The sequence below is a fragment of the Oncorhynchus mykiss genome, chromosome 23, assembly GCF_013265735.2.
Source record: "Oncorhynchus mykiss isolate Arlee chromosome 23, USDA_OmykA_1.1, whole genome shotgun sequence".
NCBI classification, from domain to species: Eukaryota; Metazoa; Chordata; class Actinopteri; order Salmoniformes; family Salmonidae; genus Oncorhynchus; species Oncorhynchus mykiss.
Genome location: NC_048587.1, coordinates 51,918,861 through 51,989,473, shown reverse-complemented (window position 1 = coordinate 51,989,473; position 70,613 = coordinate 51,918,861). Strand labels below are relative to the sequence as shown.

The following is a 70,613-nucleotide window of genomic DNA, read 5'->3' as shown; positions in this document are numbered from 1 at the left end:
GTGTGTGTGTGTGTGTGAGTGTCAGTTTGTGTGTGTGTCATGTGTTTTGTGTCAGATGTGTTCAGTATGTCTGTCTGTCTCTGTCTGTCTATGCCTCCTTATCTCCCCATTGCCTTACCACTCTGCTACGTTGGTCTCTTTGTCCAGGGAGTGATTCCACAGCATCCAAGCTATTTGGGCTCTGAAGGGTAGTGTACCAGTGGGAATGCTGATTAACCTGGGCATTTTAACAATTGCTACTCTACCATCAGCGCAGGTTATGTCCTAAATAGCACCCTATTCCCTAGTGCACTACTTTTCACCAAGGCCCATGTAGGGAATAGGGTGTCATTTGGAATGCACCCCCAGCCCGCCTGCTAGCCAACTCCTGATGGCCATGAGAGAGAGTAAGAGAAAAGCATTGAGAGGAGATTACAGCATGTGGTTCCACTAATCACTCTCTACACCATGTAGATTAATGGTGATCCAAAAGGCTTTAGGATGGAAGGTACTGGGGATAATTAGATGTACTTATCATTGTTTCATTAGCCTTCAGGACAGTGTCCCAAATGACACCCTGTTCACTACTTTTGACTAGAGCCTTATGGGAGCCCTATGGGAGCCCTATTGGTAGTAGTGCGCTACTTACGGTATAGGGTGCCATTTGGGAAGCACCCTGGGTCCAGCCTCTTTCCGTCTCTGATTCTATGTGGGGCTGTAACGGCACCGGCCTGTCATTCCTCTTATCGAGCGTATTTAGCTCTGTTGTTCAAAGGATCATTTATTTATGAGTTCTCTGCGTGCGTCTTAACACTGTGAATGCAACCCAGGGACACACAGTATCCACTCCAGAGGTCAAGGACATTGGGCTCCTTGTTTTGTTTTGAACCATTTGAAAAAAGGGTAACAGAACATACTCTAGATGTGATACTATTAGTTGTGATTTCACTGACGGGTCAGATAGTGGCAGTATAACCCATATGATTGTTAGGCTTTGGAATGGGGTACCTGCAACACTGTATTTTGTACTGTACACAAGTTCCCCCTTTATTCTCCTCTAGGCTTTAGCAGTCTTGTGGCACGCTGACATCACAGGTTCAAACCCAGATGATCCCACTTTCTTTAATCAGATTTTTAAGGTGCAACCTTATGATGCATTTATGAGTTAGGCCTACATTTTTCAAGAATCCGTGACTTTAATAGAGCTATCCAATTCCAGATGAGTGATGGAATGAGGCGTGCAAATATCAATTTATATTATTTCCCAATGAGATAAAAGCAAACACTGACCTAAAATATAAACACAGGAGAATAACTAGAACAGACATATCGAGCTATTTATCAAACTAACGGAGAGAACGCCAGAGGGGTATACTCAGTTAGTATACCATTCAGGAAAAAACAGGGAACGCTGAATGCCAGAGGGGTATAGTCATTGATCCTGTTATGTAGTATACAATTCAGGAACAGCTTTGAACACTCTTGGCATTCTCTCAACCAGCTTCACCTGGAATGCTTTTCCAACATTCTTGAAGGAAATCTCACATGTGTTGATCACTTGTTGACTGCTTTTCCTTCACTCTGCGGTCCAACTCATCCCAAACCATCTCATTTGAGTTGAGGTTGGGGTATTGTGGAGGCCAGGTCATCTGATGCAGCACGCCATACCTCTCCTTCTTGATCAAAAAGCCCTTACAAAGCCTGGAGCTATGTTGGGTCATTGTCCTGTTCAAAAACAAATGATAATGGGACTAAGCGCAAACCAGATGGGATGGTGTATCACTGCAGAATGCTTTGGGTGATTTCAACCGGCAAGTCTCTTCTTCTTATTGGTGTCCTTTAGTAGCGTTTTTTTGCAGTAATTCAACCATGAAGGCCTGATTCGCGCAGTCTCCTCTGTTCGGTTGAGGTTGAGATGTGCCTGTTACTTGAACTCTGTGAAGCATTTATTTGGGATGCAATTTCTGAGGCTGGTAACTCTAATGAACTTATCCTCTGCGGCAGAGGTAACTGTGGGTCTTCCTTTCCTTTGGGTGTTCTCATGAGAGCCTGTTCCATCATAGCGTTTGATGGGTTTTGCGACTGCACTCGGGCTGCTGAGTGGCACAGCGGTCTAAGGCATTGCCTCTCAGTGCCAGAGGCGTCACTACATACACCCTCGGAGTCCCATAGTGTGGCGCAAAATTGGCCCAGTGTCGTCTGGGTTTGGCCGGTGTAGGCCGTCATTGTAAAAAATATTATTTTCTTAACTGACTTGCCTAGTTGAGTAAAACACATTTTTAAAGTTCTTGAGATTTTCCGGATTGACTGACCTTCATTTCTTAATTGAAATGCATTCCAGGTGACTACCTCGTGAAGCTGTAGAGAATGAGAGAATGCCAAGTGTGCAAAGCTGTCACCAACGCAAAGGGTGGCTACTTTGAAGAATCTAAAATACACAATATATTTTGATTTGTTTAACACTTTTTGGCTACTACATTATTCCATGTGTTATTTCATAGTTGTGTTGTCTTCACTATCATTCTACAATGTAGAAATTTGTAAAAAATAAAGAAAAAACATGGAATGAGTAGGTGTGTCCAAACTTTTGACTGGTACTGTAGGTGCTCAGATGACTGAGCTGGAGTGGATGCAGGAATCTTTTACCGCTGATAATAATACCTGAAGAAAACCTCTGGAGGGAGACAAATAGCAGAGTGTGCTACAGGCTTTATTCCTTACAGTCACATGATATACAAAAGCCTACTCTGTTGTGGACACAGATATGATGTTGTGGTTGTAATGTTTGGAAATATTTTTATAATTTAGGGCTATCCATGTTCACCTGCCCTTGGCTATAGCTTACATACATACATATCATCACTTGGACAGTATGGAATCAGCTTTGGCTGTGTTAGGTTTTAAAGTGTTTTATTACATAAAGGTTCAAACATTTATAATTAAAACAGTATTAGTTCAAACATTTTAATTTCTGTTGATATACTGAAACATGTACATTGTCCAAGGTACACTTTATGACTTTCTAAAAATACCTTACAACCTTATAAAGAACATTTTTTCAAGTTATAAAAATAGATATTAATAGAATTGGAAGGGCTGGTTTCCTGGGGCCTCATTTATAAAAACAATTATTCGATTTATACTTGAACGTAGTCGTAAGATAATTTCCAACGGGGTGCTTACGTTCGATTCATAAAAGATACTGAGCATAAAAAAACCTTGCTTATGCAGGTTCTAAGAAGCCCATTTGTAAATAACACACCTGTGATCTATAAATCTCAAAATAACTTAAAATTGACAGGACCTGAACGTGCCTTACGATCAGCGATTTCCTCTTGTAGAATGCTAGCACAAATGAGGGTTTAGTCAGGAATAGTCAGGGATCACCATGCGCAAAAATAATGTATTCCGGTCTCTGAAAACTCTCCCCCTTCTAAAAGCATGGTTTTCAATGTCTTCCAATAACGCAAGAACAGCCATGGTTACTTTTTTCTAATTTGACACACTATTTATAGAACATCGCATCCTGTTTTTAATTCAAAACACCTTGGGTCTGGCAATTACTTCCTCACACCTTTGATAATTCCTAACAAATTGTTCATAAAGCTAATGCAAAGTTTATCACAGACTTGGACGCATATGCGTCTCAAACTGCAATACCCCTACATAACCAGCAGGAAAATCACTTACGTCAAGTCTAGATGTTGCGTTGGTTATAAGATAATTTCCACATCTAAGTAAGGTTTTATAAATAACTACTTATAAACTCAGCAAAAAAAAGAAACGTCCCTTTTTCAGGACCATGTCTTTCAAAGATAATTCGTAAAAATCAAAATAACTTCACAGATCTTCATTGCAAAGGGTTTTAACACTGTTTCCCATACAATGAACCATAAACAATTAATGAACATGTGCCTGTGGAACAGTCATTAAGACACTAACAGCTTACAGATGGTAGGCAATTAAGGTCACAGTTATGAGAACTTAGGACACTAAAGAGGTCTTTTTACTGACTCTGAAAAACACCAAAAGAAAGATGCCCAGGGTCCCTGCTCATCTGCGTAAACGTGCCTTAGGCATGCTGCAAGGAGGCATGAGGGCTGCAGATGTGGCCAGGGCAATAAACTGCAATGTCCGTACTGTGAGACGCAACAACACCAGCACAGGATCGGTGCATCCGAACATCACAGCTGCGGGCAGGTACATGATGCAACAACAACTGCCCGAGTTACACCAGGAATGCACAATCCTTCCATCAATACTCAGACTGTTCGCAATAGGCTGAGAGAGGCTGGACTGAGGGCTTGTAGGCCTGTTGTAAGGCAGGTCCTCACCAGACATCACCAGCAACAACGTAGCCTATGGGCACAAATCCACTGTCACTGGACCAGACAGGACTGGCAAGTGCTCTTCACTGATGAGTCACGGTTTTGTTTCACCAGGGGTGATGGTCGGATTTGCGTTTATCGTCGAAGGAATGACCGTTACACCAAGGCCTGTACTCTGGAGCGGGATCGATTTGGAGGTAGAGGGTCCATCATGGTCAGGGGCGGTGTGTCATCATTGGAATGAGCTTGTTGCCATTGCAGGCAATCTCAACGCTTTGCGTTACAGGGAAGACATCCTCCTCCCTGATGTGGAACCCTTCCTGCAGGCTCATCCTGACATTGCCCTCCAGCATGACAATGCCACCAGCCATACTGCTCGTTCTGTGCGTGATTTCCTGCAAGACAGGAACGTCGGTGTTCTGCCATGGCCAGCGAAGAACCCGGATCTCAATCCCATTGAGCACATCAGGGACCTGATGGATCGGAGGGTGAGGGCTAGGGCAATTCCCACCAGAAATGTCCGGGAACTTGCAGTGCCTTGGTGGAAGAGTGGGGTAACATCTCACAGCAAGAACTGGCAAATCTGGTGAAATCCATGAGGAGGAGATGCACTGCAGTACTTAATGCAGTTGGTGGCCACACCAGATACTGACTGTTACTTTTGATTTTGACCCCCCCTTTGTTCAGGGACACATTATTCAATTTCTATTAGTCACATGTCTGTTTATGTCTCAGTTGTTGAATCTTGTTATATTTATACAAATAGTTACCATTTTTTTGTGGTTTTCTGTGTAAATTCTACTTAATCGATCGTAAATCCATTTTATAAATGAGGCCCCAGGACTAGGTTCATTCTGTGCATATGGAACAGTCAGTCAATCTATAGATTTTTGCTCAGTGTTGTCTCATCTAACATTGTCCAGAGCATAGAGAGCTACCATCTCCTTCTTCATCATGGGCAGGGTAAGTTACTGTGTAAATGTAATTCGTTACAGTTACTAGTTACCTGTCCAAAATTGTAATCAGTTACGCAACTTTTGGAGTACCCAAACTAAGAAACATAATCAAATTACTTTAATTTACTTTTAGATTATTTTCCCCTTAAAAGCCACTAGAAGAAGACAACAATGAATGTTACCAATTGAATGACATCTATTGCGGGATAAATCAATGTTAGAGTTTACATGGCTGTCCATAAAGGGATTTTGCATTTACTTGATGGGTTAGTTATGCAGGCTTCTTCTAAACCATTTCTTTCTACGACAACAGAATACATCTATATATTTACATTAAAAGCCAAAGTCTCTCATTCTAGCCAATCCAATTAAATAAATATAATGTTAATCTTCAAGCATAGGACTTGGAAATATGGCAGTATGGATTAGCCAAATACTTTTACCTGAACATAACCCAACATAAGGACTTATTACACACAAAAAGAAATATGATTTCTGCTCTCTTGCTGCGACTATGTCATCATAGTCGTCTGACTTGTAGCCAGACTCGCTCAAGCAAACAAATTAAAATGTGCAGCTTTTTCAATGAGGATTTGAAGTTCATTGAGAAAACAGAAAGGTGTCAAATATTTTTGTTTACGCAACATCCTTAATGATTTTTTAAGTAATTCTAGAAGTAATCATCTAGATTTTTCAGAAGTATCTGTTTTCTGACTACAATATTTTTGCTGGTAACCATAGCCACGGGAAGTAGTTTATTGGTGGGGGTGAAGTAGTTTGGGGGTGCTGCGAATGGAAACAGCTGACTGGTAATGCAAACTATGCCAGATAAATCCTACACATGCATTAAAATAAAAGGCATACATACGCAGGCGTGCCGTATTAGTGATGGGTCGTTCGTGAGCGAGTCAGCTCTAAAAGCCGGCTCTTGTAGGTGAACGATGGGAGCCGGCTCGCAAATCAGAAGAGCTGAATCTATTTATAAAAATATTTTTTAAATGAAGATATGAATAATCAAAATATTTAAATGAATAGAATTAAGTAATTCAGAGAACAAATAAAATAAAATAATATAGGTCTAAATGCTCAAGCACACACATATTCATTCTGACTGTCTGCTCAGACTAACAGCGTCACCTGCTGTTCCTGTCAGACACGCAGTGTCAACCAATGAACCAAAGATGCGTGAGGGAGGGCCGAGCCAACTCACTCACAGTCACACACTTAGCAGCCAATGAGAGAGAAGAAGGACAGCTGTGAAAACAACAGCTGACAAATGAGTCGGAAGCACAGTAGCATTTTGATACATTTTAATAATGTAGACAATGTTAGAGCACAGTGTAGAATTTTCCAAAACAAAATCTCATATAAAGCCGGTTCTATGCACAACCTACACCGGCATATGCGTACTTTTCACCTAACTGTGAAGCTAACTGTAGTAGTGCTTCGAGAAACTAGCAGGCCTTCTAGTGATAGTGGTTGAGCCAGCACCTCCACATGGTCAAGTTAGGCCTACTCCGTGACCCACAGATATTCCAGTCTTCTATGGACCAGTTTATGGTAAAGTCTATGTCTGTAGCAAAAGAAGGCCAAATTGATATTGTATTGGCTAAAATGATTTCCACGAATTTACATGTCATTTTTTTTAAAAACGTTTTTCAATGTCTAGCTGTCTTCTGGACTGCTTTGAGTTCAGCAATAGACACACGTCCAAGAACTTGGCAGAGGAACTATTGAGAGTGGCCAGAGAATGGCAAGTAGATGGAAAAGTGGTCTTTTGTGAAAAAGCAGCTAACATAACCAATGCCATGAACATTTTAAAATGAACCCATCATCCATATATTTCCCACACTAATACGTTACTGTTCTCTCTTTTCAGCTATGTGACAGCCTGAAAAATGATACTCCCATGTAAGGGTCTGCAGCAAATCACAGCCAGACACCAGAGAGAAGCAAATGTAACCACAGGACATGTGACAGAGTTGATGAACACCCTATGTTCATCAATGGACAGAAAGTTCCATAGAATGGAATATAATCACGTGCTATCAGAAACCGCTGCACTTGACCCCGGGTTTAAGAAGTTAGCCTTCAGTGATGCCAGAACGATTGATGAGGCTCTTCAAAGAATAACCTCAGCAGCAGGGAGGGACAGCCCCAGCAGTCAGCTGGATCAGGCACCAGGGCAACAGGAAGAAGAGGGATCAGATGGACCAGAGGCACCAGCTGTAGTGCAACAAAGGTCTGCTGTTTGACGAGAGAGCAACTGGGGATGCAGTACGAAGGATTCCCTCAGCAGATGCCATAATGGAGGTCCGATCCTATTTGGAGGAGCCCCGCATCCATAAATCTGCAGATCCTCTGAGCTGGTGGAAGAACAAGGCCTCGGTCTACCCACGGCTTACTAAAGTCATGACAGGGAGACTCTGCATAGTGGAAAAACATTTGTTCCCTCTGAGAAGGTCTTCTCAAAAACGGGAAAAATAATTACTGGGAGAAGAAACCGCATAAGCCCCTCGAAAGTGAGGCAACTTGGATTTCTGAACGCAAATCTCTCATAAAAGCAAAATATGGTCATCATTGCTGTGTGCTGCTGGTTATAACATGGCAATAAAGAAGAGAGAGAAAAGAGGGACCAGTTTAATGTTTTAAGTGGCATGTTGCGGTTTTGCATATTGTTATTTATTTTTCTTTGATATGGTGCTGTCGTTTCTTTGGCTATGTCGGATTAAGTAATATGACATGCTATTCTATAGAATAATTTCTCCGTAATTACTATTACCTGATTGAGTTAATCATTTAAATGTAATTAACTAGAGAGTCGGGCACAACAAAATAATATTTATAGAGCTGTTATCTGCCGAATAAACTCTTAAAAGACCTAGTAATATTTTACATCAATAGCAGTCAATATCAATCGTCATCTTAATTCAGTCTCATCTGAAAGTTGTAAATTCTTGGTTATCTGCACGAACCCTGGCTAACAATTTGAATCAGCAATACAAAATTGGGTTTAATTATTTATATACTAACTACCCAACTAATCACACAGAATTACACATACACATTTAAATCATAACTTGATTACAAATTACGTCATAAAGGAAAACGTCCCTAGCAGGCGGAACAGATATGACAGCTTGTTACACAAAGGAAAAGGGCTGGGTTTGAGTGAAAGAGCGGGAAGACTGAGGGACACAGGGAGAAGCTGTGCTATCGTAAATACAGTATCTGATGCATTCTAAATTAACCCCCATTTGGAAAAGGAAAATGCTATAAATATTTACTCTGAGATGCGCTTCGGTAGGTTGGTGGTAGATGGAAGGCCGTGTTGCCAAACCAAGTCCTTTGAAGAATGTCTCTGGTTGTCAATTGGATACGTTGTAGTAAAGTCGTTGGGTGATAGACGGGATACTCTGTCTGTTCCTTCCTAGCCCTCGTTGCATCTGCTGTTGCTAACTCAACGGCTAGGAGGTATCACTTCTGTAGTGAATAAGAGTTTAAAGTTCATACCATTCGCAACCAAAGCTCACGCTGATGTTGGCTTCATTCTGTAGTTATCTGAACCATTCTGACATCGGACCGTCGTCCTACATCCTCGGAACAGGAAGTTATTGTTGTCAAGGGCTTATATAGGGAGGGAGAGGAGGGCATGTTTGAAACGTTTTATAGCCCATGTCCCTTCACAGGGGCAGGCCACTGATTGAGCAGCCCTATCTTATGAAAACCCAAATCTCACATTTTAGAAGCTAAAATTAAATTTCATCCCATCACGAATAATTTCATATTCAAACATTTAAATTGAACAATTCCATGTGAATCCGATAACTCTGATGTGTAGACGTTCCACTGTAGAGTTTGTCATCTTATCATTGATGAGAATGTCTCAGATGACAACCAACCTGACATCATATTCATTAAGTACCACCGCATATGTTCAAATGTTCGGATTACCAGAATATAGCTCATTTCCCCCCACCTATTGATGTTCCCAGAATCTCTATGTTAACCAAGGGTTTTGCAAATCTAACCTCAGTAGGGTAGAGAGAGGAAAAAAGGGGGGGGAAGAGGTATTTATGACTGTCATAAACCTTCCCCCCAGGTCAATGTAATGACAGTGCAACATTAAACTATTTTGGTAAAGTTATTGCATTTATATGCACTTTGTTTATATACATTAAAAAAGTTGTACTTTAAATGCACATGTGTTATAGCATCCTTTTTTACATTTATTTCAATTTGTGGGATGCTGCAGTTTTGCAAATGTATTTATTTTTCTTGAATATGTTACAATATTCTATTATGCTGTTCAGATTGTATTCATTTTGAATGGTTAGATTTATATGCACTTTGTTTATATACATTAAAAGGTTTTACTTTAAATGCAAATGTTTAAATGCATTAATTATCATAACAAACCAATGCATTTTTAAATGCATTGTGGTTAAGGTAGAGTATGATTTCATTTAAGAATTTAATTAGAATTTTTAACACCATTCAAAGTCAAACTGTCGCAAACTGTTTGACTTGAAAAAATACATTCTTTTTTTTTTATTTATAAGCTGTTTGGGAGCCAAAAGAGCCGCCTCTTTTTGGTGAGCTGAGCCGAACGAGCCGGCTGACTGAAAGGAGCTTGTCAAGAGAGAGCTTGTCCCTCTTCATAGAGCTTGTCCCTCTTCATAGAGGAGTGCGTAACATAACTTCCTGGGCTTTCCCAGACCCCGCCCCCTCGTCATTATGTTACGCACGCCTCTATGAAGAGGGAACGCAACACCCTGCTACAACTAAACTCTCCGTGAAGTGAAAAAGGTATGGACTGTAGGTGCGAGTAAGGATGACAGACAGAATGTGGTACCGTTTACAAGGACTTTATTCCTTTACACGGTAATATGGGGAAAAGGGGCTGGACGGAACCAAAGCAAAGAAAGTAAATCTCAAAGCCCCCCCCCTCTCCTATCTTACCTGCCTAACCACTTTTACCTAATTTAGCACCACCTGGTGCCCTAACCAAAATACAGGGGGTGGTCCGCCCAGGTCTAACCTAGTGTGCCTAGACAGTGAATATACTACGGGTATATGTATGCCCGCGGGCCTCTTGCCTAAACACTCCCAAGGTGCCTTCCCCTTCCCCCCTGGGAACAAATGAAACAGAATATTAAACAATTTCACAAACAAACTAAGCAAACAAAGGACATCAACTAAACTCTACCTGAGCAACAAACTCACAAAACATACCACTTCCCAGCAATGAACTCCCAGCAAATCAACCTCCAGCAAAAATCTCTCTAGCAAAAATCTCTAGCAAAAATCTCTCTAGCAAAATCTCTGCAATGACCTCCCTGCAATGACCTCCCAGCAATGACCTCCCAGCAAAATCTCTTCAATGACCTCCCAGCAATGACCTCCCAGCAATGACCTCCCAGCAATATCTCTGCAATGACCTCCCAGCAAATTTCTCTCTCTCCTGAACAGAACACTGGCTTTTATATAGCTTCAGAATGAATGTGTAACTGGAGACAGCTGTGTCTTGACAAGGGGGGGGGGGGGAGCCATTTCCTGAAATAAACACATGCAAATACACAAACTACAACACATAAACTGGGGAACGTAACATAGCTGGAATGGCCAACACGTATGGTGAGAAAAAGTTAGGACAATTCTCCGTGGCATGTGGCTGAATGGACAACGTCTCTGTCTGGTACCCAGCAAGAATTATTCAGTTGGTGGGCAGTTAGACATTTCTTTAGACACAGTTGAGTAGCCTACAATGCTTACATGAAAATCTAAACTGGCACGCAGATCTTTTGTAAATTGTCACTCATATGAAAAGGGTTGCTGACCCCCTGGAATAGGCTATATAAAGCCTCCCAAGTGGAATGGAACATATGGTGTACTATGCAGCAGCATTGTCTCGTGCACTTCCCACCAAGATGGTTGCCCTGCATTCAGAGATGTTCCTTATAATGTGTGTGCCCGACTCATTCTTGTATATTGCCTGTCTGCATTGTTCTCCAGGGAAGCAAAACATCTGGGTGCTCATTATGTACAAAACAGGCCTACATCCACACTAGAGCTAAATAACTTAGCTATATTTAATGACGTTTTGCCAGCAGGATTGATTTGTTAGAACATCTCGTTTAATTCAGGAAGATGGAGAAGCAAGATAGAGTGAGAGGTAGAAATGCATCATACCAGAGGCAGTTAGGTTCAGGTAGGATTTAAGTATGTAGGCAGAGGATGATGATGAAGTAGGCCTACAGTAAGATTTTTTTTACATTTAACCCAACTAAATAATCATTAATGATTTACATGATCTCAATTACCATTCTGTCACTGGATAACAATCCACATTTGCTATGTAGCCTGTAATTGTTATTGTTTTTTAGGCCAAAATTGGTGAAATTCTCTAAATAGCCATTTTGATACCAATAGGCCTACATGGCGTTAGAAGAAATAAAAGTGCACACTACAGATGGCTATATCAGTCCACTAATACAGGACTGTTATAGGCCCAGTGTACTACTTTTGTCGATTTTTGAATAATATACAGTACCAGCTACTCATTACATTGTTTTCCTTTATTTGTACTATTATTCAACATTGTAAAATAATAGTGACGACATCAAAACTATGAAATAACACATATAGAATCAAGTAGTAACCAAAAAAGTATTAAACGAATCAAAATATATTTTCTTTTAGAGGTTCTTCAAAGCAGCCACCCTTTGCCTTAATGACAGCTTTGCACACTCTTGGCATTCTTTCAACAACCTTCATGACATAGTCACCTGGAATGCGTTTCAATTAACTGGTGTGCCTTGTTAAAGGTTAATTTGTGGGATTTCTTTCCTTCTTAATGCGTTTGAGCCAATCAGTTGTGCTGTGCCATAGTAAGGATGGTATACAGAAGATCACCCTATTTGGTAAAAGACCAAGTTCAAATTATGGCAAGAAAAGCTCAAATAAGCAAAGAAAATCATTACATTCCATTACTTTAAGACATGAAGGTCAGTCACATTTCAAGAAATATGAAGGTTTGTTCAAATCCAGACAATTGTTATCAATCACTATGATTTAACTGGCTCTCATGAGGACCACCACAGGAAAGAAAGACCCAGAGTTACCTCTGCTGCAGAGGATAATTTCATTAGAGTCACGAGCCTCAGAAATTGCAGCCCTTATAAATGCTTCACAGAGTTCAAGTAACAGACACATCTCAACATCCTCTGTTCAGAGGAGACTCATGAATCAGGCCTTCATGGTCGAATTGCTGCAAAGAAACCACTACTAAAGGACACCATTGAGAATAAGAGACTTGATTGTGCCAAGAAACACCAACAATGGAAATTAGACCGGTTGAAATCCGTCCTTTGGTCTGATGAGTCCAAATTTGATATATTTGGCTCCAACCGCTGTGTCTTTGTAAGAGTGGGTGAATGGACGATCTGAGCATGTGCGGTTCCCACCGTGAAGCATGGAGGAGGAGGTGTAATGGTGTGGGGTTGCTTTGCTGATGTCACGTTCAGTGATTTATTTAGAATTCAAGGCACCAGCATGCTACCACAGCATTCTGCAGCAATACACCATCCCACCTGGTTTACGCTTAGTGGGTCTATCATATGTTTTTCAACAGGACAATGACCCAACACACCTCCAGGCTGTGTAAGGGCTATTTTACCAAGGAGGGTGATGGCGTGCTGCATCAGATGACCTGGCCTCCACAATCACCCGAACTCGACCAAATTGAGATGGTTTGGGATGAGTCTGACCGCAGAATGAAGGAAAAGCAGCCAACAAGTGCTCAGGATATGTGGGAACTCCTTCAAGACAGCTGGAAAAGCATTCCTCATGAAGCTGGTTGAGAGAATGCCAAGAGTGTGCAAAGCTGAGAATCAAGGCAAAGGGTGGTTACTTTGAAGAATCCAAAATATGTTTTGATTTGTTTAACGCTTTTTGAGTTGCTACATGATTCCATATGTATTATATCATAGTTTTGATGTCTTCACTATAATTCTACAATTTAGAAAATAGTAAAAATCAGGAACAACCCTTGAATTAGTAGGTGTGTCCCCACTTTGACTGGTAATGTTTATTTTTTATTTGGGGGGGTTCTGCAGCACCCTCAGCACGGTTGTGCTGGTAACAGTAAATTATTACAGTTACAGGTTTTGTGTAATCCTTTACTTGTAACGGATTACATGTAACATCCCAACCCTGATTACATCCCAGCCCTGATCCTGGGAAGGTCATCTGCTGGCCGGCAGATTGCCTGGAGGCGCTGGGGAAGCAAAGAGATATCAATATACGTACAATCAATTAGCAGCAAAAGTATTCTTCAAAATCTATCTCAGAATAGCTCAGAAACACATAGACAAGCTTTATTGATCAGAATGTCATAATTCATTTGATTCATGCATTTAATGCAACAATAAGTCGTTTTTCACACGAGTGCTAATATTCAAGAGAAAATCTGAAATGCCACTGACGTGCCAAAATGTCCCTTGTCCTCGGTACAGTTTGTAGACCATGGTGATGGGAATGAGAGAGAGGGAGGACATAGCCAGGAACCATCCCAGCCCGTAAGCCCACCAGGGGTACACATAGGTGTTGTTGAACTTCAGAGGGCTGTACTTCAGCACCGAGAACACAAAGGTTCCCTGGAAGAGGAAAAAGATGCCCGAAATATGTTGTTTTGTCTTATCTTGTCTTTGTCTTGTCTTGTTTGATATTAACAGCACAAGGTTTTGAAGGCAACTGCATTATGAAATAATATCCATAAATGTAAGTAAAATAATGATGAAAATGCACTTGACTTAAACTCACTGTGCACATAGTAGGGGTGATGTATAGCCAACAGTACTTCACCAGAGAGGAGGGCCTGTAGCCAATCATATCCTCAATGTTGTCACAGAAACGTTCAGCACCTTGGACAGAGACATATAGGGGGTACTCATGAACAGTTCCCTTGTTGTTAAAAGGATAGTTGAAGGAACTATAAGTATGAACTACTATTTACTAAATGTAATTTCCCCATTCATACCATATATCCATCCAATACTGAAAGACTGGCATATGGAGAGGAGTAGCAGAGTGGCACCACTGCACACATAATGATCAAACAGCTGTATGATGTAGAGGCCACCCTGCAGAGAAATAGACATTCATTACAACTACTTTCAAACCTTACTTTATGTTATTGATATGTGTTCTTACAGTATATCAGAGACCCTTCTCTACCTGTTCACACAGCAGAAACTTTTTGAGAGCATGTGTGACCTGTGTCTGGGACCTCTCACCTCTGTGACCATGATGAGTCCGACCAGGCAGCAGCAACAGCAGATGAGCAGCAGCAGTAGCTCCCTCCGGTGGCCCTTTCTGAGGACGTTGGGGTAGACATCCGTTACCGAGGTCATAAGGCTCTCAAGGCCGACAAACTGGGGAACATGACAGAAGAGAGAGAGGGCAGTGTACATGAGAGGGTAAGGTGCATGGAAGAACACAGCAGGACACCGAGGTGGAGGGAGGGTAAGGTGCAGGGAAGAACACAGTAGGCCACCCAGGTGGAGGGAGGGTAAGGTACAGGGAAGAACACAGCAGGACACCAAGGTGGAGGGAGGGAAAGGTGCAGGGAAGAACACAGCAGGACACCCAGGTGGAGGGAGGGTAAGGTACAGGGAAGAACACAGCAGGACACCCAGGTGGAGGGAGGGTAAGGTACAGGGAAGAACACAGCAGGACACCCAGGTGGAGGGAGGGTAAGGTGCAGGAAAGAACACAGCAGGACACCAAGGTGGAGGGAGGGTAAGGTGCCGTGAAGAACCGAGCAGGATACACAGGGTTAGGGTGTGGTGGGTATTGAGCTCTAACCTGGCTGTCCAATCCTAACAGGATGATCATGGTGAAGAAACACACGGCCCAGAACTGAGGACAGGGGAGCAGGGACACTGCCTGTGGGTACACTATGAACACCAGGCCAGGACCTGCAGCAGAGCAGCAAGAAAACAAAACGTTACAGAATACTCTACGTGTACCTCTGTTACACTGCATTAGAGACTTACCTGACTCAGCTACCATAGAGATGTCCACACCCTGTTCTCCAGCCATATAACCCAGGATGGAAAAAATAGCAAAACCAGACAGGAAGCTGGTCCCACTGTTCAACAAGCACAGGTAGAAGGAGTCTCTGCAAGGCACAAAACAGTCTTCAACATACAGTGCATTTGGAAAGTATTCAGAGCCCTTTACTTTTTCCACATTTTGTTGTGTTACAGCCTTATTCTAAAATTGATTAAATAAAAAAATGTTCCTCATCAATCTACACACGATACCAAATAATGACAAGCGAAAAACATTTTTGCAAATGTATGAAAAAACAAACAGGAAATACCTTATTTACATAAGTAGTCAGAACCTTTGCTATGAGACTCGGAAAATGTAGCTATTTCTACAACTTAATTGGTGTCCACATGTGGTAAAATCAATTGTTTGAACATAATATGAAAGGCACACACCTGTCTATATAAGGTCCCAAAGCTGATAGTGCATGTCAAAGCAAAATCCAAGCCATGAGGCCGAAGGAATTGTCTGTAGAGCTCCGAGACACCATTGTGTCGAGACACAGATCTGAAGAAAGGTGTCAAACAATTTCTGCCACATGGAACGGCCCCAAGAACACAGTGGCCTATATCATTCTCAAACGGAAGAAGATGGGAACCTCTAACACTCTTTCTAGAGCTGGCCGCCCGGTCAAACTGAGCAATCGGGGGAGAATAGTCTTGGTCAGGGATGTGACCAAGAACCCGATGGTCACTCTGACAGAGCTCTAGAGTTCCTCTGTGGAGATGGGAGAACCTTCCAGAAGGCCAACCATCTCTGCAGAACTCCACCAATGTTCGAATGACCAGACGGAAGCCACTCCTCAGTAAAAGGCACACGGCAGCCCGCTTGGAGTTTGCCAAAATGAACCTGAAGGACAAGATTCTCTGGTTTGATGAAACCAAGTTTGAACTCTTTGGCCTGAATACCAAGCATCACGTCTAGAGGAAACCTGGCACCATCCCTACGATGAAGCATGGTAGTGCAGCATCATGTTGTGGGGATGTTTTTCAGCGGCAGGTCCTAGGAGACTAGTCAGGGAAAGATAGTTGAGGGAATGATGAACGGAGCAAAAAACAGAGAGATCCTTGATGAAAACCTGCTCCAGAGTGCTCAGGATCTCAGACTGGGGCGAAGGTTCACCTTTCAACAGGACAACAGCCCTAAGCACACAGCCAAGACACTGCAGAAGTGGCTTCGGGACAAAGCTTGGACTAGCCCAGCCAGAGCTTGGACTTTGACCCGATTGAACATCTCTGGGGAGACCTGAAAACAGCTGTGCAGCGACACTCCCCATCCAACCTGACAGAGCTTGAGGATCTGCAGAGGAGAATGGGAGAAACTCCACAAATGCATGTGTCCCAAGCTGGTGGCGTCATATCCAAAAAGACTCAGGCCTAAATGACTGCCAAAGGTGCTTCAACAAGAGTAAAGTGTGCGAATACTTATGGAAATGTACAATTTCATTTTTTTATACATTTACAATAATGTCGAAAAAACAGTTTTTTCTTTGTCATTATGGGTTATTATGTGTAGATTGACGAGGGATTTTTTCATCAGCCATTTTATCAGCCTATAAGGTAACAAAGTGTGGAAAAAGTCAAGGGGTCTGAGTACTTTCCGAATGCACTGTATTAGTTCTCGATTCTCGTTCATATTATGTTTGAATACTCTTTCATATTAGGTCTCAATCCTCTTTTACACACTATTGTAATTGGTGAAGGTCTAAAAATATTCAAATGTAGGGGATTAACATTTAGCCCCAGGTAATGCCTTGTCAGGAGGGCATGTTGTGCCATGACTCTTCTAGGCGTAGCTGAATGAGATAACTATGCATTTAAGGGATTGAATGTATCGCATCCGATCCAGCCGAGCCATCCAAGCCATCCGATCCATCCGAGCCATCCGAGCCATCCGAGCCTTCCGATCCATCCAAGCCATCCAAGCCAGTGTAGATTTTCCTTTCTAAGTGTTCTATTCCTCCATGCTTAATTAACCAGGTGTGCATTTTTTACATCTTCAGACCAGTTAGCACCAGGGAATGAGCCAACTATGCAAGATCTTCACTGTGACAAATGAATACTGTGTATTCTAAATCAAACCCACACCCTAAAACTGAAGACTCACTTGTAACAGTTGTTGTTGTATTTGTTGTAGCTTCCGAGAGAAGTCAGGTATCCCAGGCATATGGCATAAGAAAAAAATACCTGGGTTCCTGCATCCATCCAAACCTTATTGAACACAAATAGGAGTTCAACTCTAGTCATAAACGGAACATTCAAGAATCAAAACAGAAAAGTATTCCGGTAAGATGTGATGAGATTGAAGAAGGACTTAGAGGGAAGGTTTCCTGGACACTGATTGAGCATACTCCTGAAGGATGTGCAATGGAAATGCTCAATTTAAAATGTTTTTTATTCCCGGCCGATGCTCTATCCGTGTCCAGGAAACTGGCTCATAAATTTACCATACACATAATACCTGTGGATCAGCAAGCCGTGTAGCATTGGGATACATGTAGTAGAATATGCCATCTATAGCTCCAGGTAGGGTCACTCCTCGGACGAATAGCACCAGTAGCATGACATAGGGGAACGTTGCCGTGAAGCACGCTGCCTAGGAATAAATAGACAGGTATGACACAGAACAACACAATATTGACATTAGCGGTATTACCATAGCAACTAGCAGGTATTACCATAGCAACTAGCAGGTATTACCGTACCAACGAGCATGTATTACCGTACCAACTAGCATGTATTACCATAGGAACTAGCAGGTATTACTGTACCAACTAGCAGATAATACCGTACCAACTAACAGGTATTACCGTACCAACTAGCAGTTATTATTGTACCAAATAGCATGTATTACCATAGCAACTAGCATGTATTACTGTACCAACTAGCAGGTATTACTGTACCAACTAGCAGGTATTACCGTACCAACTAGCAGGTATTACCATACCAACTAGCAGTTATTATCGTAGCAACTAGCAGGTATACCAAATAGCATGAATTACCATAGCAACTAGCATGTATTACCATAGCAGGTATTACCGTACCAACTAGCAGTTATTATTGTACCAAATAGCATGAATTACCATAGCAAGTAGCATGTATTACCATAGCAACTAGCAGGTATTACTGTACCAACTAGCAGATATTAACGTACCAACTAGCAGTTATTATTGTACCAACTAGCAGGTATTACCGTACCAACTAGCAGCTATTACTGTACCAACTAGCAGGTATTACCGTACCAACTAGCAGTTATTATTGATCCAACTAGTAGGTATACCAAATAGCATGTATTATCATAGCAACTAGCATGTATTACCATACCAACTAGCAGGTATTACCGTACCAACTAGGAAGTATTACCATACCAACTAGCATATTACCATACCAAGTAGTACTATTACGATACCAATGTTGTGGAAATGCTTACACAGGGACACTCAAAGTCAATCTTAAGTTAATCATTGTTTATTGTCAGCATGCTGGAGAGGTTCCAACAAACTTGATGCACCATAGTGAACATCAGCCAGGAGCTCTCACGGGGCAGTCCAGTTTAGTTCCCTTATATACTGGTTACAGACATGTTACATAGGCACAGTTCATAGGGTTGGTTCTGGCAAGTGTCTGGCACCGTCTCATATCTTAACTTAAAAGAACATCTTCTGGGCATTCTGACAAATAGTCTTAAGGAGGAGGTGTATTTACCGGGCACAGGCAGGAGCCAAGGACTGTTTACGACACCAAAGACAATATGCTCAAAGTAAAAATGTCCTTAACACCATCTAGCAGGTATTACCATACCAACTAGCAACTATTACCAACTATCAGGTTGATGTTTATTTTCGTGAGTCTAGTCCTGGAGGGAGAACTGAGTGATTTCCCCTTAGATAAGCCAGCTGCAAAGTCAAATATTTTCTATATTGAACAAGTTTATTAATTTAAGGTTAGGGTTAGCAGTGTGGTTAAGGTTAGGCTTAAGGTTGGGTTAGGTTTGGTTTAAAATTTGATGACTTGTGGCTGTGCTAGCTAGTGTCCACTCTGCAGAGCTGCGTCCAGGAAAAGATTCATGATGAATAACTCTGACCTGCTACCAACTATGGATCCATACATCTCACCAAGTAGGGTATAGCTACAGCAAATATTACACCTCTGTTTTTTGTTGTTGTTGATTTTCTTTTCTTTTTTAACCTTTGATTTAAAGATTGATTGAGATTGGAACGATGCATGTGTTCAGTCTCACCTTTCCTGTAGACCTCACTCCTTTCCAGATACAGAAGTAGCAGATGGCCCAGGACAGCAGAAGGCACAGGGCCAGCTCCCATCTAATGCCTCCAAGTGATTCTATTCCATCCGATATCCGCAGCACTCGCCGCCTGTGAGGAGAAAAGGTAGACACTGCAAAACATTTCGTCACCAAAATAAAATGTATCTGATATAAATATATTGTAGCCTATTGTAATTTATTGTATGCACTAATTATTTCAACATTGTTACAGTACCCTTTAAAAAAGAAAATAAGACTATCTGATTAATTTGAGGCAAGAATATAATCATGAAAGATGTCATGGTTAAAAACACAGCATTATTATAGAATTACTTACTGCCAAAACTCTACAACTGAAGATGACGTATTCAGGAGAGGAACAGTCCAATTGCTGGTTACATTATTGGTACCAAATGTGACACAAGCATCTGAAATACATCGAAGTCTATTTGTAGCAAGTTAAAAGTTGACAGTTTGGTACCAAATGTGAGGCAAGGATCTGAAATATATGGAAGTTGAGTTGAAGCAGGTAAAAAATACAAAAAAAGGGGGGTTCTACTAAGCTAACATATGGAATTGTTTTTAAGATGGTCATACCATGGATCATTTAGATATTTTATTTTAAACTGTATGACCCCTGTAGGTATGAAAAAATATATTTTAAAGTTATTTGATAAAATATTGATTTTGGCCTTGAATAACATATTCATAAATACACTGTATGTGTCATGGACTCCAGGCAATCACAGATTATAAAAGGAAAGCCAGCCAAGTTGTGTACACCGACATCTTACTCCCGGACAAGCTAAGCACCTTCTTCGCTCGCTTTGATGACGACATAGGTCACTCTAGAGGACTGTGAGCTCTCCTTCTCCGCGGCCGATGTGAATAAGACTTTTAAGCGTGTTAACCCTCCCAAGGCTGCCGGCCCAGACGGCATCCCTAGCCGTGTCCTCAGAGCATGCACAGACCAGCTGGCTGGAGTGTTTACGGACATATTTAATCTCGCCCTATCCCAGTCTGCTGTCTCCACTTGCTTCAAGATGTCCACCATTGTCCTTTGCCCAATAAAGTGAAGGTAACTGGTGGGACTGATTAAAAACAATGACGAGACAGCCTACAGGGAGGAGGTGAGGTCACTGGTGGAGTGGAGCCAGGAAAATAGCCTAACCCTCAACGCCAACAAAATGAAAAAGCTGATTGGGGACTTCAGGAGACAGCAGAGGGAGCACGCCCTCATCCACATCGATGGGGCCACAGTGGAGAAGGTGAAAACCTTCAAGTTCTTCGGCTAATACATCACAAACAATCTGAAAATGGTCCACCCACACAAACAATGTGGTGAAGAAAGTGCTAAAGAAATTCAGCTTGGCACCTAAGACCCTCACCATTGAGAGCATCCTGTCGGGCTGTTTCGCCACCTGGTACGGCAACTGCACTGTCCGCAACCGCAGGGCTCTCCAGAGGGTGGTGCGGTCAGCACAACGCATCAGTGGGATTACACTGACTGCCCTTCAAGACATCTTCAGCACCCGGTGTCACAGGAAGGCCAAAATCATCAAGGACTTTAGCCAGACGAGCCACGGTCTACTCACCCCGCTATTATCCTGATGGCAAGGTCAGCTCAGGTGCTTCAAAGCTGGGACCGAGACACTGAAAAACAGCTCCTATCTCAAGTTCATCAGACTTTTAAATAGCCATCACTAGCCGGCCTCCACCCAATACCCGGCCACGTGTCATGTAATAATCTTCCCAGCGTGAAATAGTTCCCAATAGTTGTGATTGTGACGTCATGTTGTAAAGATTTTCACAGCGTGAAACTGGTCCTAGTCAATAATTGCATGCATGTCTGTGTGGATGGCTGAGCTCCTGCAGATGTTTCTCTCACATCCCCTCGCCCTTGATTTAACTAATTATTTAACTAACTAACATACTGTATGCACTGTCAATCAAAAACGTAGCGGCCAAGTCTTTGCAATCATAAAAAATCTCTCCTCACATCAACCCTGAGCACTTTGACGCATGAGTCCGGGTGTTTATATGCTGACCTCACGCCTCAACAATCTTCTGATTGGACAGTGTCAAAACTTCTGACCACCATTGATTGGCAGATGTGTGAAGCAAATGCGCGTGCCCAAAGAAAAGTTTTTAGAGGTCGAGGGAGGGTGTGAGAGAAACATCTGCACGAGCTCAGCCATCCACATGAAGAGACGAGCTCGGCCATCCACATAAAGAGACGAGCTCGGCCATCCACAAAAAGAGACGAGATCAGCAATCCACATAAAGAGACGAGATCAGCCATCCACAAAAAGAGACGAGCTCGGCCATCCACATGAAGAGACGAGCTCAGCCATCCACAAAAAGAGACGAGCTAGGCCATCCACATGAAGAGACGAGCTCGGCCATCCACATAAAGAGACGAGCTCAGCCATCCACAAAAAGAGACGAGCTAGGCCATCCACATGAAGAGACGAGCTCGGCCATCCACATGAAGAGACGAGCTCGGCCATCCACATGAAGAGACGAGCTCGGCCATCCACATGAAGAGACGAGCTCGGCCATCCACATAAAGAGATGAGCTCGGCCATCCACATAAAGAGACGAGCTCGGCCATCCACAAAAAGAGACGAGCTCGGCCATCCACATGAAGAGACGAGCTCGGCCATCCACATAAAGAGGTGAGCTCAGCCATCCACAAAAAGAGACGAGCTCGGCCATCCACATAAAGAGATGAGCTCAGCCATCCACATAAAGAGACGAGCTCGGCCATCCACATAAAGAGACGAGCTTAGAGCTCAGCCATCCACATAAAGAGACAAGCTCGGCCATCCACATAAAGAGACGAGATCAGCCATCCACATAAGGAGACGAGCTTAGAGCTCAGCCATCCACATAAAGAGACGAGCTTAGAGCTCAGCCATCCACATAAAGAGACGAGCTTAGAGCTCAGCCATCCACATAAAGAGACGAGCTTAGAGCTCAGCCATCCACATAAAGAGACGAGCTTAGAGCTCAGCCATCCACATAAAGAGACGAGCTTAGAGCTCAGCCATCCACATAAAGAGACGAGCTCGGCCATCCACATAAAGAGACGAGCTTAGAGCTCAGCCATCCACATAAAGAGACGAGCTCGGCCATCCACATAAAGAGACGAGCTCGGCCATCCACATAAAGAGACGAGATCAGCCATCCACATAAGGAGACGAGCTCAGCCATCCAAATAAATAAACAAACAAACAAACAAACAAACTCGGCCATCCACATAAAGAGACGAGCTCAGCCATCCACATAAAGAGCACGGCCTTCCACATAAAGAGACTAGCTCAGCCATCCACATAAAGAGACGAGCTCAGCCATCCACATAAAGAGACGAGCTCAGCCATCCACATAAAGAGACGAGCTCAGCCATCCACATAAAGAGCTCGGCCATCCACATAAAGAGCTCAGCCATCCACATAAAGAGGCGAGATCAGCCATCCACATAAAGAGACGAGATCAGCCATCCACATAAAGAGGCGAGATCAGCCATCCACATAAAGAGATGAGCTCAGCCATCCACATAAAGAGGCGAGATCAGCCATCCACATAAAGAGACGAGATCAGCCATCCAAATAAATAAACAAAACAAACAAACTCGGCCATCCACATAAAGAGACGAGCTCAGCCATCCACATAAAGAGCTCGGCCATCCACATAAAGAGCTCCGCCATCCACATAAAGAGCTCAGCCATCCACATAAAGAGGCGAGATCAGCCATCCACATAAGGAGATGAGCTCAGCCATCCAAATAAATAAACAAACAAACTCGGCCATCCACATAAAGAGCTCCGCCATCCATATAAAGAGACGAGCTCAGCCATCCACATAAAGAGGCGAGATCAGCCATCTACATAAACAGACGAACTCGGCCATCCACATAAAGAGACAAGCTCGGCCATCCACATAAAGAGATGCACGTGAAATGATTGAACTGGGAACATTTTCATGTTTGGAAAAATGTTATATAATATAAAATCACATATAATTTGATTTTCTGGATTTTTGTTTTAGATTCCCTCTCTCACAGTTGAAGTGTACCTATGATACAAATGACAGACCTCTACATATCCAGGTGTTAGAATGGCCAAGTCAATGTCCAGACCTGAATCCAATCGAGAATCTGTGGAAAGAGCTGAAAACTGCTGTTCACAAATGCTCTCCATCCAACCTCACTGAGCTCGAGCTGTTTTGCAAGGAGGAATGGGAAAAAATGTCAATCTCTCGATTTGCAAAACTGATAGAGACATACCCTAAGCGACTTACAGCTGTAATCGCAGCAAAAGGTGGCGCTACAAAGTATTAACTTAAGGGGGCTGAATAATTTTGCACGTCCAATTTTTCAGTTTTTGATTTGTTAAAAAAGTTTGAAATATCCAATAAATGTCGTTCCGCTTCATGATTGTGTCCCACTTGTTGTTGATTCTTCACAAAAAAATACAGTTTTATATCTTTATGTTTGAAGCCTGAAATGTGGCAAAAGGTCGCAAAGTTCAAGGGGGCCGAATACTTTCGCAAGGCGCTGTGTGTATATATATATATATATATATATATATATATATATATATATATGTGTGTGTGTGTGTGTGTGTGTGTGTGTGTGTATATACACACACACACACACACACACACACACACACACACACAACCAGTCAAAAGTTTTATAACACCTACTAATGCAAGGATGTTTCTTTATTTGTACTTTTCTCTAAATTGTAGAATAATAGTGTAGACATCAAAACTATGACATAACATATATGGAATCATGTAGTAACCAAAAAGTGTTAAACAAATAAAAATATATGAGGTTGGGTGATTGTGGAGGCCAGGCCATCTGATGCAGCACCCCATCACTCTCTTTCTTGGTCAAATAGCCCTTACACACCCTGGAGGTGTGTTGGGTCATTGTCCTGCTGAAAAAAAGATGATAGTCCCACTACGCGCAAACCAGATGGGATGGCGTATCGCTGCAGACTGCTGTGGTAGCCATGCTGGTTAAGTGTGCCTTGAATTCTAAATAAATCACTGCCAGTGTCACCAGAAAAGCACCCCAACACCATCACACCTCCTCCTCCATGCTTCATGGTGGGAACAACACATGCAGAGGTAATCTGTTCACCTACACTGCGTCTCACAAAGACATGGCGGTTTGAACCAAATATCTCACATTTTGACTCATAAGAGCAAAGGACAGATGTCGAACGGTCTAATGTCCGTAGTTCGTGTTTCTTGGCCCATGCAATTATCTTCTTCTCAATGGTGTCCTTTAGTGGTGGTTTCCTTGCATCACAAAAAAAAAAAAATAGACAAATGTGGAAGGCTGACAGCTGGATCTGGTGGATTGAGACGCAGCCAATGCAAAAAACAAAAAACACATAACTAACTTAAACTGAATGATTTAAATGGGGATTGTTTAATTATAGTACTCAGATTGACAGCTTCAAGTGGATTTGCAACATACTATCTTAATCCTCGCAAAGTAATTGACTCAAAAGCAAAATGTACACGAGTTAAATGTACAACACTATGTTTAACGCTTGTCTACTTTTCAAAAAGAGAATACATTTGAATGTACTTAGTTTTATCTGAACTTATTTTCAAGGACTAGTATAAGATGTGGGTGTGTGTGAGACAAGGCTGTGACAGCCTGCAATGGCCAGCTCCGATACTATTCTCATGGTTCAGTCTTTTCCAGACCGTCAGAAGAGCCTTGCGCTAACACACTGACTGCTCATGATCTCCCCTCACGGAACAACCTGCAAACATTTAGACATTTCTGTCTTTGAATTGCAGTGGTGGATGTTATTTATTATCAGCACTGTGCTTTGTAACATAAAGTTGTAGTCGGAAGTTTACATACACTTAGGTTGGAGTCAAAAAACTTGATTTTCAACCACTCAAATTTCTTGTTAACTAACTATAGTTTTGTCAAGTCGGTTAGGACATCTACTTTGTGCATGACAAGCATTTTTTCCAACAAGGCAGATTATTTCATTTAAAATTCACTATATCACAATTCCAGTGGGTCAGAAATTTGACTGTGACTGTGCCTTTAAACAGCTTGGAAAATTCCAGGAAATGACGTCATGACTTTAGAAGCATCTGAGTAGCTAATTGGCATAATTTGAGTCAATTGGAGGTGTACCTGTGGATGTATTTCAAGGTCTAACATCAAACCCAGTGCCTCTTTGCTTGACATCATGGGACAATCAAAAGAAATCAGCCAATACCTCAAAAAAAAAGTAGACATCCACAAGTCTGGTTCATCCTTGGGAGCAATTTCCAAATGCCTGAAGGTACCACGTTCATCTGTACAAACAATAGAACGCAAGCATAAACATCGTCGGACCACGCAGCCATCAAAAGGCTCACAGCCGTTAAACCGCTTATGTCTCTTAGAGAAGAACGGACTTTGGTGCGAAAAGTGCAAATCAATCCCAGAACAACAGCAAAGGACCTTGTGAAGATGCTGGAGGAAACAGGTACAAAAGTACCTATATCCACAGTAAAACGAGTCCTATATCGACGTAACCTGAAAGGCCGCTCAGCAAGGAAGAAGACACTGCTACAAACCCTCCATAAAAAAGCCAGACTACGGTTTGCAACTGCACATGGGGACAAAGATTGTACTTTTTGGAGAAATGTCTTCTGGTCTGATGAAACAAAAATAGAATGGTTTGACCATATTGACCATCGTTATGTTTGGAGGAAAACGGGGGAGGCTTGCAAGCCGAAGAACACCATCCCAACCGGGAAGCACGGTGGTGGCAGCATCATGTTGTGTTTTTTTTTTGCTGCTCGAGGGACTGGTACACTTCACAAAATAAATGGCTTCATGAGGAAGAAAATTATGTGGATATATTAAAGCAACATCACAAGACGTCAGTCAGGAAGTTAAAGCTTGTTCGCAAATCGGTCTTCCAAATAGACAATGTCCCCAAGCATACTTCCAATGTGGCAAAATGGCTTAAGGACAACAAAATCAAGGTATTGGAGTGGCCATCACAAAGCCCTGACCTCAATACAATAGAAAATGTGTGGGCACAACTGAGAAAGCGTGTGCTTTTGTCAGGAGGACTGTGCCCAAATTCACCCAATTTATTGTGGGAAGCTTGTGGAGGGCTACCCAAAATGTTTGACCCAAGTTTAAAAGCTTGTGTCAAACAAATGCTAACTGAGTGTATGAAAACTTCTCACCCACTGGGAATGTGATGAAAGAAATAAAAGTTGAAATAAATAATTCTCTCTGCTATTACTCTGACATTTTACATTCTTAAAATAAAGTGCTAATCCCAACGGACCTAAAACAGGGATTTTTTTACTAGGATTAAATGTCAGGAATTGTGAAAAACGCAGTTTAAATGTATTTGGCTAAGGTATATATAAACCTCCCACTTCAACTGTAACTAAGCTACAGAGGTAGTAGCTCCTGAAGGGAATATTGTAACCCATTAGCCACCAATGTACTAACTCATGAAATTGCCACAAAGTTTCAGTTCAGCCACCAATTTTGTAAATACCTGTGTTCCAGTCATTATTACAGTTGGCCCATGGCAGGTCAACAGTGAAGGATGAAAACAGGTAGTGGAAAGCCCAGGCCAGGATCACAATGTAGGTCATACATCCATATATAGTGATCACCTGGGCGGCGTAGCCCAATCCTGATGAAGACAAGAACAGAAGCATAGCAGCATGCTCATAAAACCTAACAGGATATATTTTGGAAAATTAATGTGGCCCTATGTTACTGCATATTCATTAAGGTCACTCAGCACTTGTTTGTTTTGCAGAACTCATATAGAAATGAATAAATGTGTCTCAGCACGGTTAAGGAACACCCTTCCTTGGGGCTTATAAAGTGAAGTGCTGCCTTTAGAGTAGAACTGAAAGTTTTCATTGCAGTGTGATTTATTTTACTTCACCAATGTTACAACTTTACAATCTGATGTAGTTAGCATAATGTTTAGACCAGGCTAGACAACATCTGCATTAAGACATCTGATAGATAAGATATGTGTGAAGCAATGATAAAAGCTCTCTCCGCGAGAGAGTTTGTCACAATAACAATGTACCCTTGTGCACAGAACTGTACAGCAGTGGAGGCTCCTTAGAGGAGGAAGGGGAGGACCATCCTCCTCAGTGAATTCACTTTTTTTTTTGCTAAAATCATACATCTAAATATATTAAAATGTCACCAAATAACTGATTGACACAATGTTTTGTAATGAACGTGTACAGTAGACTCAACAGCACTCAGTAGGGTAGCATCATGGTGAAGCTGGAGGACAGCTAGTTTCCATCTTCCTCTTGTTACATTTACTTCAATATGAAACCTAAGAGGCTTATGGTTCTCAACCCCTTCCATAGATTTACACAGTAATTATGACAACTTCTAGAGGATGTCCTCCAAACTGTCAGCATGAACTGACATGTTGATCCATCCAAAGGATCAGAGAACAAATCTAGTAATGAAAACATAAGCTACAGCCAGCTAGCACTGCAGTGCATAACATGTGGTAAGTAGTTGACTTACAGAAAGAGAAAGACAATAGTTGAACAGTTTTAAACAAATTAATTCATTCAAAAATGAAAGAAAAGCAAGATAGAAAGATACAGAGAGAGATAGATATTTCATTGTATTGTTTTCACTTTCACTTAGCTAGCGAATGAAGCTAGCTAGTTTAGCATACTCAAACAGAGAAGGATGCTATGTTCCCTAGCTGGCCATGGCTTTCCAACATTGGAACTCTTCCAAGTCAAGGTAAGCTTTTGGTTGTATTAATTTATTGGACAGGGGCCCGCCAGTGTAACTGCTAAACTGCTTTCTGACTGTAGACTGTACTTCATGATTGTAGCGGGTTTACTAATGCATCAGTTCTAGTAGTTCTAGTTGACTATGACGTGACAAAGATGTAGGCTGTGTGTAGCGGTTAGCATCATGATGAGAAGGTTTTGCTAGTCACAGACAGCTGATGTGTGGTGCACTTAAGTCCACAAGCAACCTCATGCTGGCTATAGTTAAAATTTGACTATCATGTAGTAGGCTAAACCTATCGATATTACATGGAACTGGGTGAATGGAATATGAATGACAGTCATCCAATATGCTGTAATAGAAATAAGAACATGCTCATAAAAAATATTGTCCTCCCTCATCTTAAACGGCACCGAACATCCCTGCTGTACATCTATACTCAACACAGAGATCACTATGTAATTCAATTATCCTCACCTTCAAACAGCGGGCAGATCTTCCTCCAGCAGGTGATGCCCCCCTGGCTGGTGTACTGTCCAAGAGCCGTCTCCAGGATGAACAGAGGGATGCCACAGGTCACCAGGTACAGGATATACGGGATGAAGAAGGCACCTGCAGAACAGGCAGGATTCACAAAAAGTAGGCCTCTGTTCACTTTAACCATATGTTGACTTTTGGGGGCCAGTGTGACAGGTTAGGTTTATTGGAAATAATTGACCTACAATAGAGGCAGATAGGAAACAGGAGACAAAAGGGCTGTGAGACAGAGGTTTAATCCTAGACACATGAAAAGTGGGATGTACACGGAGTGTGCGGGGCAACAGAAAATGAACAGCAGAGGGGCTAAGGATTTTAGAGATGGGTAAAGGACAGATGAAATGTGGGGAAAGTTTACTGGACTCCACCCGGATGGGCGATTACTTATTCTAGGAAGGAGATAGTGGAGCGATGGAATTCACATTTCTTCACTTTAATGTAAAGCTGGTTCTCCAGGAGACGCTGAAGGACCTGTCAGACATGCTCTTGAGCTGAATGGGAAAAGACAAGGATGTCGTCGAGGTAGATAAACACGAACATGTTAAGCATGTCCCAGAGCACATTGTTGACCAGGGCCCGGAACACAGCATTGGTCCGAATGGCATAACCAAGTACACATAGCTTTTAACACGTTTAGCGGGTACTGTCTTTCACTCGTCTCCTTCCCGTATCCGAACCAGATGGTAAGCATTTCGGATGGTCCAACTAAGTGAAGATGGTTGCTCCCTGAAGAGGTTTGAAATTCCAGGAGATGAGTGGTAGAGGGTAACGTTTTTTAACCGTGATGTCATTAAGGCTCCAGTAGTTGATACACAGGCACATGGTTTTGTCCTTCTTCTCCACAAAAAATAACCATGCGCTGGTTGGAGAGGCAGATGGACAAACACTCCCTGCAGCGAGAGAGGCCTCAATGTACTCCTCCATAGACTTGGTCTCCGGACCCGACAGGGAGTAAAACCGCCCCCGAGGTGATGTAGTGCCCGGAAGAAGGTCAATGGTGCAGTTGGATGGTCGATACAAAAGGAGGGACATAGTGTGGGCGTTGTTGAAGACCTCCCAGAGGTCCAGGTACTTCACGGGAATGGCGGATAGATCCAAAGCTTCTCCCAAGTCTGCAGGAAGATGTCCCGGGAAGGCAGTGTGTAAGGTCCGTAAGGTTGGCACAATCCCAAAATGTTTTGCATGTCAGCATTCAAGTTTTCAAGATATGTAACTTTCAAAAAACATCAATCATCCACATACAGTACCAGGCAAATGTTTGGACACACCTACTCGTTCCAGGGATTTTCTTTATTTTTACTATTTTCTACATTGTAGAATAAAAGTGAAGACATCAAAACTATGAAATGACACATATGGAATCGTGTAGTAACTAAAAAAGTGTTAAACAAATGAAATTATATATTTGGAGATTCTTAAAAGTAGCCACCCTTTGCCTTGATTACAGCTTTGATCACTCTTGGCATTCTCTCAACCATCTTCATGAGGTAGTCACCTGGAATGCTTTTCAATTAACAGGTGCCTTGTTAAAAGTTAATGTGTGGAACTTCTGTCCTTCTTAATGCGTTTGAGCCAATCAGTTGTGTTGTGAAAAGGTAGGAGTAGTTCACAGAACATAGCCATATTTACTTTCCTCATCCAAACGCTCCTTTCTGTCCGACGTAGAATTCAATGCAATTCAATGTCAGGTTTCCAGGCAAGTGTCGATACTGATAGGATCGAAAAAAAGGGAGCGCTGCTCTTGGGTCAGCTTTCTCCATTTTAAAACTTTCCTTAACATTATAAATTATTTCACAATTCTGAAGAGGGATCAGCTTCTAGTGATTTTTGACCACCTAAGGCTGCAAATATTAAGGAGGCTTATTCATCATTGCGCACAATGGGCTTCACGTCATGGAAGCCTACGTGAAGCAAATACAACTCAATTGATTGAACATGAAATGTATGTCAATATGATTGAAATGGGCCTGTAGCCTACTGTTTATATTTGAATGTAGGCATCTCGGTCTTCATTTGCAGCATCTTTTTATACGTCACTTATTTGTAATCAAAGACATTTGCAATGTTGTATTTGTAGTCAACTTTGTTCTGAAGTCATTGCCGGTCAAATAGAGAATGATACACAATGTTTAGCGGAGATCTTCTGTGTATACATTTACCTAATGACGTACTTAGCTGTTCTCAGTGGTGGAAAAAAGTACCTAATTGTCATATTTGAGTAAATGTAAATATACTTTAATAGAAAATGACTAAAGTAAAAGTGACAGTCTCCCAGTAAAATACCAGTCACGTGTGCCCCCTCTCTGGCCTCTAGGTCACCAGGTTGCTCGTTCATGGTGTACACCGGTCACCAGCGTTACAGCATTTGCACCTAATGACACTCACCTGGACACCATCACCTCCTTGATTACCTGCCCTTTATGTAACTCCCTTTGGTTTCTTCCCCAGTCGTCATTGTCTCTGTATCTGTGTCTGCGCTTCTTGTTTTGTTCATTCATTTATTAAATGTATTCAACTCCCTGAATTTGCTTCCCGACTCTGTGTATATCGTTACAATCGCTTGAGTAAAAGTCTAAAAGTTTTTGATTTTTTAAATATACATAAGTATCAAAAGTAAATGCAATTGCTAAAATATACTTAAGTATTCAAATTCTTTATTTTGAGCAATCCAGACGGCACCCTTTTCTTGTATTTAAAATGTATGGAGAGCCAGGGTCACATTTCAACACTCAGACATAATTTACAAACAAAACGTGTGTTTAGTGAGCCTGCCAGATCATAAGTGATAGGGATGACCAATGATGTTATCTTGATTGTTTGAATGGACCATGTTCCTGTCCTGTCCAAAATATAACCAGTATTTTTGGGTGTCAGGGAATTCATGTAATGAAAAGTATATTATTTTCTTTAGGAGTGTAGTAAAGTAAAAGTTTTTTTACTTCAAAACTTTACAACAATGGCTGTTCTACAAGTGGTCTGAGGCAGGCATTTAGATTTTGAGTGTTTTTAAGTGCGACGTTAGATGCTTCTACGAAGGTTCTAACGATGAACTTAGCCTTATTAAGATGCTTTTGGGAAACCTTTCTGACTGAATTGAAACATCTCAATTTCAGTTGAGATTAGTTTGATTGATCCTGTGCAGTTGTAAATCAAGCAAATTCAACTTATTTGAGAAACTGTGAATCGTGCAAGGGTTCCAGTATTAAACTGACCCATAAATATATTTTGGAAGTCCTAAAGAAGATTTAGGATGTTCTAAATAACTTTAAAAGGGACCGAACTGAAAAGAGTTCAAACTCCTCCATCATAAACAGAACACGCTTCTATGGCTTCGTCTACACAGGCACAATTCAGATTTTTTCCCCCCCACTAATTGGTATTTTGTCCAATCACACAAGATCTTTTCACATCAGATCTTTTTAAGAGCTGATCTGATTGGTCAAAAGACCAATTAGTGAAAATAATGCTGAGAATTGGGATGCCTGTGTAAACGCAGCCTCAGAGGTACAGGGTAGCCTAGTGGTTAGAGAGTTGGACTAGGAACTAGGAACCGGAAGGTTGCAAGTCCAAACCCCCGAGCTGACAAGGTACTAATCTGTCGTTCTGCCCCTGAACAGGCAGTTAACCCACTGTTCCTAGGCCGTCATTGAAAATAAGAATTTGTTCTTAACTGACTTGCCTGGTTAAATAAAGGTAAAATTAAAAAAAAAAAAAAAAAAAACATGTATGCACATATTTCACCAACAAGCAAAAAGGAGACTTTGTTGACTCACCCCCACCATTCTTGTAACAAAGATATGGAAACCTCCATATATTTCCAAGTCCAATAATAGCACCAGCCACAGTTAGAATGAACTCCATTTTACTATCCCACTGGCCACGCTCCTTGACCCTCTGTTGGGTGTAATGCACGGATCCTGGGAGAAGCTCGTGTCTGCCTACGGAGAGAGGAGCTGCCATCCTGCCAGTAAGAGAGGGTCCGGAGCCAAGAGCTGCGTGTGGAGTCTGTTGAGTTCCTGCCTGGAGATCAGTTGTTGGTGCAATGGACTGCTCCTGTTGGAGCTTTTATGGATATCAGCACTGTCAAGATGGGGTGGTGGTAGCCTCAAGGTCAGAGAGGCGGAACGTTTCCAACCTCTGAGCTGCCTGCTCTAAAATCTGTCAGCCAGAGGGTTACCGGCTTCAGCATCCAATATAATTCATACTGCCGTTGTGCCCTTGAGAAAGGCACATTATATCTAAATGGTGTTAACACCCGTGTGGGCTCTTGAACTCTCTCTTCAAAGTTCTTTTCAACTTTCCCTTACGGTACTTGTCGACTATCGGTCTCATGACGGTATTTAGTCTGAGATAGAGTTTACAATCCGCTTTGGGCTGCATTTCCAAACAACCCGACTCCTCTGAGAAGACCGGACCCCGGCGCAACCGGACCGCAGTTAGCCTCATATTGAGAAGAGGGTGCTTACATTATATCTTAGCCTTGGGCAGCCACACTAGCAGAACAGAACATTGGGCGCATCCTACTATTGTACAACAAGTCCTTCCATATAGAGATGAGGTTCAGGAGCTCTTGGATGACAAAGGAAATAAGTATATTTATTGTTACAGTAAAAAACGGAAAGCGGGAGTGGTGGCAGTGCTACCTTTCCCCAGACATCACAACGTCCCATGTACTGACGTCGTTAGTTCTCTGTGTATCATCATACTGTACATGGAGCCCACAGGACCACTTATATGGATATTTCACCTAAATTACGGGTGAACAAAACCAAAGCATGGACTGCTTACAGGGTAAAGCAACATTTTATAAAAGGTTAAAAGGCTAGATTGGCAGTGATGATAATCAACTTTTGGTATAGTCACCCCACAATATTTACAAAAATGGAAATAATTGATTCATTGGCTGGTGATATAAAACAATTTTAACAGCATTACAAAAGAGTATTACAAAAGACCTTGTTCAGATCAGATGAGTTTGAAGACAACTGTAATGACAGCTCAACAACATAATTTCACACCCTTCCACTTACATCATATACAGTTTAAGTCAGACGTTTAGATACACCTTAGCCAAAAAGATTTAAACTCAGTTCATAATTCCCAACATTTAATCCTAGTAAAAATTCCCTGTCTTTAAAAAAAATATTATTCTTCTTCTTATTATTATTATTTCACCTTTATTTAACCAGGTAGGCTAGTTGAGAACAAGTTCTCATTTGCAACTGCGACCTGGTCAAGATAAAGCGTAGCAATTCGACACATACAACAACACAGAGTTACACATGGAGTAAAAGAAACATACAGTCAATAATACAGTAGAAAAAAAAAGTCTATATACAGTGTGTGCAAATGAGGTAAGTTAAGGAAATAAATAGGCCATGGTGGCGAAGTAATTACAATATAGCAATTAAACACTGAAATGGTAGATCGGCAGAAGATGAATGTGCATTTAGATACTGGGGTGCAAAGGAGCAAAATAAATAAACAAATACCAGTATGGTGATGAGATAGGTAGATGGGCTGTTTACAGATAGGCTAAGTACAGGTGCAGTGATCTGTAAACTGCTCTGACAGCAGGTGCTTAAAACTAGTGAGGGAGATGTGAGTCTCCAGCTTCAGAGATTTTTGCAATTCGTTCCAGTCATGGGCAGCAGAGAACTGGAAGAAAGATGACCAAAGGAGGAATTGGCTTTGGGGGTGACCAGTGAGATATACCTTCTGGAGTGGGTGCTACTATGGTGACCAGTGAGCTAAGATAAGGCGGGGCTTTACCTAGCAGAGCCTTGTAGATAACCTGTAGCCAGTGGGTTTGGCGACGAGTATGAAGCGAGGGCCAACCAACGAGAGCGTACAGGTCGCAATGGTGGGTAGTGTATGGGGCTTTGGTGTCAAAACGGTTGGCACTGTGATAGACTGCATCCAGTTTGTTGAGTAGAGTGTTGGAGGCTATTTTATAGATGACATCACCGAAGTCGAGGATCGGTAGGATGGTCAGTTTTACGAGGGTATGTTTGGCAGCATGAGTGAAGGATGCTTTGTTGCGATATAGGAAGCCGATTAGGTCTTAGGTCAGTTAGGATCACCACTTTACTTTAAGAATGTGAAATGTCAGAATAATAGTAAAGAGAATGAATTATTTCAGCTGTTATTTCTTTCATCACCATTGGGTCAGAAGCTTACAAACACTCAATGAGTATTTGGTAGAATTGCCTTTAAATTGTTTAACTTGGTTAAAACCTATTAGGTAGCCTTTCACAAGCTTCCCACAATAAGTTGGGTGAATTTTGGCCCATTCCTCCTGACAGAGCTGGTGTAACTGAGTCAGGTTTGTAGGCCTCCTTGCTCGCACACGCTTTTTCAGTTCTGCCCAAAAATGCTCTATAGGATTGAGGTCAGGGCTTTGTGATGTCCACTCTAATACCTTGACTTTGTTGTTCTCAAACCATTTTGCCACAACTTTGGAAGTATGCTTGGGGTCATTGTCCATTTGGAAGAACCACTTGCAACCAAGCTTTAACTTCTTGACTGTTGTCTTGAGATGTTGCGTCAATATATTCACATAATTTTCCTGCCTCATGAAGCCATCTATTTCGTGAAGTGTACCAGTCCCTCCTGCAGCAAAGCACACCAAAAACATGATGCTGCTACTACCCCATGCTTCACGGTTGGGATGGTGTTCTTCGGCTTGCAAGCCTCCCCATTTTTCCTCCAAACATAACAGTAGTCATTATGGCCAAACAGTTTCATCAGACCAGAGGACATTTCTCCAAAAAGTATGATATTTGTCCCTATGTCCAGTTGCAAACCGTAGTTATTTTTTTGTTTTGGGTTTTGGAGCAGTGGCTTCTTCCTTGTTAAGCGGCATTTCAGGTTATGTCGACATAGGACTCGGTTTACTGTGGATATAGATACTCTTGTACCTGTTTCCTCCAACATCTTCACAAAGTCCTTTGCTGTTGTTCTGGAATCGATTTGCACTTTTCGAACACCAAAGTAAGTTCATCTCTAGGAGACAGAACACATCTCCTTCCTGAGCGTTATGACGGCTGCGTGGTCCCATGGTGTTTATACTTGAGCACTATTTTTTGTACAGATGAACGTGGTACCTTCTGGCGTTTGGAAATTGCTCCCAAGGATAAAACAGACTTGTGGAGGTCTACAATTTTTTTCTGAAGGTTTGGCTGTTTTCTTTTGATTTTCCCATGATGTCAAGCAAAGAGGCACTGAGTTTGAAGGCCTTTAAATACATCCACAGGTACACCTCCAATTGACTCAAAGGATGTCAATTAGCCTATCAGATGCTGCTAAAGCCATAATTTTCTGGAATTTTACAAGATGTTTAATGGCACAGTCAAATCAGTGCAAGTAAACGTCTGACCCACTGGAATTGTGATACAGTGAATTTTAAGTGAAATAGTCTGTCTGTAAACAATTGTTGGAAAAATTACTTGTGTCATGCACAAAGTAGATGTCCTAACCGACTTGCCAAAACTATAGTTTGTTAACAAGAAATGTGTGGAATGGTTGAAAAATGAGTTTTTATGATTCAAACATAAGTGTATGTAAACTTCTGACTTCAACTGTATATAATTTACTATACTAAGTGAACGGTGATTTATTTGGAAAATTATCTTTATCTGTCGAATCCAAGGTGCTAATGGTTGGATAATGTATTTGTGTCCTGCAGAGAATTGAACTTAACTAGATGTGTTTCTGGAGTTCCAGATGAGATGTGGAGTTCCATACAAGGAGTTCCAAAAGATATGTGGAGTTCCATAAGAGATGTGGAGTTCCATACATGGCGTTTCATAAGAGATGTGGAGTTCCATACATGGCGTTTCATAAGAGATGTGGAGTTCCATACATGGCGTTTCATAAGAGATGTGGAGTTCCATACATGGCGTTTCATAAGAGATGTGGAGTTCCATACATGGCGTTTCATAAGAGATGTGGAGTTCCATACATGGCGTTTCATAAGAGATGTGGAGTTCCATACATGGCGTTTCATAAGAGATGTGGAGTTCCATACATGGCGTTTCATAAGAGATGTGGAGTTCCATACATGGCGTTTCATAAGAGATGTGGAGTTCCATACATGGCGTTTCATAAGAGATGTGGAGTTCCATACATGGCGTTTCATAAGAGATGTGGAGTTCCATACATGGCGTTTCATAAGAGATGTGGAGTTCCATACATGGAGTTTCATAAGAGATGTGGAGTTCCATACATGGAGTTTCATAAGAGATGTGGAGTTCTGTACATGGAGTTGCATAAGAGATGTGGTGTTCCATAAGAGATGTGGAGTTCCATAAGAGATGTGGAGTTCCATAAGAGATGTGGAGTTCTGTACATGGAGTTCCATAAGAGATGTGGAGTTCCAATACTTGGAGTTCCATAAGAGATCTGGAGTGCCAATACTTGGAGTTCCATAAGAGATCTGGAGTTCCGTACATGGAGTTCCAATACTTGGAGTTTTATAAGAGATCTGGAGTTCCGTACATGGAGTTCCAATACTTGGAGTTTTATAAGTGATCTGGAGTTCCATACATGGAGTTGCATATGTGGAGTTCCATAAGACCATGTCTTTGAGGTGTGACATGCTGCTTTTACACAGCTATAATGAAGTATCACGTCAATTACATTCCCATCATAAATCAAAATTCCCTGAGAAGGAACATCTGAATCTAGACAGCATCTGGCCTGAGGGATTCTAACACCTTCTGAATGTGTTGTCATCTGCTGTAGTGGGTGTGTTAGAAAAGAAAGCTATGAACGTTCCAACCCAGGGACATTTTGATAAATACAGGTATGCCGGCATTACAAAGTGATTCTGTGAACCTGCACTGTGCTGGGCAGTGTCTCTAGACATGCAGTGCCTTTTCTGAAAGAGAGCTGGGGTCAGCCCAAAAACAAAGGAGAGGCACAACGGGATATCTAAAGAAATGTAGGTTTGCCTTTTTAGTCGTGAATCTTGTTCTGGACGCAGCTCTGCAAAGTGGTCACCAGTTGGCACAGCCACAAAGTAATAGCATCTGATTTTAAACCTAACCCTAAGTGTAACCCTAACCTTAAACACACTGCTAACCCTAATGCCTAAACCTAAACTTGAATTATTATTATTTATTTTTTTTCAGGATATTAGATGGAATACAATCACTTGGAAGCATTAGATGGGAGCTGGCTCTGTGCCTTCTGCTGTCCTGCACCATCTGCTACTTCTGTATCTGGAAAGAAGTGAGGTCTACAGGAAAGGTAGAACATGGAGAGGTAGGTGACCATGCTGGTCTTGTCTGGTTCCTGACCAGCAACTACATCTTCTCTAGTGGTGAAGGACCGGATCCCCAAACTCCCACTAAGCCAGGTCAAAGGCCAGCTGGAAGTTGCCCTAGATAAGGAGTCTGCAAGGTTATGCTGTCCAAACTCTCCTATTCACATACTTTAGGGTTTCTCTAGAAATGGATGTTATGTGTTCTCTGTTTTATAACACCTGCCAAAAACAGAGAAAAAGACACGTAGAGGAAATTAATTTGCATGCACCACTTATATTTACTCTCACACAAAGAACATCTGTCAGGGAGAGACAGGGGCCTATGTGCAGACATACATTGACATGAAAGGATTAGGTTCATGCTTGGCATACTTTACACGCCCATTGAAGGACGCCCATTCATTTAATTACAGCGTGGGTGGGTGTAAAATGGTTTGGAATCACCAATGTCTTAATGTGAATGTTTAGTCTAATGCACTTAATGAGGAAAGTCACCATCACAGGACATACTGCATTTGGTTAGGTCATTCTTTGGGTAACAGTTGGTGCGGTAAAGGAGGCCTTAGATTTTTCTTAACACATTCAGTGAGGCCATAGGCTATACAGTCAATCATTTGAGAAATGGTGTGAGAACAGAGTTGTTCTGTTCGCTAGACATGCAGCTGAACATGTTTTAACGACTGGGAGGGGTCTCAGTAGTGTACTGTGAGAGTGTTGAAATAATACAAAGTTATCCTACTAAAGTAGTCCAAATAGAGGACATTTCAAGAATTATTCTTTTTATTTCTGATTCGGTTTAACCTTTGTTGTCTCACCTGTGGGTCAGCACCCAGCAACATGACCATGACGAAGAAACATACGGCCAGAGGCTGAGGTAGAAGCATCATGGCCACAGCACAAGGACAGGATATGAATGGCAGGCCAGGACCAAGAGCAATGTGGACACATGCACTTTCTCATTCTCTTATATACACTTGCATTTGGAAAATATTCAGACCTTGACTTTTTCCACATTTTGTTACTTTACAGCCTTATTCTAAAATTGATTCAATACATTTTTAACCTCATCAATCTACACACAATACCCCATAATGACAAAGTAAAAACAGAAAAAACCACTTTGCTATGATACTCGAAATTGAGGTCAGGTGCATCCTGTTTCCATTGATCATCCTTGAGATGTTTCTAAAACTTGATTGGAGTCCACCTGTGGTAAATTAAATTGATTGGGCATGATTTGGAAAGGCTGTCACCTGTCCACATAGAGTCCCACAGTTGACAGTATGTTTTTTTTTAACTAGGCAAGTCAGTTAACACAGTAATATGGGGAAAAGGGGCTGGACGGAACCAAAGCAAAGTAAGTAAATCAAAGCCCCCTCTCCTATCTAACCTGCCTACCCACCACCACCTGGTGCGCTAACCAAAATACAGTGGGTGGTCCGCCCAGGTCTTACCTAGTGTGCCTAGACAGTAAATATACAACGGGTATGTGTATGCCCGCGGGCCTCTTGCCTGAGCACTCCCTAGGTGCCTTCCCTTTCCCCCCTGGGAACAACTGAAACAGAATATTAAACAATTACGCAAACAAATTTAGAAACAAAGGACATCAAATAAGCTCTGAGCAACAAACTCACACAGAACATACCAACTGCTACCAACAACTAACTTGCTTCTACACCTGCATTTCTTGCTGTTTGGGGTTTTAGGCTGGGTTTCTTTACAGCACTTTGAGATATCAGCTGATGTACGAAGGGCTATATAAATACATTTGATTTGATTTGAACTAACATAGTAAATTACCCACAGCCATCATTTGCTTGACATCATGGGAAAATCAACTGAAATTAGCCAAGACCTCAGGAAAAAAATTGTAGACCTCCGCAAGTCTGGTTCGTCCTTGGGAGCAATTTCCAAACACCTGAAGGTACCACGTTCATCTGTACAAACAATAGTACGTGAGTATAAACACCATGGGACCACGCAGCCATCATATCGCTCTGGAAGGAGGCGCGTTCTGTCTCCTAGAGATGAACGTGCTTTGGTGTGAAAAGTGCAAATCGATCCCAGAACAACAGCAAAGGACCTTGTGAAGATGCTGGAGGAAACAGGTACAAAAGTATCTATATCCACAGTAAAACGCGTTCTATATGAACATAACTTGAAATGCCACTCAGCAAGGAAGAAGCCACTACTCTAAAACCGCCCCCCAAAAAAGCCAGACTATGGTTTGAAACTGCACATGTGGATAAAGATTGTACTTTTTGGAGAAATATCTTCTGGTCTGATGAAACAAAAATAGAACTGTTTGGCCATAATGACCATTGTTGTATTTGGAGGAAAAAGGTGGAAGCTTCCAAGCCTTAGAACACCATCCCAACCGTGAAGCACGGGTGTGGCAATGACCCCAAGCATACTTCCAAAATTTTGGCAAAATGGCTTAAGGACAACAAAGTCAAGTTATTGGAGTGTCCATCACAAAGCCCTGACCTCAATCCTATAGAACATTTGTGGGCAGAACTGAAAAAGCATGTGTGAGCAAGGAGGCCTACAAAAACCTGACTCAGTTACATCAGCTCTGTCAGGAGGAAATGGCCAAAATTCAACCAACTTATTGTAGGAAGCTTGTGGAAGGCCACCCAAAACATTTGACCCAAATTAAATAATCTAAAGGCAATGCTATCAAATACTCATTGAGTGTTTGTAACCTTCTGACCCACTGGGAATGTGATGAAAGTAATAAAAGCTGAAATAAAACACTCTCTATTATTTTTCTGACATTTCACATTCTTAAAATAAAGTGGTGATCTTAACTGACAGGGAATTTTTACTAGGATTAAATGTCAGGAATTGTAAAAAACTGAGTTTAAATGTATTTGGCTATGGTGTATGTAAACCTCCGACTTTAGCTGTATAGAAACAGTTAGGGTAATGTGGCTTCATTGTCTTTCATGTGGTCACAAACTTTGAAACCAAACAGAGCGGGTCGTAGCTGGCTTCTCCACCAACCGTTTACACATTCTCCAAAACAGGAATATTGTTCTATTCTCAAATTCTAGAATGTAGTAGATTTGGTCGGGAGTTCCCTTTGTCTAACTGTGAAACTCTCTCTCCATACCACATTGCCAGGGAGAGTTTCTTTACAGAATTTATGACATATTATCACTGGACGACTGGACGACCTTACTTGAAATGTGATTGGACGCCAGTGAAAGACCCGCTGGAAAGACGGTTACGATTGAGGTCATTGCTTTGCTGATGCTGATGATGAATGATCCATGCGGACCCTCGCTTCAGATAGTTTGAATTTCCTAAGTTAAGAAGTAAAAAATTGTAATCAACTGAATACATTGTGAACAATTAATTTACCATACTCCAAGGTGAAATAATAACATATGTAATATATCATTTTCAGGGCTATATCAAAATGGAAAATGATAGCATGCTGTTGTATTTCTGAACAGCCAGCTGCTAACCCGGCTGCATGTCACTAAGTTAATGTTGTTGGAAAATATATTTTTCAACATTAGCTACAACCAGGTTAGCAGCGGGCTGATCAGAAATACAATAGCAGTGTAGGGACAGCATCCACCAGCAGTGAGACAGCATCCACCAGCAGTGAGACAGCATCCACCAGCAGTGAGACAGCATCCACCAGCAGTGGGACAGCATCCACCAGCAGTGGGACAGCATCCACCAGCAGTGGGACAGCATCCACCAGCAGTGCATGGACAGCATCCACCAGCAGTGCATGGACAGCATCCACCAGCAGTGAGACAGCATCCACCAGCAGTGCATGGACAGCATCCACCAGCAGTGGGACAGCATCCACCAGCAGTGAGACAGCATCCACCAACAGTGCATGGACAGCATCCACCAACAGTGCATGGACAGCATCCACCAACAGTGCATGGACAGCATCCACCAGCAGTGGGACAGCATCCACCAGCAGTGGGACAGCATCCACCAGCAGTGGGACAGCATCCACCAGCAGTGGGACAGAATCCACCAGCAGTGGGACAGCATCCACCAGCAGTGAGACAGCATCCACCAACAGTGCATGGACATCATCCACCAGCAGTGAGACAGCATCCACCAGCAGTGAGACAGCATCCACCAGCAGTGAGACAGCATCCACCAGCAGTGCATGGACAGCATCCACCAGCAGTGCATGGACAGCATCCACCAGCAGTGCATGGACAGCATCCACCAGCAGTGGGACAGCATCCACCAGCAGTGGGACAGAATCCACCAGCAGTGGGACAGCATCCACCAGCAGTGGGACAGCATCCACCAGCAGTGGGACAGCATCCACCAGCAGTGGGACAGCATCCACCAGCAGTGAGACAGCATCCACCAGCAGTGAGACAGCATCCACCAGCAGTGGGACAGCATCCACCAGCAGTGGGACAGCATCCACCAGCAGTGGGACAGCATCCACCAGCAGTGGGACAGCATCCACCAGCAGTGGGACAGCATCCACCAGCAGTGGGACAGCATCCACCAGTAGTGGGACAGCATCCACCAGCAGTGCATGGACAGCATCCACCAGCAGTGAGACAGCATCCACCAGCAGTGGGACAGCATCCACCAGCAGTGGGACAGCATCCACCAGCAGTGGGACAGCATCCACCAGCAGTGGGACAGCATCCACCAGCAGTGCATGGACAGCATCCACCAGCAGCGAGACAGCATCCACCAGCAGTGCAGGGACAGCATCCACCAGCAGTGGGACAGCACGCACCAGCCCCACTGGATGGAAAGCACCAGTCCCAGTGGGACAGCATGAAGCAGCCCCCACTGGATGGAATGCACTAGTCCCAGTGGGACAGCATGCACCAGCCCCCACTGGATGAATGTGATAGTTGCAGGGAAGAGGTCGAAAAAATATTCAGTGACAAGGGAAGGATGGAGGAAGTAATTTTGAGAATAGGTGACATGATATTAATTACTTACCTATCAAACTTTATTTTGTGAAGTTGAATTGTAAAAAATGTTGATAAAATCCTTCAATCCCATTTCTGTTGTGTGCTTTTTTTGTTTACATTTGGTGCTTGAACATAATAATGAATGTACTGTATGTGCTACTGTCTCCTCTCAGACCCAGTACAGATCCGAGAGCTGCACGCTCTTATTGACATCGCTGGAGAGCAACACTGTGAGCTACAGGAGAACAAGAGTTGTTTCCTGACAGTGGCATGTTCCTCTCATCGTTCCACCTTGCCGCCATCCATCAGGCATCTAGGACAGATTGCTTGCATCTGTTTCATTTGCTTGTTGACTATTTGTTCTCAGTGGAAGAATGTGTCAATTCAGTTGCCATTTTTCTCAAAGCTAAGTTACTTTGTTACTTAACTGCCTACAGCAAATCAGGAATTGATTCTTGATGAAAAGGATTTACGTATGTTATTTGCTAATGCATCACTTCAATCAAGTCTAATCAAGTTTCTGAAAACTGTATCTTAAATACCTTTAAAACAAACCAAATTCCCCAATGTCCTTATAAGACGTTTGTGTTTTACGATGTTTGAGTTTTGCTTACTGTGAGTCCTTGAGTAGAATAGTCATGTGTTATTTATGTGTTATTTGTCAAAATATTAATCAATTGTTTTATATACTATTCCAGCTTATGTCTTGCGATGTGCTACCTTGGATGATTGGACCAGAATCGATGAAGCCAAACTGAAGAAGGAAGATGTGTAGGACCAGAGCAGGACAGAGTAGTGACTAAAATATTGTTGTTTGTGTAAGATGGGCAATGTTTATATTTGCAATAAGGTTCATTTAAGAACATACTTGTGCTTGTTATCACATGTATGTTAGACTTTTTGTTGACTACATTTGGTGGGTGACAACTGCCTATTATCAATCTATACATTATTATTTTTGGGTGTACCTAATGTTTCAAATCAGGTACAAGAGTGTATGCTGTATATTCATTTTATTTACATTCTTACAGTTAATGAAACCCAATCTGTGCTGTGAATGAAAAGTGAGATGCTTTGTTAATATAATAATCACTGTTGAATACATTTGTTGAACTGTATCAGTTTTCATTACTGTTTTGACCGGATAATCATAATTAATACTGCAATTTAATGCAAAAATATATATTTCTCAATTCTGTCTCATATCTCATTAATCAAGTTCATGTATAGCGTCTGTAGTAATTTTAAGATAAATAAATGAGACATGGAGGAGACGTTGCACATACAATGTAGAGATCACCTTTATGGCTCACACCTCTTAGATATTTCTGAAATTATCACCTCAAACAAAGATCATTATTCTAACAAAAGTCTCAAACTTGTTTCAGGAACTTATCATTATTGCTCCTTTAAATAACAGAGGCAAGAATGAGCTCAACGGTAAACAATGATGAGACCTCATCAAATCAATTGAATTTATAAAGCCCTTCTTACATCAGCTGATATCTCAAAGTGCTATATAGAAACCCAGCCTAAAACCCCAAACAGCAAGCAATGCAGGTGTAGAAGCACGGTGGCTAGAAAAACTCCCTAGAAAGGCCAGAACCTAGGAAGAAACCTAGAGAGGAACCAGGCTATGAGGGGTGGCCAGTCCTCTTCTGGCTGTGCTGGGTGGAGATTATAACAGAACATGGCCTAGATGTTCAAATGTTCACAGATGACCAGCAGGGTCAAATAATAATAATCACTGTGGTTGTTGAGGGTGGAACCTCATCATTCTCGAATTCTGCTAAAACAAACATCTCAATTCAACTTTATGTGTCCTATAAACTCAGCAAAAAAAGAAACGTCCCTTTTTCAGGATAATTCATAAAAATCCAAATAACTTCACAGATCTTCATTGTAAAGGGTTAAACACTGTTTCCCATGCTTGTTCAATTGACCATAAACAAGTATTGAACATATACCTGTGGAACAGTCATTAAGACACTAACAGCTTACAGATGGTAGGCAATTAAGGTCACAGTTATGAAAACTTAGGACACTAAAGAGCACTTCTACTGACTCAAAAAAATACCAAAAGAAAGATGCCCAGGGTCCGGGCTCATCTGTGTGAACGTGCCTTAGGCATGCTGCAAGGAGGCATGAGGGCTGCAGATGTGGCCAGGGCAATAAATTGCAATGTCCGTACTGTGAGACGCCTAAGACAGCGCTACAGGGAGACAGGATGGACAGCTGATAGTCCTCACAGTGGCAGACCACGTGTCACAACACCTGCACAGGATTGGTACATTCGGACATCACAGCTGCGGGACAGGTACAAGATGGCAACAACAACTGCCCGAGTTACACCAGGAATGCACAATCCCTCCCTCAGTGCTCAGACTGTCCGCAATAGGCTGAGAGAGGCTGGACTGAGGGCTTGTAGGCCTGTTGTAAGGCAGGTCCTCACCAGACATCACCGGCAACAACGTCACCTATGGGCACAAACTCACCATCGCTTGACCAGACAGGACTGGCAAAAAGTGCTCTTCACTGACGAGTCGTGGTTTTGTCTCAACAGGGGTGATGGTCGGATTCGCGTTTATCGTAGAAGGAATGAGCGTTACACTGAGGCCTGTACTATGGAGCGGGATCGATTTGGAGGTGGAGGGTCTGTCATGGTCTGGGGCAGTGTGTCACAGCATCATCGGACTGAGCTTGTTGACATTGAAGACAAACTCAACACTGTGCGATATAGGGAAGACATACTCCTCCCTCATGTGGCACCCTTCCTGCACGCTCATCCTGACCTGACCCTCCAGCATGACAATGCCACCAACCATCCTGCTCATTCTAGAATCCTGAGTGATTTCCTGCAAGACAGGAATGTCAGTGTTCTGCCATGGCCAGCAAAGAGCCCGGATCTAAATCCCATTGAGCACGTATGGGACATGTTGGATTGGAGGGTGAGGGCTAGGGCCATTCCCCCCAGAAATGTCTGGGAACTTGCAGGTGCCTTGGTGGAAGAGTGGGGTAACGTCTCACAGCAAGACCTGGAAAATCTGGTGCAGTCAATGAGGAGGAGATGCACTGCAGTACTTAATGCAGCTGGTGGCCACACCAGATACTGACTGTTACTTTGGATTTTGACCCCACATTTGTTCAGGGACACATTATTCCATATCTGTTGTTGAATCTTGTTATGTTCACAAAAATATGTACACGTTAAGTTTGTTAAAAATAAACGCAGTTGACAGTGAGATGATTTCTTTATTTTTATATGTCCCCTAGAAGTCTAGCAATTAGGAGAAATAAACCAGACACAAACGGTCATAGAATGATAACAAATTGAGAAGCTCTAGGTAGTCTCAACAGATCTGGAGGATTTTACTTTACTTTTATTTCACCTTTTTTTTAACCAGGTAGGCTAGCTGAGAACAATTTCTCATTTACAACTGTGACCTAGCCAAGATAAAGCAAAGCAGTGCGACGCAAACAACACCACAGAGTTACACAAGGAAAAACAAACATACAGTCAATAAATAATACAATAGAAAAAGTCTACAGTGCCTTGCGAAAGTATTCGGCCCTTCGGTGACCTTTTGCCACATTTCAGGCTTCAAACATAAAGATATAAAACTGTATTTTTATACAGTATATAAAACTTTTTTAACAATTCAAAAACTGAAAAATTGGATCTTCATTGTAAAGGGTTAAACACTGTTTCCCATGCTTGTTCAATTGACCATAAACAAGTATTGAACATATACCTGTGGAACAGTCATTAAGACACTAACAGCTTACAGATGGTAGGCAATTAAGGTCACAGTTATGAAAACTTAGGACACTAAAGAGCACTTCTACTGACTCAAAAAAATACCAAAAGAAAGATGCCCAGGGTCCGGGCTCATCTGTGTGAACGTGCCTTAGGCATGCTGCAAGGAGGCATGAGGGTTGCAGATGTGGCCAGGGCAATAAATTGCAATGTCCGTACTGTGAGACGCCTAAGACAGCGCTACAGGGAGACAGGATGGACAGCTGATAGTCCTCACAGTGGCAGACCACGTGTCACAACACCTGCACAGGATTGGTACATTCGGACATCACAGCTGCGGGACAGGTACAAGATGGCAACAACAACTGCCCGAGTTACACCAGGAATGCACAATCCCTCCCTCAGTGCTCAGACTGTCCGCAATAGGCTGAGAGAGGCTGGACTGAGGGCTTGTAGGCCTGTTGTAAGGCAGGTCCTCACCAGACATCACCGGCAACAACGTCACCTATGGGCACAAACTCACCATCGCTTGACCAGACAGGACTGGCAAAAAGTGCTCTTCACTGACGAGTCGTGGTTTTGTCTCAACAGGGGTGATGGTCGGATTCGCGTTTATCGTAGAAGGAATGAGCGTTACACTGAGGCCTGTACTATGGAGCGGGATCGATTTGGAGGTGGAGGGTCTGTCATGGTCTGGGGCAGTGTGTCACAGCATCATCGGACTGAGCTTGTTGACATTGAAGACAAACTCAACACTGTGCGATATAGGGAAGACATACTCCTCCCTCATGTGGCACCCTTCCTGCACGCTCATCCTGACCTGACCCTCCAGCATGACAATGCCACCAACCATCCTGCTCATTCTAGAATCCTGAGTGATTTCCTGCAAGACAGGAATGTCAGTGTTCTGCCATGGCCAGCAAAGAGCCCGGATCTAAATCCCATTGAGCACGTATGGGACATGTTGGATTGGAGGGTGAGGGCTAGGGCCATTCCCCCCAGAAATGTCTGGGAACTTGCAGGTGCCTTGGTGGAAGAGTGGGGTAACGTCTCACAGCAAGACCTGGAAAATCTGGTGCAGTCAATGAGGAGGAGATGCACTGCAGTACTTAATGCAGCTGGTGGCCACACCAGATACTGACTGTTACTTTGGATTTTGACCCCACATTTGTTCAGGGACACATTATTCCATATCTGTTGTTGAATCTTGTTATGTTCACAAAAATATGTACACGTTAAGTTTGTTAAAAATAAACGCAGTTGACAGTGAGATGATTTCTTTATTTTTATATGTCCCCTAGAAGTCTAGCAATTAGGAGAAATAAACCAGACACAAACGGTCATAGAATGATAACAAATTGAGAAGCTCTAGGTAGTCTCAACAGATCTGGAGGATTTTACTTTACTTTTATTTCACCTTTTTTTTAACCAGGTAGGCTAGCTGAGAACAATTTCTCATTTACAACTGTGACCTAGCCAAGATAAAGCAAAGCAGTGCGACGCAAACAACACCACAGAGTTACACAAGGAAAAACAAACATACAGTCAATAAATAATACAATAGAAAAAGTCTACAGTGCCTTGCGAAAGTATTCGGCCCTTCGGTGACCTTTTGCCACATTTCAGGCTTCAAACATAAAGATATAAAACTGTATTTTTATACAGTATATAAAACTTTTTTAACAATTCAAAAACTGAAAAATTGGACGTGCAAAATTATTCAGCCCCTTTACTTTCAGTGCAGCAAACTCTCTCCAGAAGTTCAGTGAGGATCTCTGAATGATCCAATGTTGACCTTAATGACTAATGATGATAAATACAATCCACCTGTGTGTAATCAAGTCTCCGTATAAATGCACCTGCACTGTGATAGTCTCAGAGGTCCGTTAAAAGTGCAGAGAGCATCATGAAGAACAAGGAACACACCAGGCAGGTCCGAGATACTGTTGTGAAGAAGTTTAAAGCCGGATTTGGATACAAAAAGATTTCCCAAGCTTTAAATATCCCAAGGAGCACTGTGCAAGCGATAATATGGAAATGGAAGGAGTATCAGACCACTGCAAATCTACCAAGACCTGGCCGTCCCTCTAAACTTTCAGCTCATACAAGGAGAAGACTGATCAGAGATGCAGCCAAGAGGCCCATGATCACTCTGGATGAACTGCAGAGACCTACAGCTGAGGTGGGAGACTCTGTCCATAGGACAACAATCAGTCATATATTGCACAAATCTGGCCTTTATGGAAGAGGGCAAGAAGAAAGCCATTTCTTAAAGATATCCATAAAAAGTGTTGTTTAAAGTTTGCCACAAGCCACCTGGGAGAGGTGCTCTGGTCAGATGAAACCAAAATTGAACTTTTTGGCAACAATGCAAAACGTTATGTTTGGTGTAAAAGCAACACAGCTGAACACACCATCCCCACTGTCAAACATGGTGGTGGCAGCATCATGGTTTGGGCCTGCTTTTCTTCAGCAGGGACAGGGAAGATGGTTAAAATTGATGGGAAGATGGATGGAGCCAAATACAGGACCATTCTGGAAGAAAACGTGATGGAGTCTGCAAAAGACCTGAGACTGGGACGGAGATTTGTCTTCCAACAAGACAATGATCCAAAACATAAAGCAAGATCTACAATGCAATGGTTCAAAAATAAACATATCCAGGTGTTAGAATGGCCAAGTCAAAGTCCAGACCTGAATCCAATCGAGAATCTGTGGAAAGAACTGAAAACTGCTGTTCACAAATGCTCTCCATCCAACCTCACTGAGCTCGAGCTGTTTTGCAAGGAGGAATGGGAAAAAATGTCAGTCTCTCGATGTGCAAAACTGATAGAGACATACCCCAAGCGACTTACAGCTGTAATCGCAGCAAAAGGTGACGCTACAAAGTATTAACTTAAGGGGGCTGAATAATTTTGCACGCCCATTTTTCAGTTTTTGATTTGTTCAAAAAGTTTGAAATATCCAATAAATGTCGTTCCACTTCATGATTGTGTCCTACTTGTTGTTGATTCTTCACAAAAAAATACAGTTTTATATCTTTATGTTTGAAGCCTGAAATGTGGCAAAAGGTCGCAAAGTTCAAGGGGGCCGAATACTTTCGCAAGGCACTGTATATACAGTGTGTGCAAAGGAGGTAGGATAAGGGAGGTAAGGCAATGGATAGGCCATAGTGGCTAAATAATTATAATATTGCAATTCAACACTGGAGTGATAAATGTGCAGAAGAGCACATAGAGAAGTAGAGATACTGGGGTGCAACAGAGCAAAAAAATATAAAAAAATAACAGTATTTTATTTTTTTATTTTACCTTTATTTAACTAGGCAAGTCAGTTAAGAACATTCTTATTTTCAATGAATGACAGATATGTACCCTGTCAGCTCTGGGATTCAATCTTGCAACCTTTCGGTTACTATTTCAACACTCTAATCACTAGGCTACGCTGCCGCCCCAGTATGGGGATGAGGTAGTTGGATGGGCATTTACAGATGGGCTATGTACAGGTGCAGTGATCTGTGAGCTGCTCTGACAGCTAGTGCTTAAAGCTAGTGAGGGAGATATGAGTCTCCAGCTTCAGTGATTTTTGCAGTTCACTCCAGTCACTGGCAGCAGAGAACTGGAAGGAAAGGCAGCCGAAGGAGGAATTGGCTTTGGTGGTGAAATATACCTGCTGAAGTGCGTGCTATGGGTGGGTGCTGCTATGGTGACCAGTGAGCTGAGATAAGGCGAGGCTTTACCTAGCAAAGTCTTATAGATGACCTGGAGCCAGTGGGTTTGGAGACGAATATGAAGCGAGGACCAGCCAACAAGAGCTTACAGGTAACAGTGGTGGGTAGTATTTGGGGCTTTAGTGACAAAACTAATCGAAATCAATTTGCTGAGTAGGATTTTGGAGGCTATTTTGTAAATGACATCACCGAAGTCAAGGATCGGTAGCATAGTCAGTTTTACGAGGGTATGTTTGAGAAACCAAGGCTGTTGAGTCTGCCGATAAGAATGTGGGGATTGACAGAGTCAAAAGCTCCAGGTCAATGAATACAGCTGCACAGTATTGTCTCCTATCGATGGCAGTTATGATATCGTTTAGGACCTTGAGAGTAGCTGAGGTTCACCCATGACCAGCTCAGAAACCAGATTGCACAGCGGAGAAGATACGGTGGGATTCAAAATGGTCGGTGATCTGTTTGTTAACTTGGCTTTTGAAGACCTTAAAAAGGCAGGGTAGGATAAATATATGTCTGTAGCAGTTTTAATCTAGAATATCTCCGCATTTGAATAGGGGGATGACCGCGGCAGCTTTCCAATCTTTGGGATATCATATGATAGGAAAGAGAGGTTGAACGGGCTTGTTAAAGGGTTTACAACATTGATCGGCAGATCATTTTAGGAAGAGAGGGTCCAGATTGTCTAGCCCGGCTGATTGGTACGGGTCTAGATTTTGCAGGTCTTTCAGAACATCAGTTATCTGGATTTGGATGAAGGAGAAATGGGGAGGCTTGGGCAAGTTGCTGTGGGGGGCGCAGGGCTGTTGACCGGTGTAGGGGTAGCCAGGTGGAAAGCATGGCCAGCCGTAGAAAAATGCTTATTGAAATTCTCAATTATCGCAGATATATTGGTGGTGACACTGTTTCCTAGCCTCAGTGCAGTGGGCAGCTGGAAGGAGGAGCTCTTATTCTCCATGGACTTTACAGTGTCCCTGAACCTTTTGGAGTTTGTGCTACAGGATGCACATTTCTGTTTGAAAAAGCTAGCCTTTGTCTTCCTAACTGCATGTGTATATTGGTTCAGAACTTCCCTGAAGAGTTGTATATCGCGGGGGCTATTCGATGCTAGTGCAGTACACCACCTGATGTTTTTGTGCTGGTCAAGGGCAGTCATGTCTGGAATGAGGGCTATATCTGTTCCTGGTTTACTATTTTTTGAATGGGGTATGCTTATTTAAGATGGTGAGGAAAGTACTTTTAAAGAATAACCAGGCATCCTCTACTGTTGGAAGGAGGTCATTATCCTTCCAGAATACCCGGGCCAGGTTGATTAGAAATGCTTGCTCGCTAGTGCAGTACACCACAGGATGTTTTTGTGCTGGTCAAGGGCAGTCAAGTCTGGAATAACAATTCCATATTGATTTCCTGCGCCGACAGAGATGGCCGCCTCGCTTCACGTTCCTAGGAAACTATGCAGTATTTTTTTTTTACGTGTTATTTCTTACAGTGGTACCCCAGGTAATCTTAGGTTTCATTACATACGGTCGGGAGGAACTACTGAATATAAGAGCAACGTCAACTCACCATCAGTACGACCAGGAATATGACTTTCGCGAAGCGGATCCTGTGTTCTGCCTTCCACCCAGGACAACGGAATGGATCCCAGTCTGCGACCCAAAACAACGACGCCGTAAAAAAGGCAAACAAAGCGTTCTTCTGGTTAGGCTCCGGAGACGGGCACATCGCGCACCACTCCCTAGCATACTACTCACCAATGTCCAGTCTCTTGAAAGCAAGGCTGATGAAATCCGATCAAGGGTAGTATTCCAGAGAGACATCAGAGACTGTAATGTTCTTTGCTTCACGGAAACATGGCTCACTCGAGAGACGCTAACGGAATCGGTGCAGCCAGCTGGTTTCTTCACGCATCGCGCCAACAGAAACAAACATCTTTCTGGTAAGAAGAGGGGCGGGGGCGTATGCCTTATGATTAATGAGATGTGGTGTGATCACAACCACATACAGGAACGCAAGTCCTTCTGTTCACCTGACTTAGAATTCCTCACAATCAAATGTCGACCGCATAATCACAGCCGTATATATTCCCCCAAGCAAGGCTAATCTGAAAACAAGACTCCCTAAAATGTATCAGCATATCGATTGAGCAACCAGGGCTGGTAAAACCTTGGATCATTGCTATTCTAACTTCCGCGATGCATATAAGGCCCTCCCCCGCCCTCCTTTCGGAAAAGCTGACCACGACTCCATTTTGTTGCTCCCTGACGACAGACAGAAACTAAAACAAGAAGCTCCCGCACTCAGGTCTGTTCAACGCTAGTCTGACTAATCTGATTCCACGCATCAAAAATGCTTCGATCACGTGGACTGGGATATGTTCCGCATTGCTTCCAACAACAAAATTGATGAATACGCAGTTTCGGTGAGCGAGTTCATTAGAGAGTGCATTGACGATGTCGTTCCAATAGCAACGATTAAAACATTCCCAAACCAGAAACCGTGGATTGATGGCAGCATTCGCGTGAAACTGAAAGCGCGAACCACTGCTTTTAACCAGAGCAAGGTGACCGGAAACATGACCGAATACAAACAGTGGTGCTATTCCCTCCGCAAAGGAAATCAAACAAGCTAAGCTTCAGTATAGAGACAAAGTAGATTCACAATTCAACGGCTCAGACACAAGAGGTATGTGGCAGGGTCTGCAGTCAATCACGGATTACAAAAAGAAAACCAGCCCCATCACGGACCAGGATGTCTTGCTCCCAGACAGACTAAATAACTTTTTTGCCCGCTTTGAGGACAATACAGTGCCACTGACACGGCCTGCAACCAAAACCTGCGGACTCTCCTTCACTGCAGCCGACATATTCAATCAATCCTTATCCCAGTCTGCTGTTCCCACATGCTTCAAGAGGGTCACCATTGTCCCTGCTCCCAAGAAAGCTAAGGTAACTGAGCTAAACTACTACCGCCCCGTAGCACTCACTTCCTCCATCATGAAGTGCTTTGAGAGACTAGTCAAGGACATATCACCTATACCCTACCTGACACCCTAGACCCACTCCAATTTGCTTACCGCCCAAATAGGTCCATAGACGACACAATCTCAACCACACTGCACACTGACCTAACCCATCTGGAAAAGAGGAATACCTATGTGAGAATGCTGTTCATCGACTACAGCTCTGCATTTAACACCATATTACCCTCCAAACTCGTCATCAAGCTCGAGACCCTGGGTCTCGACCCCGCCCTGTGCAACTGGGTACTGGACTTCCTGACGGGTCGCTCCCAGGTGGTGAGGGTAGGTAACAACATCTCCACCCCGCTGATCCTCAAAACTGGGGCCCAAAAGGGTGCGTTCTGAGCCCTCTCCTGAACCTCCTGTTCACCCACGACTGCGTGGCCATGCACGCCTCCAACTCAATCATCAAGTTTGCGGACGACACTACAGTGATAGGCTTGATTACCAACAACGACGAGACGGCCTACAGGGAGGAGGTGAGGGCCCTCGGAGTGTGGTGTCAGGAAAACATAACCTCTCACTCAACATCAACAAAACAAAGGAGATGATCGTGGACTTCAGGAAACAGCAGAGGAAGCAGCCCCCTATCCACATCGACGGGACAGTAGTGGAGAAGGTGGAAAGTTTTAATTTCCTCTGCGTACACATCACGGACAAACTGAAATGGTCCACCCACACAGACAGCGTGGTGAAGAAGGCGGAAGCTTCAGGAGGCTGAAGAAATTTGACTTGTCACCATAAACACTCACAAGCCTTTACATATGCACAATCGAGAGCATCCTGTCGGGCTGTATTACCGCCTGGTACGGAAACTGCTTCGCCCACAACTACAAGGCTCTCCAGAGGGTAGTGAGGTCTGTACAACTCATCACCGGGGGCAAACTACCTGCCCTCCAGGACACCTACACCACCTGATGTCACAGGAAGGCCAAAAAGATCATCAAGGACAACAACCACCTGAGCCACTGCCTGTTCACCCCACCATCATCCAGAAGGCGAGGTCAGTACAGGTGCATCAGAGCTGGGACCGAGAGACTGAAAAACAGCTTCTATCTCAAGGCCACCAGACTTTTAAACAGCCTTCAATAACATTGAGTGGCTGCTGCCAACATACTGACTCATCTCTAGCCACTTTAATAATTAAAAAAATGATGTAATAAATGTATCACTAGGCACTTTAAACAATGCCACTTAATATAATGTTTCATACCCTAAATTACTCATCTCATATGCATACACTGTACTCTATACCATCTACTGCATATTGCCATCTTGATGTAATAAATGTATCACTAGCATCTTTAAACAATGCCAATTTAAATAATGGTTACATACCTTACATTACTCATCTCATATGTATATACTGTGCTCTATACCATCTACTGCATCTTGCCTATGCCGTTCGGCCATCACTCATTCATATATTTTTATGTACATATTCATATTCCTTCCTTTAAATCAAATCAAATCAAATTCATTTATATAGCCCTTCGTACATCAGCTGATATCTCAAAGTGCTGTACAGAAACCCAGCCTAAAACCCCAAACAGCAAGCAATGCAGGTGTAGAAGCACGGTGGCAAGGAAAAACTCCCTAGAAAGGCCAAAAGATAGGAAGAAACCTAGAGAGGAACCAGGCTGGGGTGGCCAACATGGCCAAGATGTTCAAATGTTCATAAATGACCAGCATGGTCGAATAATAATAAGGCAGAACAGTTGAAACTGGAGCAGCAGCACAGCCAGGTGGACTGGGGACAGCAAGGAGTCATCATGTCAGGTAGTCCTGGGGCATGGTCCAGGGCTCAGGTCCTCCGAGAGAGAGAAAGAAAGAGAGAAGGAGAGAATTAGAGAACGCACACTTAGATTCACACAGGACACCGAATAGGACAGGAGAAGTACTCCAGATATAACAAACTGACCCTAGCCCCCCGACACATAAACTACTGCAGCATAAATACTGGAGGCTGAGACAGGAGGGGTCAGGAGGGGTCAGGAGACACTGTGGCCCCATCCGAGGACACCCCAGGACAGGGCCAAACAGGAAGGATATAACCCCACCCACACCACTAGAGGGATACCTTCAACCACCAACTTACCATCCTGAGACAAGGCTGAGTATAGCCCACAAAGACCTCCGCCACGGCACAACCCAAAGGGGGGGGGGGGGGGGTGCCAACCCAGACAGGATGACCACATCAGTGAATCAACCCACTCAGGTGACGCACCCCCTCCAGGGACGGCATGAGAGAGCCCCAGTAAGCCAGTGACTCAGCCCCTGTAATAGGGTTAGAGGCAGAGAATCCCAGTGGAAAGAGGGGAACCGGCCAGGCAGAGACAGCAAGGGCGGTTCGTTGCTCCAGAGCCTTTCCGTTCACCTTCCCACTCCTGGGCCAGACTACACTCAATCATATGACCCACTGAAGAGATGAGTCTTCAGTAGAGACATAAAGGTTGAGACCGAGTTTGTGTCTCTGACATGGGTAGGCAGACCGTTCCATAAAAATGGAGCTCTATAGGAGAAAGCCCTATTTCTAAGCTGTTTGCTTAGAAATTCTAGGGACAATTAGGAGGCCTGCGTCTTGTGACCGTAGCGTACGTGTAGGTATCTACGGCAGGACCAAATCAGAGAGATAGGTAGGAGCAAGCCCATGTAATGCTCTGTAGGTTAGCAGTAAAACCTTGAAATCAGCCCTTGCTTTGACAGGAAGCCAGTGTAGAGAGGCTAGCACTGGAGTAATATGATCAAATCTTTTGGTTCTAGTCAGGATTCTAGCAGCCGTATTTAGCACTAACTGAAGTTTATTTAGTGCTTTATCCGGGTAGCCGGAAAGTAGAGCATTGCAGTAGTCTAACCTAGAAGTGACAAAAGCATGGATACATTTTTCTGCATCATTTTTGGACAGAAAGTTTCTGATTTTTGCAATGTTACGTAGATGGAAAAAAGCTGTCCTTGAAACTGTCTTGATATGTTCTTCAAAAGAGAGTTCAGGGTCCAGAGTAACGCCGAGGTCCTTCACAGTTTTATTTGAGACGACTGTACAACCATTAAGATTAATTGTCAGATTCAACAGAAGATCTCTTTGTTTCTTGGGACCTAGAACAAGCATCTCTGTTTTGTCCGAGTTTAAAAGTAGAAAGTTTGCAGCCATCCACTTCCTTATGTCTGAAACACATGCTTCTAGCAAGGGCAATTTTGGGGCTTCACCATGTTTCATTGAAATGTACAGCTGTGTGTCATCCGCATAGCAGTGAAAGTTAACATTATGTTTTCGAATAACATCCCCAAGAGGTAAAATATATAGTGAAAACAATAGTGGTCCTAAAACGGAACCTTGAGGAACACCGAAATTTACAGTTGATTTGTCAGAGGACAAACCATTCACAGAGACAAACTGATATCTTTCCGACAGATAAGATCTAAACCAGGCCAGAACTTGTTCGTGTAGACCAATTTGGGTTTCCAATCTCTCCAAAAGAATGTGGTGATCGATGGTATCAAAAGCAGCACTAAGGTCTAGGAGCACGAGGACAGATGCAGAGCCTCGGTCCGATGCCATTAAAATGTAATTTACCTCCTTCACAAGTGCCGTCTCAGTGCTATGATGGGGTCTAAAACCAGACTGAAGCATTTCGTATACATTGTTTGTCTTCAGGAAGGCAGTGAGTTGTTGCGCAACAGCTTTTTCTAAAATGTTTGAGAGGAATGGAAGATTCGATATAGGCCGGTAGTTTTTATATTTTCTGGGTCAAGGTTTGGCTTTTTCAAGAGAGGCTTTATTACTGCCACTTTTAGTGAGTTTGGTACACATCCAGTGGATAGAGAGCCGTTTATTATGTTCAACATAGGAGGGCCAAGCACAGGAAGCAGCTCTTTCAGTAGTTTAGTTGGAATTAGGGTCCAGTATGCAGCTTGAAGGTTTAGAGGCCATGATTATTTTCATCATTGTGTCAAGAGATATAGTACTAAAACACTTGAGCGTCTCTCTTGATCCTAGGTCCTGGCAGAGTTGTGCAGACTCAGGACAACTGAGCTTTGAAGGAATGCGCAGATTTAAGGAGGAGTCCGTAATTTGCTTTCTAATAATCATAATCTTTTCCTCAAAGAAGTTCATGAATTTATCACTGCTAAAGTGAAAGTCATCCTCTCTTGGGGAATGCTGCTTTTTAGTTAGCTTTGCAACAGTATCAAAAAGGAATTTCGGATTGTTCTTATTTTCCTCAATTAAGTTAGAAAAATAGGATGATTGAGCAGCAGTAAGGGCTCTTCGGTACTGCACAGTACTCTCTTTCCAAGCTAGTCGGAAGACTTCCAGTTTGGTGTGGCGCCATTTCCGTTCCAATTTTATGGATGCTTGCTTCAGAGCTCGGGTATTTTCTGTGTACCAGGGAGCTAGTTTCTTATGATAAATGTTTTTAGTTTTTAGGGGTGCAACTGCATCTAGGGTATTGCGCAAGGTTAAATTGAGTTCCTCAGTTAGGTGGTTAACTGATTTTTGTCCTCTGGCGTCCTTGGGTAGACAGAGGGAATCTGGAAGGACATCAAGGAATCGTTGTGTTGTCTGTGAATTTCTAGCACGACTTTTGATGATCCTTGGTTGGGGTCTGAGCAGATTATTTGTTGCAATTGCAAACGTGATAAAATGGTGGTCCGATAGTCCAGGATTATGAGGAAAAACATTAAGATCCACAACATTTATTCCATGGGACAAAACTAGGTCCAGCGTATGACTGTGACAGTGAGTGGGTCCAGAGACATGTTGGACAAAACCCACTGAGTCGATGATGGCTCCGAAAGCCTTTTGGAGTGGGTCTGTGGACTTTGCCATGTGAATATTAAAGTCACCAAAGATTAGAATATTATCTGCTATGACTACAAGGTCCGATAGGAATTCAGGGAACTCAGTGAGGAACGCAGTATATGGCCCAGGAGGCCTGTAAACAGTAGCTATAAATAGTGATTGAGTAGGCTGCATAGATTTCATGACTAGAAGCTCAAAAGACAAAAACGTCATTTTTTTTTTGTAAATTGAAATTTGCTATCGTAAATGTTAGCAACACCTCCGCCTTTGCGGGATGCACGGGGGATATGGTCACTAGTGTAGCCAGGAGGTGAGGCCTCATTTAACACAGTAAATTCATCAGGCTTAAGCCATGTTTCAGTCAGGCCAATCACATCAAGATTATGATCAGTGATTAGTTAATTGACTATAATTGCCTTTGAAGTAAGGGATCTAACATTAAGTAGCCCTATTTTGAGATGTGAGGTATCATGATCTCTTTCAATAATGACAGGAATGAAGGTGGTCTTTATCCTAGTGAGATTGCTAAGGCGAACACCGCCATGTTTAGTTTTGCCCAACCTAGGTCGAGGCACAGACACGGTCTCAATGGTGATAGCTGAGCTGACTACACTGACTGTGCTAGTGGCAGACTCCACTATGCTGGCAGGCTGGCTAACAGCCTGCTGCCTGGCTTGCACCCTATTTCATTGTGGAGCTAGAGGAGTTAGAGCCCTGTCTATGTTGGTAGATAAAATGAGAGCACCCCTCCAGCTAGGATGGAGTCCGTCACTCCTCAGCAGGTCAGGCTTGGTCCTGTTTGTGGGTGAGTCCCAGAAAGAGGGCCAAATATCTACAAATTCTATCTTTTGGGAGGGGCAGAAAACAGTTTTCAACCAGCGATTGAGTTGTGACACTCTGCTGTAGAGCTCATCACTCCCCCTAACTGGGAGGGGGCCAGAGACAATTACTCGATGCTGACACATCTTTCTAGCTGATTTACACGCAGAAGCTATGTTGCGCTTGGTGATCTCTGACTGTTTCATCCTAACATCGTTGGTGCCGACGTGGATAACAATATCTCTATACTCTCTACACTCGCCAGTTTTAGCTTTAGCCAGCACCATCTTCAGATTAGCCTTAACGTCGGTAGCCCTGCCCCCCGGTAAACAGTGTATGATCTCTGGATGATTCGTTTTAAGTCTAATACTGTGGGTAATGGAGTCGCCAATGACTAGCGTTTTCAATTTGTCAGAGCTAATGGTGGGAAGCTTCGGCGTCTCAGACCCCGTAACGGGAGGAGTAGAGACCAGAGAAGACTCGGCCTCTGACTCCGACCCGCTGCTTAATTGGGAAAACCGGTTGAAAGTTTCTGTCGGCTGAATGAGCGACACCGGATGAGCGTTCCTACAGCATTTCCTTCCAGAAACCGTGAGAAAGTTGTCCGGCTGCGGGGACTGTGCCAGGGGATTTATACTACTATCTGTACTTACTGGTGGCACAGACGCTGTTTCATCCTTTCATACACTGGAATTACCCTTGCCTAGCGATTGCGTCTGAAGCTGGGCTTGTAGCACAGCTATCCTCGCCGTAAGGCGAGTACAGCGACTGCAATTAGAAGGCATCATGTTAATGTTACTACTTAGCTTCGGCTGTTGGAGGTCCTGACGAATCGTGTCCAGATAAAGCGTCCGGAGTGAAAAAGTTGAGGGAAAAAAAACTAAAATATAAACGGTAATTAAAAAGTAAAAACAGTAAATTTGTCAGGTAGCAAAACAGGTTGGCAACAAAACGCACAGCAACTCGAAAACAAGTCTGCAAGTTGTGACCGGAAATGACGTCAACTCAATTCACTTTACACTTGTGTGTATGAGGAATTTGTTGTGAAATTGTTAGGTTAGATTACTTGTTAGATATTATTGCATCGTCGGAACTAGAAGCACAAGCATTTTACTACACTCGCATTAACATCTGCTTACCATGTGTATGTCACAAATAAAATTGGATTTTAATTTGATCTTGTTTTTCAAAACTATCTATAATCTGATTACATATTTTTTTGCTGGTAACGTAACATTTACAATTACCGTTTTTTGTAATCTCTTACATGTAACGGATTACATTGAACCCTGCTGTCACGACTTCCGCCGAAGTTGGCTCCCCTGCCTGTTCGGGCGGTGCTCGGCGGTCGTCGTCGCCGTCCTACTAGCCGCTACCGATCCCTTTTTCGTATGTCTGTTGGTTTTGTCTTATTAGTTTCACCTGTGTGTATTTTGGTTTAATTAACTTCCCTATATGTAGTAGTTTGACCCGCCCTTGTTTTTGTGCAGGATTGTCTTTAAGTTACGTGTGTGCATGTTAGGTAGTGGTGTATTGTCTTTACGTTACGTGTGTGCATGTTAGGTAGTGGTGGATTGTCTTAATGTTAAGTGTGTGCATGTTAGGTAGTGGTGGATTGTCTTAATGTTACGTGTGTGCATGTTAGGTAGTGGTGGATTGTCTTAATGTTACGTGTGTGCATGTTAGGTAGTGGTGGATTGTCTTAATGTTACGTGTGTGCATGTTAGGTAGTGGTGGATTGTCTTAATGTTACGTGTGTGCATGTTAGGTAGTGGTGGATTGTCTTTATGTTACGTGTGTGCATGTTAGGTAGTGGTGGATTGTCTTTATGTTACTTGTGTGCATGTTAGGTAGTGGTGGATTGTCTTAACGTTCCGTGTGTGCATGTTACGTAGTGGTGGATTGTCTTTATGTTACGTGTGTGCATGTTAGGTAGTGGTGGATTGTCTTTACGTTACGTGTGTGCATGTTAGGTAGTGGTGGATTGTCTTTACGTTACGTGTGTGCATGTTAGGTAGTGCAGGATTGTCTTTACGTTACGTGTGTGCATGTTAGGTAGTGGTGTATTTTCTTTTCTTTACTTGACACCCTGTGGTTTTGGGTTGTTTTGTATAGTGTCCTGCGCCCTGTATTGTGTTGGGCTTATTATTTTGGTGTGCAAGAGTAAAGCACTTTACTCAGTTACTCTCTCTCTCTGCGTCTGATTCCTGCACCCACCTAGTCCTGCGTGACACCTGCATGTGTGTTTGTTCTTGCAACATTCAGCTTCAAAACTGTTCCACAGTGGAAGCCTTTGGTTGAGATTTCCCTGCCGGTGGCACCCTCATGTTCTGGATCGTTCCACCAATGTGGTACCTTATGAGATGTAAAACATTTTATTTCACCTAATTGTAACATTCTGTCATGAGAAAACTTCATGAGAAAAACATATTTTCCCATCTCAAGAGGTTAATTAAAAATAGTGATACTCTTGTAAGTGCCTAATAACAGCCAAATAACATAACAGGGTTGACTGTAACAGGGTTAACGATTTCATTTTAAATCAGCCATCAATCCCCGTGTGACAGGGGAAATTGACGCTTGTTGTGTGCAACAGGGAGGGACAATTGAATGCAAGCTTCACCCCCAAAAATAATTGTTGAAAAATGTCTTACCTGTCAATCTCCAGTGCATTTTGTTACGTTACAGCCTTATACTGTAACTTATACTTTTTCCTCATCAATCTACACACAATACCCTGATATTACAAAGCAAACAGACACTTTACTCGGTACTTTGTTGAAGCACCATTGGCAGCAATAAAAGCCTTGAGTCTTCTTGGGCGTGACGCTACAAGCTTGGCACATATGTATTTGGGAAGTTTGTCCCATTCTTCTCTGCAGATCCTCTCAAGCTGTCAGGTTGGATGGGGAGCATTGCTGCACAGATATTGTCAGGTCTCTCCAGGGATGTTCGATCGATCGGGTTCAAGTCTGGGCTCGGGCTGGGACACTCAAGGACATTGAGACTTGTCCCGAAACCACTCCTGTCTTGTTTTGACTGTGTTCAAAGTCATTGGTGAAACTTTGCCCCAGTCTGAGGTCCTGAGTGCTCTGGGGCAGGTTTTCATCAAGGATCTCTACTTTGTACTTTGCTCTGTTCATCTTTCTCTCGATCCTGACTACCCATAAGAAAAAATATGTTGCTCACTCAGATATCCTGTTGATCACTCAATCTGTTGCTCACTCGGATGCGGCCTTTAGCCATACCCTTATCCTACTCCTCCTCTGTTCCTCAGGTGATGTAGAGGTTAATCCATGCCCTGCAGTGCCTAGCTCCACTCCCATTCCCCAGGCACTCTCATTTGTTGATTTCGGTAACCGTACAAGCCTTGGTTTCTTGCATGTTAACATTAGAAGCCTCCTCCCTAAGTTTGTTTTATTCACTGCCTTAGCACACTCTGCCAACCCGGATGTCCTAGCCATGTCTTAATCCTGGCTTAGGAAGACCAGCAAAAACCCTGAAATGTCCACCCCTAACTATAACATTTTCCGACAAGATAGAACTGCCAAAGGGGGCGGAGTTGCAATCTACTGCAGAGATAGCCTGCAGAGTTCTGTCTAAGTATCCAGGTATGTGCCCAAACAATTTGAGCTTCTACTTGTAAAAATCCACCTTTCCAGAAACAATCTCTCACCGTTACCGCTTGCTACAGACCACCTTCTGCCCCCAGCTGTGCCCTGGACACCATATGTGAATTGATTGCCCCCCATCTATTTTCAGAGCTCGTGCTGTTAGGTGACATAAACTGGGACATGCTTAACACCCCGGCCATCCTACAATCTAAGCTTGATGCCCTCATTGTTACACAAATTATCATTGAACCCACCAGGTACAACCCCAAATCCGTAAACATGGGCACCCTCATAGATATCATCCTAACCAACCTGCGAGTAATCTAACCTAACAATTCCAGAACTACTACCTTATACACACAAGTGTAAAGGGATAAATAATATGTACATAAAGATATATGAATGAGTGATGGTACAGAACGGCATATGCAAGATGCAGTAGATAGTATCGAGTACAGTATATACATATGCGATGAGTAATGTAGGGTATGTAAACAAAGTGTCATAGTTTAAAGTGGCTAGTGATACATGAATTACATAAAGATGCAGTAGATGATATAGAGTACAGTATATACATATACATATGAGATGTGTAATGTAGGGTAAGTAAACCTTATATTAAGTAACATTGTTTAATAGGCTTTTGTAGGTTACAGGTCAAGCTATGTCTTTCAATCGTGCGACTGCTTTCGGCATCCGAAGATTTTTCCAACTTGAATAAACGCTTGGAAGTAAGGAAGACAACAGTGTTGTAGTCTACTTCGATACGGATATAATTTATTATTGATATCTGCATAGTGCAGTGATGTGAATCGCACTGCTGCTCTCTCATTTAGCTATTTGTGGTTGTTGTGGATGGCTGTTCACAAATCTAAATGTGTATTTGAACCAAATAATAGTTGAATTCAAGAAGTTTAAGCTGACTATCAATTATTGTTTTTGAAACCAGTAGACAGCCAGTGAAAAATGTACTCTTGCAACAGCTACACAGAGTGGATCCCAGCCTATGGAACAAAAGCTACACAGTGCAGATCCCAGCCTATGGAACAACAGCTACACAGTGTGGATCCCAGCCTACGGAACAACAGCTACACAGTGTGGATCCCAGCCTATGGAACAACAGCTACACAGTGTGGATCCCAGCCTATGGAACAACAGCTACACAGTGTGGATCCCAGCCTATGGAACAACAGCTACACAGTGTGGATCCCAGCCTATGGAACAACAGCTACACAGTGTGGGTCCCAGCCTATGCAACAACAGCTACACAGTGTGGATCCCAGCCTATGGAACAACAGCTACACAGTGTGGATCCCAGCCTATGGAATACAAGTGGGGCTTTTATTGCTCAATCTAATTCATGCTGATAAAAAAAATGCAGAGGCCTAATGGACACATGATCAAACTCGTACACTTTTGATAGAGTTAAAGGTGGCAATATGTAGTTCCTACATCAATTTTTGGACATATAAATTCGATACATATATATATATATATAGATATTTATATATATACACAGTACCAGTCAAAAGTTTGGACACACCTACAGTACTCATTCAAAGGTGTTTCTTTATTTGTACTATTCTCTACATTGTAGAATAGTGAAGACATCAAAACTATGATGTAAAACATATGGAATCATGAGGTAAGCAAAAAAGTGTTAAACAATTCAAAATATATTTTAGATTCTTCAAAGTAGACACTAATTGCCTTTTTTTTATTTTACTTAACTAGGCAATTCAGTTAAGAACAAATCCTTATTTTCAATGACAGTCTAGGAACAGTGGGTCAACTGCCTGTTCAGGGGCAGAACGACAGATTTGTACCTTGTCAGCTCAGGGATTTGAACTTGCAACTTTTTGGTTAATAGTCCTAACCACTAGGCTATCCTGCCACCCCAAAAAAAGCTGCCTTGATGACAGCTTTGCACACTTTTTTGGCTTTTCCAACAGTCTTGAAGGAGTTTCTACATATGCTGAGCACTTGCTGGCTGCTTTTCCTTCACTCTGAGGTCCAACTTATCCCAAACCATCTCAGCTGGGTTGAGGTCAGGAGATCCTGGAGAACATGTAATCTGATGCAACACTCCATCACTCTCCTTCTTGGTCAAATAGCCATTACACAGTCTGTAGGTGTGTTGGGTCATTGTCTTGTTGAAAAACAAATGATAGTCCCACTAAGCGCAAACCAGTTGGATGTCATATCACTGCAGAATGCTATGGTAGCCATGCTGGTTAGCCCTTGTGTGGTCTTAACATTCTGTATACTACCATTGTCCTCAGGGTAAAAATGATCCGCCTTCGCTAAACCCCTCAAATAAAGCAGCTTAATTGAATTATAAACCGCAAATCTATTTTGCGTGAAGAAACAACTTGTCATTCATCACAAACTTTGTGAATATCAGGGTTTTCCCATCTTCACAATGCAACAGAAAGACTGCATTTAATCAGTGGACACCACTCGCTTTCATTACAACACACCTGTCATAATTGTTTTCTTTACTAAAGTTGAAGTTTACTGTTATTATTATTATTGCTAAAGGTACTGCATAGGTGTAAATGTGGATTTTTTTGCAAGAAATAGCATCTGTATTGCCTAAGAAAGTAGCAGAAATGTGCAGAAAGTAGTTTTGAATGTATTTTATTGAAGGGAAACAATAACAGTCTTGATTTTTTTTGGAAACATAGTGATATATTCTTATATACTTTGCAATGAGGAATTCAACTACAAATTATTAGTCTTCTCACATTTTTTTAACCATTGCTCCCACCCACAAGGTCTATCAACAAAACAATAAATAAGAATAAATAAGATAATAGATACAAAACAAAAACATGAAGAACATAAATCAATCAACTCTAATTAGCACATGTAGGACAGTTTGCAAGTGTGTGTGCATGGACTTTGCAGATAAATCTCTCACATGTGCAGCACACAATATGTGTTTTACAGTCCTTCTTTTGTGGGCAGAATTGGCATCTCCTCCTCTTGCCTGACCCAGCTGCAGCCTCAGTTGGATCAGGACAAGATTCAGCCTCCTGAACAGCTTTCACAAGCGCTGCAGAGGCTGCTGTGAGGGGGAGACCCTCCCTTCTTTGAATGTGTGGGGTTACAAGTGCCTTTTCCAGCTGCTCCAGGAACACCTTGTTCTTGTTATGCTCATCAGGCATCCAGGTAGGTTTGATCTTGTTCCATATCATGAAGGCATTGTATGAGGACACATCAATGATGTTATGGAAGATGACCAGGGGAAGTCATCCTCCTGCAGCTGTAAGTTCCAATCACCTTGTCCAGGTTGTCCACAACTCCTTTGTTGTGGTTGAAGTCCAGGATGATGGTTGGCTTCCTGTCCTCGCGATCACTGATTTCAGATGTTTTTGGTGCAATGTGCTCAGGAGGACCACATTCTTGTTCCTCTTTGGGAGGTAAGAAACTAAAGTGGTAATGGGGGTGAAGGCACACTTTGATGAGAAGGCCTCTCTCTACCTTGTTGCAAGGAGTGCAGGAGGGAGCTCAGGCTTGTTCTTTCTAACTGTGCTAACCATGGTGATCTTCCTCTTCAGGAGCTGCTGGCTGGTTGAAGAAATTGTCACACGTGACATTGTGCCCCCTCAGTCCATCTGTCACATCAAGCACAACCCGCATCCCCTGATTCTTTTCGTGGCCTCCACTGGTCGGACTCCCTGTGTAGACTTGCATCTTCCAAGCGTAGCTGGATTGAGTTTCACAGGCCACCCATATCTCTGTTCGTCATATATGCATAGTCACTTAAACCATATCTACATGTACATGCTACCTCAATCAGCCTGACTATGTATATTAATCTCAGAGTGGTTACATTTCTCCAGGCGCATCCCTCAGCTTTTTACCGAAACAGGCGGGGAAACATTTTATTGTTTCATCTGTGGATTTTCCCTTTAAACAGCTGCATATTATCAAGATATATAAGTGTCACCAACAAAAAGGTAAATAGGCCAATAGCAAATGCCAAATATGACATTAATTTTTCACATGTAAATACACTTTTCAGTAGTGTTTAAAGCATGCCATTCCATGAGCACAGCATTTATTTTTAAACTCAAATCAATGAGCCCAATCAGTCCTCCATGACAGCAAAATCATAAACAACAGAGTAGGGCTGGCTAATAAGTCCTTAGTTTTGGGTTATGATCAGGTTAAACAATTTGGCAAATCTATACTTCCATATTTCCAAGTCCTATTCTTGAATATCAAAGGAATAACATTTATTGTAATGACTGGAATTCTGAGAGACTGGTTTTTAATGTAAAGATATAATTTAATTGTATAATTATATGTAGTAGAGAGCGATGGGTTAGAAGAAGCCTACATAACCAACCCATAAAGTAAAATTTAACATCCATATATGGCCAGCTATGTAAACATTAACATTGATATATCCTGCAATAGATGTAGTTCAATTGGTACCTTTTTGTCTTCTTCTTATGCCTCTTTAGGGGGAGGTAATCTAAAAGTAACTGAATGTAATCTGATTACGTGACTGAGTTTGGGTAATCCAAAAGTTACATTCCTGATTACAAGTTTGGACAGGTATATAGTAACTGTAACTGATTACATTTAGAAAGTAACCTACCCAACCCACCCAACCCAAAACCCACCCCCACACATAGAGAGAGAGAGCAATAAGATAATGACATTACATAATCAAAACATTGGACTAAACTTGTAAGTAGACCCACAGGCTTTAAATCAGGCTAAAGGAACAGGAAAAGACAGGTTATGAGGCAGAGATCAAGTGGAGACAGATCTGGGATCAGGGATAATAAGAGGTTCAAATTAAACTGCCTAACTGTCATGGCTCCTGCATGCATTGCTGCTTGAAGGGTTCCATTCAGCTCAGAATAACATCTGAAAAATAGATGCATTAAAGGTTTATCCGGGTTTGGTACATACATTTTTGGAGTTTTAGGTTAATTATACTGTACATTGATTGATTCTTGAAGAATAGAACTTTTATTGCCTCATGAGCTTGCCACTTTAAAACCCAATCGAAGGAAGTGTGACAATCTAGGTTTGAACCTCGGTCGTCAGTGTACCACAAAACTGTATCTTTAGCTGAGCTAAAGCCTAGAGGAGAATAAGGGAGACATTTTGCACAGTACACATTAAAGCAAAACAATCATGTGGTTTTTACTTCTCCTGTCTGGCCAGTTGGTGAAATCACAAGACAGAGGACAGGCTAGAGGAAAGGACAGGACAGAAAGAGATGGGTATACATTTGAATTATTTACGGTGTGTGCGTGTCTCTCGTCTGGGTGTGTCTTCTGAGAGAGGGGATGGTATCTGCCAATATATCAGATGACTGGTGACAACTTAATTTGGGAGGACGGGCTCATAGTAATGGTTGGAAAGGAATGAATGTAGTGCTATCAGACAAATGTGTTTGGTACCATTCCATTTATTCAACTCCAGCCATTATTATGAGCTGTCCTCCCCTTACCAGCCTCCTCTGGCATATATCATAAACATGTCTTCATAATCCTCCTGTTCAAAATGTGGCACAGCTCCAAATAACATGACTGTTCAGTATTTATTTCCCATAAAAGGCTGTATGTGTAATTGTGTAGAGAGTTTGAGGCTTCATAGCTTTTCAGTGGGTTTTACTGTCCGTCCGGGATCAGGAGTTGACTGCCCTTACAGAAAAAACACATCCGTTTCACATTAACAAATGTGACCTCATGTGGTTACCTGTGATTTAACCTGTTGATGCCAGGAGTTCCTCTGTAGGAACACCCTCCCCCCGTTCAGCTCAAACGGTGGCGCATGGAACGCAAAAATATTCTTAAAAATATTTAACCTCCACACATTATTAAGTCCAATAGCTCAAATGAAAGATAAACACCTTGTTCATCTACCCAGCATGTCAGATTTTTAAAATGTTTTACGGCGAAAACACACCACACATTTATATTAGACCACCACCGAAACAAAGACAAGCGGCAGCCATTTTGTCCCAGAAAATATAAAATTATAAAAGCAGGATTAAAAAATAAATCGCTCACTAACCTTTTGAAAATCTTCATCAGATGACAGTGATAGGACATGTTACACAGTACATTTTTTTTTTTTCAATAATATGCCATATATATCCATAAATGTCCATTTACAGTGTACTCATGTTCAGAAATTACTCAAAAATGCCCGCAGGAAACCTAGGTAGCTCGGCAAGATAACGTAAATAGACATCATAAACTTTGGCTAAATATACATGTTCTACATATAGTTAGAAAGATACACTGCTTCTTTATGCAACCGCTGTGTTAGATTTATTTTTAACGTTACAGAAATCGCACACTATTTCATATGCTGAGGCAGCGCTCAGTTCCAAGCTACATTTCCACGTAATGTTGGAGTCAACAGAAACACAGATTTAAGCATAAATATTCCCTTACCTTCGATGGTCTTCGTTCAGAATGTTCTGGAAGGGTTCATACTTACCCAATACATCGTTTGGTTTCAAGTCTTGCGTCTTTGTATTAGCTACTGCTAATAACATCAGCTGAAATGCACCCAAAACGTCCTCCGGTCCGGATAAGTTGCGCATCAAAACTTCAAAATTACACATTATATGTCGACTAAACAGGTCAAACTAAGTGCAGAAGCAAGCTTTATGATGTTTTAGACGTGCAAAACAAACTTCAATTCAACCGGGCATCGTTTGCTCTTCCCAGGAGTGCTGGCACAAAGGAATGGCTGTGACCAATTCGCGCCCTAACGCACAGGTTTTTTTATCGCGACACTTACTCCAACCACTCCTGTAGGGCCAATTCTCGCGCGATTTGAACGATTGAGCGCTCCAAAGAAAGAGGACATCTAGTGGAAGAGATGGAAAGTGTCCCCAGATCCATAAGTGGTCGGGAAGGGTGGGGGCATGACGTCAAAGTTGCTCCAACTTTCATGGCCACAAAAACTAGTTTGGAAGAATGCATGCCCTGTGAGTTCTGCTATACTTACAGACATAATTCCAACGGTTTTAGAAGCTTTAGAGTGTTTTCTATCCAATAATAATTATTATATGCATATATTAGCAATTTTTAATATATTTTTTTTTCAGTTTATTAGGGGTACCCAATTTCTCCAAAGGGGGCGTACATCTGCCTGGCATCAACAGGTTTTAACGTGAAGTTAATGTGATAACATTTAACAACATGGGAAGCAATGTGATAACTTAAAACTGCCCGCGAAAACAAGCAATCTCAAGTGATCATGTAATTTGTGAAATTAATGTGGAATAAATTTGACATGGGAATTCAACATATTTACACGTGACAACATTTGAGCATGTTAAAAAACAGGTGTTAAATGTAATTTCGAAAATGTTACATTGAAATGCATAAATTACATGAATTTATTTGAAACAGTAATGGCCCCCTGAAGGTTTTTCAAATTTCCTGGTTTGTTCCAGGAACGTCCCCAAGGACATTTTTAGAACCTTGTGTCATGGTCCCCTGGAGGTTTTTGTCTATTTGTGGTGGAAATACGGTAAATCTACAACTAGTTACTGTATTTTTACAGCTAAATTAAAGCATTACTTGGGACTCAACCTCCCTTCGGATTCAATCTCCCATCCTCTTGGTTAGTCGCTACCTGAAGTTCCAGCTGTGCCACCAGGTCTGTTGACATAAGAGAGATTGGCAAGAATACATTTCTGCACTTTGCCTGAAGTTGATAGTA

General features: G+C 42.4%; 2 protein-coding genes across 4 annotated transcripts; one reads left to right on the top strand and one right to left on the bottom strand.

The window, feature by feature from the left end:
* Positions 1–13,362: 13,362 nt before the first annotated feature.
* On the bottom strand, positions 13,363–33,302 carry LOC110503031 (sodium- and chloride-dependent GABA transporter 2-like). Of its 3 annotated transcripts, none has more exons than XM_036960770.1 (14): positions 33,283–33,302; positions 32,744–32,862; positions 28,911–29,045; positions 27,199–27,339; positions 19,980–20,070; positions 19,619–19,751; positions 17,840–17,974; positions 17,486–17,589; positions 15,322–15,446; positions 15,131–15,243; positions 14,560–14,697; positions 14,304–14,406; positions 14,087–14,187; positions 13,363–13,920 (listed from the first exon to the last, which is right to left on the bottom strand). In XM_036960770.1, the coding sequence occupies exons 1-14, from the start codon at positions 33,300–33,302 to the stop codon at positions 13,681–13,683; spliced, it is 1,698 nt and encodes a 565-aa protein (XP_036816665.1). In that variant the 3' UTR covers positions 13,363–13,680. The 3 variants fall into 3 exon arrangements, with proteins under 3 accessions (XP_036816665.1, XP_036816663.1, XP_036816662.1); XM_036960768.1 differs by lacking the exon at positions 33,283–33,302 and having other exon boundaries at positions 13,363–13,541; positions 13,750–13,920; positions 32,744–33,081; XM_036960767.1 differs by lacking the exon at positions 33,283–33,302 and having other exon boundaries at positions 32,744–33,081.
* A 3,003-nt stretch (positions 33,303–36,305) lies between these two features.
* LOC118943832 (pneumococcal serine-rich repeat protein-like) lies at positions 36,306–44,036 on the top strand. Its single transcript, XM_036959912.1, has 3 exons — positions 36,306–36,335; positions 41,781–43,168; positions 43,337–44,036. The coding sequence occupies exons 1-2, from the start codon at positions 36,306–36,308 to the stop codon at positions 43,089–43,091; spliced, it is 1,341 nt and encodes a 446-aa protein (XP_036815807.1). The 3' UTR covers positions 43,092–43,168; positions 43,337–44,036.
* Positions 44,037–70,613: the final 26,577 nt, after the last annotated feature.

What these genes read in the sequence shown, in the direction of transcription:
- LOC110503031 (XM_036960767.1), bottom strand. Translation starts at nt 32,930, where the DNA reads ATGGCAGCTCCTCTCTCCGTAGGCAGACACGAGCTTCTCCCAGGATCC. An exon ending in CACGGCTTGCTGATCCACAG is followed by an intron (nt 17,590 to 17,839) that starts GTATTATGTGTA and finishes GTGTTCAATAAG; the next exon opens with GTTTGGATGGATGCAGGAAC. An exon ending in TACAACAACAACTGTTACAA is followed by an intron (nt 15,447 to 17,485) that starts GTGAGTCTTCAG and finishes TGTGCCTTGCAG; the next exon opens with AGACTCCTTCTACCTGTGCT.
- LOC118943832 (XM_036959912.1), top strand. Translation starts at nt 36,306, where the DNA reads ATGTTTAATGGCACAGTCAAATCAGTGCAA. An exon ending in GCACAGTCAAATCAGTGCAA is followed by an intron (nt 36,336 to 41,780) that starts GTAAACGTCTGA and finishes CAACCAGGTTAG; the next exon opens with CAGCGGGCTGATCAGAAATA.